General features: G+C 41.7%; 3 protein-coding genes across 3 annotated transcripts in view; 2 read left to right on the top strand and 1 right to left on the bottom strand.

Moving 5' to 3' along the window:
* The window catches only part of LOC142391371 (beta-1,3-galactosyltransferase 1-like), a 115,589-nt gene extending 108,669 nt beyond the window's left edge, over positions 1 to 6,920 (top strand). Inside the window, exon 3 of the mRNA XM_075477142.1 lies at positions 4,771 to 6,920. Within this exon, the coding sequence (XP_075333257.1) occupies positions 5,034 to 6,020 (987 nt within the window). The 5' untranslated portion in view covers positions 4,771 to 5,033 and the 3' untranslated portion in view covers positions 6,021 to 6,920. The remainder of the gene's footprint in view (positions 1 to 4,770) is intronic.
* A 37,322-nt stretch (positions 6,921 to 44,242) lies between these two features.
* On the bottom strand, positions 44,243 to 64,871 carry abcb11b (ATP-binding cassette, sub-family B (MDR/TAP), member 11b). Its single transcript, XM_075477141.1, has 28 exons — positions 64,793 to 64,871; positions 64,643 to 64,661; positions 63,100 to 63,129; positions 62,964 to 63,015; positions 62,585 to 62,874; positions 62,335 to 62,422; positions 59,325 to 59,458; positions 59,061 to 59,232; positions 58,570 to 58,694; positions 58,305 to 58,479; positions 58,070 to 58,183; positions 57,865 to 57,975; positions 56,950 to 57,075; positions 56,307 to 56,510; positions 56,048 to 56,218; positions 55,646 to 55,847; positions 55,461 to 55,533; positions 54,874 to 54,994; positions 54,581 to 54,751; positions 53,409 to 53,513; positions 52,920 to 53,081; positions 50,039 to 50,242; positions 49,234 to 49,475; positions 48,751 to 48,907; positions 48,107 to 48,304; positions 46,859 to 47,065; positions 44,991 to 45,137; positions 44,243 to 44,506 (listed from the first exon to the last, which is right to left on the bottom strand). The coding sequence occupies exons 1-28, from the start codon at positions 64,869 to 64,871 to the stop codon at positions 44,306 to 44,308; spliced, it is 4,080 nt and encodes a 1,359-aa protein (XP_075333256.1). The 3' UTR covers positions 44,243 to 44,305.
* A 3,245-nt stretch (positions 64,872 to 68,116) lies between these two features.
* On the top strand, positions 68,117 to 71,396 carry LOC142391369 (retinol dehydrogenase 7-like). Its single transcript, XM_075477140.1, has 5 exons — positions 68,117 to 68,195; positions 69,639 to 69,953; positions 70,245 to 70,503; positions 70,587 to 70,750; positions 70,826 to 71,396. The coding sequence occupies exons 2-5, from the start codon at positions 69,641 to 69,643 to the stop codon at positions 71,047 to 71,049; spliced, it is 960 nt and encodes a 319-aa protein (XP_075333255.1). The 5' UTR covers positions 68,117 to 68,195; positions 69,639 to 69,640; the 3' UTR covers positions 71,050 to 71,396.
* Positions 71,397 to 72,089: the final 693 nt, after the last annotated feature.

Raw genomic sequence — 72,089 nt, 5'->3', positions numbered from 1 at the left:
AGACCTCAGTTGGGTCCATTTGACTGTTACTTTTTAGGATTTGTATGACTCTAACAGGCCCACCGAGTTTATGAGAATGCTTTGACATTCAAAAACACACTTAAGATGTTGGGCACTTTCGCCTGAAATATTACCTTATCAAAATAGTCAAGCGTTTGACGTTGCAAAGCAATTTAAAGGCCGACGTCTCTGCCACGTGAAGTTGATCATAATATGGAGTCAATGTGGGGAGTAATGGAGCAGCAAGCGGTGCAGAGGAGTTCAGCACTGGCTGCTAAATTGCCTTCCCATGAGGGGGGATACGTTCAAAACACTTAAGCACTTAATGCTCGCATGCATTAAACTGACTGCATTTCTTCTCCTCAACATTTCCTACCAGTTTCTCCTTTGCTCACTCTTTCATTCCTTCTGTCTCACCATGCTGTCATGGCAACCAATTTGGACGAGCGGATTCTGAGCAGTTAGTCTTGTTAATGGGTGTTGAAAAATAACTGTAATTTCGTTTTGTCTGATTTTCATTTTAATACATGTTTACACTGCAGTGAGTGTTTGAGTTATTAGCGTGCTTTTATCAACAGGGCTGTCATTGTGCATTATGAGCAGTGTGACTTGTATCCAATTCTAAGTCAATTCTTAATCTTTGCATTCATATTCTTATTTCCTGTCACGTCACAACACATCTTAGAGTTCTGACTTGCCTAACCTGAACTGTGGTGACCTTACATTAGATGAGATAATGATGAGCTACCACAAGGGCACAAAGGGAAGGCAAAATGCAAAAGGGAGCTTTTCTCATTTTTCTCCTTATTAGTTACAGACACTTAAAGACCATGGTAAATCCAGTAATTTCACCTCACAATGGCTGCGCAGAAAGATAAAAGTTCACAGTTTGAATATCACAAGGCTTTTTTCTTTTCCTTTTTTTTTTCACCTCACCTAAAATCTGGCTATAAAATAATGTGAGCAGGATTTATGATATTGCGACATTATTATTCAAAGCACAGCTATTTTTCCTCACATGCCCAGAGGAGTCCTTCAACTGTTGGCTGCAATTCACTTGAACTTCTTTTGTGGTGCGAAATGAGAGCAGAACAACCACAGGGTTTTATGATAGCGATGTTGTGCTATCAGCAGGAATTTTATTAAATTTATCTTGCGGCCACGACCTGACAAAGAGTCAACTTGCAGTGATCCTTTAGTAGTGCACATTAGAGCAATTAATTTAGTCACTATAGTAAGTTTTATGTGAGGGTTTTTCTCTGGTAAACTGCTCTCTTGGGAAGGGACCAGCTAAAATTGTAGATTGATGTTTATTCAAGTCCCACGTGTCTCTAGTCCAGAGTGATAAAAATGTAAATGTTTTAGTAACATGGAGTGGAACTATTCACCAAATCCTTGAAAATACATGTGTAACCGGATGGACTGGATGGGAGCAAGGGTGCAATAATGGGGCCAGGACAATGGGGGAGCTATGGGATTTGCTGCTGTGAAATACTGGGTTCATGGGGAGAAGAAGAGGAACCTTTAAAAGCTGGGCCTGTTGAGAGCCCGCGGCCTTGGTCTCCTTTGTGTCAGCAGTGGGTAAGGTGGATGGTGTGCAGCTGAGTTTTCTGGTTTGCTTTGAGTAATTTATGTGCTTTTGCTTTAACAAGAGCTAAGTGTTGTGGTTAGTTGAGTGCCGTCATGGAGCCAGAACAGCCTTAAGCTCCGGTCTCCTTCCATATGAGTTTTGCTGTGTTTATTTGGTTTGTCTTGTGTTAGTTTTGTTTGTTTGTCCAGGCCAGGGCGGCCGACCTGTGCTGGAATGCTGCACACCTTCTGCCTTCCCCGAGTGGCTCAGCCTGAGGTCCAGTCGTCGTAGTTTCTGCTTCATGGTGATTTGTGGTGGCCTTTGCCTTTTTTAAACATAGTACTAGGATTAAACTTAATAAAGTAATGCTTTCTTAACTGTTTTAATGTTAATGAACTTTGCCAGTTACTGGGGACTGCAGGCTGTAGCCACTGTGTGCACCTACTACTGGGCCTTTTTGTGTGACAATTGACTTGTGGGTAGCCATTAGTAGTTATTGAGCGCCATGTTTGAATTTAGGTGTAATGCTTGCAGTGGTGTCATTTGTGAACCTGAGATATGTATGTGGTTTGCACTCTCTGTATGGAGTTTATTTATTCCCTGTTACTGACTTGGTGTTTTATCTATTTAAGGTCCCAGTGGTGGGTGGCAACCTCTGACTCCTCCCTCTCATGAGCTTGGTTCTAAATAAATTGTAAACCTTTGGACACTTGACTCTTCATTGTCTTACGTTGGTCGACAGAATCTGGTTACACATGACAGCAGTGTTTTTTTGGGGGGGTGTCCTTGTTTGCTGTTCCACACATTTAAGTTGTTGTTTTATTGAAATGTGAGTTTAGTGTAGTCAAAAAACCCATCAAACTTGACGTTTTATTGTTCCAGTATTAATTGTACGCTAAATGTGATTAGCTACAGTGTGTTCAGACTACATATGAAATGACTGAAAAACATGTTGTAAAATTGTAAACGTTCAGTAACTGAATTAAAAGATGCTTTACAAGTGCAGATTTATCATTTTGTACTTTAACCATTTTATTTAAATCAGCACTTTAGTGCTGAATGACAGAAACACTTATTGATAAGTGAAGAACCTCAGATTACATCCTCCAAAATGATCATACTGTTAAATCAACACCTTGAATAAACTCCAGCAGTTTAAGCTTGGAAGACCTAATTAACTGACGACTGAGTGTATATTCACACATAAGCAAAATAAATAGCTGCAGGATTAACAATTCAGCAGTGTCAAATAACATCTGAATATTAGTTTCTTTTGTCAGAAGCCATAAAAGTAATTAAAAAAAAAACTGTATTCTGTAATATTATCCTAGATCCCTTATATGGCAACAAGTCAGCAGAAGCAGTAGAATGTATGGTCTGTTCTTGCCACGCTAAAGTAGCTCATGCTAACACAAATTAACACTGGCCCACCAGAATATTTCTGTTGGCAGGAACTCTATGACCACAATTAAAATCTGCTGTTCCAAGTCATGACATTCTCCTTGGTGTGAAACGTATTCTGCAGAGGGCGTCTGCTGAGTTCTAATGTGATTGAAAGTGACACGACGGCATGAAATGATATACAGTACATGCCTTTCGATTTACACCAAGTGGAAGTGGGGTCTCAGGATTTCGTGAGGTGCATTGCCAAAGACGGATATTAGTTACTCTGGACGGCACAAAAATGAGTGCAATGAAGTTTTGCAGGATTATGATTCCAATAAAATCTCCTGGAGGTGAAAACAAGCCACGGTGCAGGAAGAAAGGGAAGCAAGGCCGAGGAAAGGCGATGAGGACTTAGTGATTGAAGGGAAGATGGAGTGCCTAGGTGGACTGATAACACTGGAAGCTGCCATTACGTTGAGGACAAAACCAATAAAAAAGGGCATGGAAGGAAGGTAAAGATAGTTCTGTAAAGGAAAGAAGCAGGAGGGTATGGGGAACTTAAAACCAGACAAAAACAATAAAAAAGCCAAAAAGAGGCGGGGGAAGGAGGTAGTGAGATGTATAAAGATGGATCAAGCATCCACTGAAGCAGAGCAGGAGAGAATGATGAAGAAGGAGAAGATGTGAAAAAGCAGCCATGATGAGATGGCTTCTACCAGACCATAAGATTGATGCTTTACTTCAGGAGGAGGAGGAGATTGGAGGAACAAAAAAATGTCCTGATGAGAAAACCATCGTATCCCTCAAGACACAACAAAATCTATTGGCTGATTTAAAAAAAAAATTTAAAAAATGTTTTAAAATGAGCCACTCTTATCACAGTGCTTCCATCTTTGAATGAATAAAGTACCACAGGAATCTTTGTCGTCGTTAATTGGATTTGTACCACTTTTTTTCTTTTCTCTTTTGGTTCATAATCAGTTGTGCATGATCGGTAAGAACAGAGCAGAGCTGCTGTCGCATCATAAGAGATTATGTCTGGAGCAAATGAAAGTCTGTTTGGAAAGACGGATTAAATTTACTTTGGCTTTCAGACACCAAACAGCCCGTGAGGTGCTCACCAATCACTGCCTCTTAAGGCAAGCCGACGTCTAAATGCATAAGAATCTTATAAATGTGTCATACTTTCAGTTCAATTTGTTCTCATAGGTCAATTAAAGAGGTGATTCCAAAAGTTCTTAATCAGAGCCTGTCCAGCTAACAAAGTAGGCTCATTACAGAGTAAAATGTGTTAAACCCACATGCCGAGCTCAGTCTGACATTGAGGTGAGATGGGATGTGGTGAGAGAGTGAGAACCTGGGAAAGAGAGGAAGTGGATATTACTCTTTTCCCCTGAGATCGTTTCACCTTCCCTGCCTTGATCCCTCCCCGTCTCCTTCTCCTACTCTCAAACTGCTGCGGTAGCTCTGATTTTTCAGCTGGTGTTTGCTTCACCTGGGATAAAGGAGAAATGAACAGCATTTGCAAACAGAATCGGATGCAGATTGGAGACGGAGTAGGCCCCATTGTTCCCTCAGATATTCACTTTCTTCACCCTGTAGGGCTCTCATCAAACTCAGTGATAGAATGATAGGCTGTTACCCAGGGTAACTTTATGGCCTGTAATGCAATAGGGAATAAAAAGTGCTGTTAAATGCTTCTTCGAGAATATGAAATACAGCGTGCTCTGTGTTGCACCTCCAGTCAAAATGCTTATCTTACTTCTGATTCATTATGTGGTTATGATTTTTCTCCTTTTTTCCATTTCTTTCAGACGCTGTCACAGAATGGAAACCCTTCCAACGAGCTGCGATGGGACTCAGTAAGGCCGTGGACATGATAAGAAATCAGTACAGTTCTCCTTTTCAATCACAACACCAGCACTAGACAACAGATAGTCTGTTATCTGAAATTAATGTCAGCCGTGTTGCAGAGGCAGCCTCAAGCAGCGCTGCCAGATGTAAGGCAACCCATGGAGGCGTGGCCTCAACATTTCCAACTCTGCTGCCAATGGTAACGCCAACCGAGTGAACAGCGATGCCTTCTAAGGTCTCGTGTTTATACTTGCTGACCGTGGTATGCTGGGCCAGTGCTCTGTGGTACCTGAGTGTATCACGCCCCTCCACTTCCTACGTGGGCCAGATGACTATCCCACTACACAAGTCGCCCAAATTGAACAAGAACTCCACTTTCAGCAACATCCGCACGCGCTCGCTCAACCCTCACGACTTTGGCTATCTCATCAACGAGGCCAAAAAGTGTGAGGCAGAGCCCCCCTTCCTCGTCATCCTGATCAGCACCACCCACAAGGAATTTGATGCTCGTCAGGCCATCAGAGAGACATGGGGTGACGAGACCACATTTCCAGAGGTGCGCGTGGTCACGCTTTTCCTGCTGGGCCGAAGCACTGACGCCGTCCTCAACCAGATGGTGGAGCAGGAGAGTCAGATCTTTCATGACATTGTAGTGGAGGATTTTATTGACTCGTACCACAACCTGACGCTTAAGACACTGATGGGCATGCGCTGGCTGGCAACCTTCTGCCCTAAGGCTCAGTATGTTCTCAAGACAGACAGCGACATCTTTGTCAACATGGAGAACCTCATCTACAACCTCCTGAAGCCCACCACCAAGCCCAGGAGGAGATATTTCACAGGCTACGTGATCAACGGTGGGCCAATCAGAGACATGCGCAGCAAGTGGTACATGCCCAGGGATCTCTACCCTGACAGCAAGTACCCGCCCTTCTGCTCTGGCACTGGCTATGTCTTCTCAGCGGACGTGGCTGAGCTCATATACAAAACCTCCTTGCACACCAGGCTTCTGCACCTGGAGGACGTGTACGTTGGTGTGTGCCTCCGTAAGCTGGGCATCCACCCCTTTCAGAACAGCGGCTTCAACCACTGGAAGATGGCCTACAGCCTCTGTCGCTACCGCAGGGTGGTCACCGTGCACCAGATCTCCCCAGAGGAGATGCACCGCATCTGGAACGACATGACCAGCAAGAAACACCTTAAATGCTAGCAGAGCTATCAGCACATGCCCTATTTGGAGAGGCAGGAAGGAATTAAGGTCCTCTTCCACACGTTTCTCCATAATGGATACATAACTGTACAGCACTTTGCACAGAGCTCAAGGACAACTTCTCGTGAAGCAACCAGGGATTTGTGGTGCTACTGACTTGCTCGGCCAGGAATCTCTACGTTGCAAGGCCAAAGCGAACTCCTCAGTATTATTTAGTCCACTCCAACTTCAAGGTGTTACAGCGCTAACCCAGCTGACAGAATCACAAATTAGGCACAAATTTCGAAACCCCCACGTGGTTGTCTGTCTGTACCAGCTGCACCATGATTTTTACATGTAATTACAAGACGGGAAGCATAAAGGCTTGTGTTAAACTCTTCGTTTTACACAGACTGTCCCCAACAACCAAACTGCAGATGATATAAATGCCGACACACTTCTTTGACCCCAGACTTTCCTCTCGGGTTGATCACAAGCTCTAATTATGAATGTTCTTCATGTATTTTCCGTTGTTGTTATTTCTGAACTAGGTGTTAATGTTGGATATCCTCTCTGGCACTGCAGCTATTTGAGAGTGGACTATTTTCTTAGACGAGATCACAGATCTTTGTACTGTGCAACAAACAAAATAAAAAGGAGCAGATCAGAATGAAAATATAAGCTGCTTGCATTCCCAAGTGAATGTTAACCTCTGTCCATGTGTAATGTGCAGTCTATGTCTCAGGCAGTGCTGTGTGCAGGCTGCAGACTATTCTATTTTCTAGTACTTGAACATGGGAGGACAGCAGAGGTTCTGTGAGAACAGCAGGAGTATATACTGAAGACAAATCGTGCATTTCTGAGTGCTTTCTTCTTTTCCATTACTTGAGATGAAATAAACTGCTTTCATAAGACTTCATATTGTATTTATTACAGAAAACAAGGTAAACACATATTTTCTGTTCACTTTATGCACACAACCTGGAAGATAATTTACCTGCGTGCACATGAGACTTGATTAGTCTGAGGAAAACATGAACTGTAGAAGTGAAAGCATTTGATATTGGCGGCTGTGCACTGCAGCAGCTGGGCTCAGTTTGAAGCATACCACAACACTCGACGCGTAACAGACAGGTGAACGCCGCATGTCGCTCAACTCACCTGGTGGATCTGGAAACATTCCCGTGCTCTCGGCGGGAGTTTCTGTGTGTGGATGAATTAAGCAGACACCAAAGTGGGATCAAATCAAATGAAGCCTCTATCGTTTTTTTTTTTTGTGAAACTACTAAATGCATTAGAGCTAACTGCATTGGACTTCTACGTCCTTGTTTTATTCAAAGACTTTCTGTTTTCAGTGGGTGTCAAAAGTTCCCGAACAAACTTTTCTTTTCAAACGTTTGTTTCTTTCAGGTCATCAAAGCAGGCAGCATCTCTCTGATAAACAAAAAAAGTGTCTAGATTTTTCTTCAGTGTGGTGTCGAGCTAAAAAAGGCAACAGAAATTAGCATCTGTTCGACTTGTTTGTCACCTCCTCTCATCCATTGATCTGTAACCTCCAGCACGTCAGTGTGACCAGCCCACCCACCAGTCGTGCCAAGAAAAGCCATGAGAGTGAAGATGAAGGTGAAGGTGAGTGCCATTTCATCTCCCAATATTTCTTCAAGACATAACAAGCTCATTGAGTATGGTGAGTACAAAAGGAATTACTAAGGGACAAGCCAGGACTTGATACGCTTCATTCGTTCCAGGACCAAAGTTTGGCCATTGGATGTCCAGCCTCGTACAATAAGCCAGCCGAGGTTCGAAGCTTATGTTGTGTTTGTGAAGCCTCCAACTGTCAAAATTAAAGGAAACCAGAAAGTTTGCCAAGATCCAAAAGATGACAACGAATCCGCCAAGCCCCCAGTAGGTTTATGTATGAATATGTTTATGGTAGAGAAAGCATATCCTAGATTTGGAGGGGAAAGAAAAACGCTATATACAAAGAAGTGCTCTATGACTGTGTGTGAATGGGTAAATGTGGTTTGTAGTGTAAAGTGTAAGCACCAAATAAAATGCAGCCAATTTATCATTTGTTTCTTAGCGTGTGTCACGCTTGTTTTTCTTCACTCGCTAGAAAAAAAAGCTTTTTTTTTTTTGACACTTTGATACCATGTGCTACTTTTTTACAGCACAACCAGTTCATGGCCACAAGTCATTAAGGCAGCGGTCTGACCCTCAACAGTTATGGTGACTAAAAACCATTAATGGTAAGAACAGGTGAATGGACATAAAGTTGCATGCTCTTAACTAAAAGCCAACAAATCATCTGCTTTGGTTCTGAATTGGTATTATCAACTACTTTTAATGTACCATCTAGTTGACATCTCGTGGGAAAGCAGCTGACTGCAACCAAAGTATTGCCTCCCTTCTCACCCTCTTCTTCTCATGTACTAGAATCTGAGGCGGCTATTAAAACCACCTGCCCTCTACACTGTTAACCAGTGAGCAGGTCCTTAAACAACAATCTCCTGGTACCTGTCACCTTCAGATTGGACTGCTGCTGGTTAGTGCTTTTCTGTCAGACTGCAGGCTCACTCGTGGTGCTCAGGGTTTCACACAGCCTTCAGCTGTCAGGCTCCTCTCATGTGAGACCAGCTCACAGTCTGAGTTAAGGAGGCAGGCTTTCTCTCTGTTTTCAACATTAGCTTTAACTCTTTCCTCCGGTGACACTGAACTGTCACAGAGTTACGCTGCCTTAGGCTCAGTAGGCACCTATCCTCCACTTCCATGTCTCGCTTTGCGTGCATTTGTCACGACTGCGTGTCATTAACTTTGTGAGCCTTAAGTCTTCCTGCAGTCTTAGGGGTCTTCCGGCTCCACAGCTCCACATTTCTGATCTGCGGCCACTGGCCTGATCAACCCAGCTTTAATATCTTTCTTCTGCTGTTGTTTCTTCACGCTCTGTCAAATCACAGAGTCGTGTTCAGCAAGTTTAAACTATTTAAAGATCGCTGTCAGCTGTTTTCTGCACAACTTTGCTTTGTAAACAATTGCTGTGTATAAGTAGGTGCACATAAAACATAGTGTTGGACAGCTAACATTTGCTCTTGTTTGCATTTTCACTCTACTGTGAACACATTGGGTACGATCAACACCATAAACTAAACATATATAAAATGGAGGCATCTCCCTTTAAAAGCCTCCTAGTAATCAACACATCAATATTTTCATGCCAAAAATAGTCAACTGGGTTTATTGAGTATATTCCCACAGGTTGCTTTAGCATCAACATCTAGCTGGCAGCTGTGCTTCATCTTTCAAATTCTCTCATAAGTCCAGTATGCATGTAATTATTCTTGATGTGGATGAGTTTAGAAAAAAAAGCCATTATTCTTTGACTGACACCGCACCTGAGCCTGTTGGAGCTCCCAAGCTGCACCCTCAGGCTTTAACAGCAAACAAGAGTGCCTGGAAATACCTTCAGAAAACATTGATACTTTGTGCTATTTGTTCTCGAATCTCGGATGGGGTAAGATGCCAAGCTGCGGTCTGGCTGTGTTTTCTTCTTTTTTCCTTAATATTCTTTTTCTTTTATTGAAGCAACGAAACAAAAAATAGAAACGTAATGTCAAACACTCAATATCCCAAAAGCCAGCCTGCACCCTCCTCAGAAACACACACACACTCTTAAATCCACACATGACCCAGTTTCAAAAACCAAAGCAAGTAGTTCGATAGGATGTTTTTTCATATGTAGATTCAAGATGTACAAGAGGTACAAAAAATATATTTTTAAACAAGTACATGGAAGAGGAAGTATATTAACGGAGGACGATGAGGGATAAATATATGAATAGAATAGGGTTAATTGTTGTAATTTGATTAGTATATGGTATATATGGATAATATTTATTTATGGGGATAGTTATTTTTATATATATATATATATATATATATATATATATATATAAATGTGTTTATGTTTACAGGGATATGTGTGTAGTATATATTTATTTTTGTGATTATATATTTATTTAGATATTTAGGCAGTGTATATATGGCATATATATTTATATAGGTGCATTGTAGTTAGGATGTTTGTAAACTGAGGAGTAGTTAAAAAGGGGTGGGAAAAAAAGTATTGTACTTCTTCCCATTCCTTTTTTCAAACAATGTGTGGTGTTTTGTTTTGTATGAGCACTTTATGTGATTTTTGTGGAGTTTTTTCTCTTTTTCTTTCTTTTGTATGTACAAATACTTACATACATTTTCTTTTTTATACATGTTCGAAAAATAAAAATCTATCATCATCATCTCTCGCACAAAATGCCTTTATTTGATGTAGACAAAAATCTTTAATTTAGAAGATTGGATTTTGAGCTTAACGGACCAAACAAAGACGATTTATTATCCGATTCCAAATCCTTTGCATATTTAGGTCCTTCCATGAGTTGGTTCTGCAGTAAAAAAAATGGTGTTGATTATGTTTTCTAACTAATAGGTAAACAGCAGATGGCTACAAGCATCTGTATGCAGAAAAATGTGGGCGGGTAAATGTCATTTATTTTTTTAATGCGTGTAAACACCCCTGAATGGGGTGGGTTATTATTTTTATTCTCCCCACCGTTACCTCATGTGTGCTTAGAGGAAATCATTCTCTATGTAAAGATACCCGAGGTGACTTTGTGTTTAGGATAGGCACTGTCTTAATAAAATTGGATTTTAAATATCTTTTTCAAACTAATCTTCTACATCAGTCCATCAGTAATCACACACATTTTCAGGGATGCAAGATTGGTCAAAGCTCACTTTTCCTTTTGTCCAAACAACATTTGAAGATGGAAGCATCTCACATCCTGACAGGAGCACTAACCAGGAGGTTGAGAAAGTAGGGATGGACCCGTTTTAACAGTCTGCAGGGTGGAGGGCAGCTTACACTCACAGTTCTGGGGTATAGCGCTGACTCTACACATCATGTTAGACTTAACAGAAAAAACTATGAACAATTTCACCCAAAGCTTTGTGTAATATATAGGATTTTTTCTTGGAAAGAAGTAGCAGTTCCTGGATGGAACTGCAGTTTTATGTGTATGAATGTATCTGTCAGTGCGATGAGTGTAACCACTAACACAGTTAAAAGGGTCAGTTGCCCTGTAGTAGGTACATAGAAATAGTGTTGGTAGCCTTACTTTGCATCTAAGATTGTGATTTTTATCTGTGATCGAGATGAGTGCTGTTAGGTACATACAACCTCACCTGGAACGTTGATGTTGGTTCTCAGCTTAGAGAAAAGTGCAGCCGGCACTCTGAGGTAATTAGGCTCGAGACCTTTTACTTGTATTCATCACAGGCAGCCGTATCGACCAGCAGAGCGAGCTGGAAATGGGCACACAAGGTCAACCAGGAAATCTCTGCTAAGTCTGGTAATGGCCAGGTGTTCGTGAGGGTGCGCTTACAGGTACTGGTGTGTCGCCAGTGAAGGTAATTTTCTGAAATCATTAAAACCTCTGGCACTTTTTCTTTTTTTTCTTTCTCACTGAAGGTGAGAAAATCCACAAAAGCTAAAAACAGCACAGGACTCTCACAGTTTGCTTTCATGGCTCTTTTTTAGTTATGAAATGAACCGCTTGAGATAAAAAAAAAAAAAATGGTTCAAAATACTCATGCCTAAACAAATAGAAAAGATTTTGGTTCAAATGTTTTCAGAATGTTTTAGGTGTGTAAACACGAGTGTGTGCGCCAGCTCTCAGTAAATTTGGACAAATCGGCACTAGGCAGCATTAATGGAATCAGAACATAGTGCCTGCTGCCGACAGGTGTAGGCGTGTGTGTGTGCATGTTGGATTCGTGAACTCGTTGTTGCAGGCATCACCGTCATCTGAGGGAGCGGCAGCAGTCCTGTGGGACTTAATGCCTGATAAATGAGTAATGTCTTCTGTTCTGCACTCGCAAAGGCAAACAGAAAAATATGAGGAGCACTTGTGATGAGATATTTCTTTTTTGCTGTTAAAACCTTTTGGAGGCAGAAAACACACCGTTGCGATAATGATTTCTTCATAATAAAACTGTTCCCAGTTGGCATGTTTGCATCAAATGCTTCTTTTTGATCAGTTTTAGAGCAGCTTTGCAAAGTAAAATCTAATTGAGGTTTTTATTCCAGTGGATGAGTTTATGATGCTCTTGCAGTTGAAAAGAAGGCAGCTCATACTCCAGCTGCCACAGTGTGTCGTCCATTAATGACTATGTTTTTGTCCAGAAGATGTGCAAGAATGGACTTCCCTGTAATATAAATGCAAAATAATTGTTATTCCCAGCATCTTGTGCTCAGCGTTGTTTTGAATTCCTCTGATCACCCCCTGTGGTGTATGCAATTTGATGCAATATGCTGAGTAATAGAAAGTCTGGTCTGTAATTGGCCAAACAACCCTGTGGTAGAGCATTTAAAAGCCTAAAGCTTGGGGAAAATGAAAAGTGAGTGATTATTCAGGGGCTTGTCGTAAATGGAGCTCATAACGAGTGAGGCGGAGTGGTAGAATGGTAGACAATTGGGAACGCTCAGATTTTGAAACGAAGCATTTGAAGGCAGGCCTGTGGAGCCCTATGTAGAAATCACAGTAGAAAGGCACGGAGACCTTGATTTGGCATTTTGGTCTAGTTAGACGGTTGAGAGGCTGGAGGCAAATGTCGATTTATCCTCTGCACAGAGCGTCTTATGAATAAAAACAAAAAAAACATTGCCTTTTATAACATCCTGCGTGTATTTGTTCACTGGTGCACTTTCTTTGACCCTAAACACCGTCTCCTCGGCTTTTCAGCCTCGTGTGACCTGTGCTCGAAGGCACAGAGGATACGCGTTAATGAGAAAATAGCCCCCGGAATAAATAGGCAGAAAGCAATCTGCCATCTGTGCACTCACATTTGCACCAAGGTGAGAGTAAAGGGCTCAGCGAGTGCAGCCACGGAGCCATCGAACAGTCCCCTGCCTCCTCCAGGAGACCGTGACGTCAGAGCAGTTCTTCTCATGCACCCTGACGGAGTGCTCGCTGGCTGGTTAGGTGCAGTTAACAAAGAAGATGACGCGTCTTCAACTCCAAGTCGGGGCTGGTATTCGAACTGGAGGGGGTCTTGAGTTGGCCCAGGATGAATCTCTCAAGGCACTCCACTATGTGTGAAGTCATTTGTCTCTGAGTTGGCTCTGAATATGGGCAAAACTTGTTCAAGCACACTATCTATTGATTAAACCAGGGGTCTTCAACATTTTTCAGGCCAGGGACCCCCAAACTGATGGAGAGTTGGAGCAGGGACCCCCCTACTATTTATATGGCATACAATTGTGTTTTATATTTAACGGGGCCTAGTGCCGTGTATAAATATAGCTACTCTGTTATTGTACATTCAATACTAAGCTATTCAAATAATACACAGGTTAATATATTCATGTTTTTATTTTAAACATGTGCAAGGTACAGGGTGGCCGTGCCACTGCCATTTATAAACAAACATCTTGCATACAACACTGAGCTATTCAAATAATCCACAGATTTTAACTTTAAAGGGGCACTAGGTAGCATTTTCACCTAAAATTATAGCCTTCAGGAGTTTAACAAAGGTTAAACAAGTCAATAGTAAGCGAATGAAGCCTGTCTCGCTCCCAACAGGGGTCTGTATGCTGAAAATCCCATATGTAACTTTGGCAGGAGCGACCCGCTTCTGAAGTGTCGAGATGCGCGAGAAGAGTCGTTTGTGTTTACGGCACTTAGCTGGGTACTGTATGCTAGCTGTAGTTGTAGCTATGTGTTCGCTTGCGTTGAGGAGCCAACACCAAGCGTTTCATATTCTGCCTTTCACAGACTGAATATGAAACGTTCGATGTTGGCACTTCCCATCTTTGTGAAATTTCTCCAAGCGTGATCTTGTTCATCTACCATAGGCCGTAAGGTGAACCCCGTTTTCGTTTAGGCTCGCTCCGTGCTCTCCGAACTACATGCCCGTTAGCTGATAAAAATGACCAACTTATTTTGCACATATAAAAAAAGTTTCGCGTCACAGAATCCTGTACTTTTTTTAAACCGAGACGTTTTCTGAAGATATTTTCCGCAGGGCTGAATGACGATTTTGACGTCACAAGACACCACGTGACCGCGCTGGACCAATCACGTTGCCGATTTACGACAACAAACTGGAAAAATGACAACCTGTCTGATGCTGTCAAAACTAACCTACAGAAAGGAATCTCGCAAAATATCATTTTAAAGTGAACATAAAATAATAATTATCAACGATAATGCTCATTCATGTATTTCTGAATTGAGCCAATTTAGCCATTTACCATTCAGGTATTCATTTACTGATTTATTCACTTATAACTATACAACACATAACAAAATCAAAACAAGTAGGGCATACACATCAACCGACATAAACTTATATACATAACCATAATAAAAGGAATGATACAAATGGAATAGAATAAAGGTAAAACAAAAACATAAAAAAACGCATGCAGACACATGCACTACTCCTCACTGTCAGTGTCAGGGCAGCTGTCATCTTCTTTATCCTCTGTTTCCTTTGTGGTGTTTGAACAGCTGGAACACCTGCACAAGTCTACTTTATTAATACTTTATTAATCCCAATTAGGGAAATTGTTTTGTTGCAGCAGCATACAGTATTTGAAAACAATTAAAGTAGTAAAAAACAAGCAAATAGAATATAATAAAATAAATATAAAATAAAATAAAATAATATAAAATAAATAGAAATAGTGAATAAACATTTGCTATATACAAATCTACAGTATTTTTTTGTTTTTTGTTATTGTTTTTTAGGAGAGACTTCAAGCCTATTGAGGTTGAAGTTCTCTTCCAGCCAGAGGGGAGGTGTTGTATATGGTGATGGCTGCTGGTAGGAAGGATTTCCTGAAACGGTCCTTGTGACAGTGGAGCTGGATGAGCCTGTTGGAAAAGGAGCTCTGCTGTCCAACCAGCAGCTGGTGGAGAGGATGGGTGGGGTTATCCATGATGGATAACAGTTTGTTCAGTGTCCTCCTCTCCACCACCGATTCAAATGAGTCCAATCTTTTGCTTTACACATGACCTTATTATTTTAGCCTGATAATTTGCCCTTTTGCAGTGCTGGTGGAGGGCATCACTTGTTGGGGGGATAGATAATTCTGGCAAGGCTGATGCCATACAGAAAGCTTTGTACCTAGCCTCATTGATGTTTTCTGCGGTTGGCTGATCGTACAAATGGCATACATATTTGCAAAATAATGCAAATGTAGAGTGGTCCAAGTTAAATTCAGTCCCCAGATTTCTGAAAGTCTTCAGGTAGACATCTTTCTCGCATGCCACAGCAAATGTCTTCTTTTTGCCTTGTGGTGTCACACAGTGAACGTATGGATCCCAATCAAGGCTGAACACACACTGGCTCCGAGAGCTGATGACACCTTGGTAATGTCCATTATGCGTGTTCTGTTGCCCTTCCCTGTGAAAAAGTACAAGCTGCATAGCAAATCTTTCTGCAGACTCACAGCAATGACTGCTACATCAGTGTCAGGGCTCTTAATAATGACAGTCTTATGTTCCTGTGCAGCATGTTGTGCATGCAAAAACACCCTTGTGTCACATTCTTCGTGGTCACACTGCAGGTCTTCCACAGCACGAACAGACTGCACACCTTCCAGTACAGTCACACAGTAACATTGGTGTTGATGTGCTATGTACAAGCTGAGGTTTCTTCCCACTGCTGTAAGAGCAGCATGTAGCCACGCATCGTATAAGAACTCAGCAAGTGCTTCTTTATTTGTTCCTTCTGATTCCTTCCATTCCACCTTGTGCAGGTGAAATTCTGTGTTTCCTCATGCTTAACAGAAGATATGTGCATGTAACAAATCTTTCGGTCGAAATTTCGTCTTCTTCGGTACTGCTGGATGATCGCGCTGCTACTGCGGTGCTGTTTCTGTTTACCAGCTCAGCTGACATACCAGCTATCCGATTCGTCCATTCTGATGACGTCTCAACCGTGGCACCTCTCGCGAGCCAAATTGTTATTACGCCTGCCGAATATGTACATACGCCTTGCCAGGCACTAGTTATTCCTTTAAACGTTGCGAACTAAAAAAGTACTGTGTTCTGAGCGGCGAAACTTTTTTTTAAACCTCAACATAACTCAAATCTTTTTATGAGCTGAAGCGTGTTTGGTTCGGAGAGCGCGGAACAAGCCTGGTGTTCTGAAGGAGTTTTCGAGGTTCACCTTACGGCCTACCATAGTGATCTGCGTTTTAGATCGTGAAGAGACAGGTGATGACGGTGCTCTAATTCCTCCTGAGTTCGAGACGTAGCCTAGCTTCAGAAATACACGGACTGACCTGATTATAATAAGAATAGCGTTTTGATCCGAACAAGAATTGTTATCTACAAATGAAAATTGATTAATTTGTGATTGTAATCGGAATAGTGTAGAGCTAATCTGCGTTTATTGCGGCGTGTGTTGGTAGTGCCTGCGCACATCTGTCTAAGATGTAACTTTTGTAAGTGTCTGCTAATACAAAGGAATCACTCCACGAATACACCATGATGAGGGAAGAATCCCATTCAAGATCAGCAACAGTCCATCCATACATCCATTATGTGCCGCTTGTCCGGGGGTCGGGTCGCGGGGACAGCAGCCTGAGCAGAGAAACCCAGACGAGCTGTCCCCGGCCACTTCCTCCAGCAACAGGATTATAGCATATTATCTTGAGTTCTCGCTTCAGAAAATCTCTGATTATAGTATCTTACGTGGGCAGTCTACACTTGTGAATCAGATGACCTAACTGCACTGACTAAATAACACAACGGCAGCATTCGCCACGATGTTTAGTTAGTGGGTGTGTAGGCTACAGGTGGGCATTTTTACGACAGTGTAGAATTTCAGTTTGACCAATAGAAATCGCTATACTGCCGCTAAACTACCTTGTATCCCTTTAAACATGCATGTAGATGGGACAATGAATCCTCAAACCATCTGTGGATGGCACACGTTTGCACACAATTTGAGAAAAAACTGTTTGAAAAAAAAAACAAAAAAAAACTTTTTTTTTTTTTTTAAATGTTAAAAATCGTCTAATCAACCAAAGATTTCGCGACCCCCCTGCAGTACCTCCGCGGACCCCCTGTTGAAGACCTCTGGATTAAAGCTGCAGTCTGCAACTCTTTTTCAAGCATAATGCCTGGAACTGTCCAGGGATTCTGAAAGTAGTACATTAAATACCCCAATACAAAAAAAATGAGTTCTCTAGGTCCCCTATATGTCCCGCTAGGTCCCTCCAAAGCCAGCAGGTTTGTTTACAAAATTGCAGACCGGACCGGTAAAAGGTAACCAATCAGGTTACGAGCTGGGCTCTGCTGCCTGTCAATCACCGATTGTGCACGCGGGATACAAGGTAGGCTCGTCCCCACGCTTATTTATCTAGACTATTGAACTTCATTACGGGCTAGTCTACTTACTGTGTCTTCCATGATCGCAAATGACAGGTGAGTTGATGAATGAGGAGTACGCGAATCTGGCGTGCACGTAGACCTGCACGAGTTCTCATGTGTTTTGATGGGGCGGGACAGGAAGTTGAATAACTTTTTATTTTTCGGTTAAAAAATAAGCATTTCTTGCATTTTGCGACTACGGAGGTCACCGTTTTCAACTTCAAGCGTTCTGATAGATCATGTAAACTCTTAAAATGCCAAAAAGTAGGACTTTACGTATGACAACAACAAATCTTGCAGACTGCAGCTTTAAACTGTATCTCAAAGTGCTTTACAAAATGAGAGCAACAGAATAAATAAAAGCCCCCAACCTCCCGCCACCCGCACATATTCAAACAGATGTTTTTTTACATAAATATTCACTAACATAAAAACCCAGCACTCACCTCGCCCTCGGGGTGGACAGGGCCAAAACAACCCAGCATTCCCACACACACACACACACACACACACACACACACACACACACATACACACACCAAGGATAACCACAGGAGCAGAGCAGGACTGGTGGAAATGCTACACTTAGTTACTGAGGAAAGTAAAAATGCAAATACGCTGATACAAAGGTGAATAAATGAATAAGTGCTTGGGGTTGGGCATTAAAAGGAAGAATTGTAGGCCTGTCGGAAGGTGGGAAACATCTGAGTCAACTTTGTCATTTTCATCACTAATTTCAGAGGATCAGAATAACGAGCAACTTCTTTTCATCGTCAGTCTCAGGAACATCTTCTGCAGAAGAACCCTCCAGAAATGTCAGGGAAAGTTATATTTACTTGGAACTCAATAGAAATCAAAGGTCAAAACTTGATGCGGTTCAGTGATCAAACACACAGGAGCTATTTCTCTTCGTCCTGGCTGCTAGGTTTTACCCTTGTGATAAATACACCTCAGACAAAATGTCGATTTGGCTGCCTCCATGACTGAACATTCAGATTTGTTTTGGAATGACTTCTCTAGAAAAACAAATCAATGGCAGCGAGGCAGAATAAGCCTCAGACTTGCCGTTGCTTTTCCCTTTTACATCCCTACAGAAAAGACAGACTTCTCGCTGCGAGTCCTTCATGTGACCGCACATGCTTGAATTCGAGCTCTTTTCATGCATGTCCAGGATCAGGACCCCTCCTGCACCACAGCTCAGATGGGTGCGGCGTTAAAATTGATATCTGCCTGAAGAAACGGCCCCTGCCAATGACAGCTTTTCACCAGGGTGAATTATTTTCTGCCTTCCATAAAAGATAGATGGGATTTAAATAGGAAACATACATCAGGGCGGGAGGCAGGGGCACCACAAAGCGCTTGACGGAGACAAGTGTGACAGTTAGGCAGAATTTGAATTGCCGGAGCTATAAATTAACTCTTAATGTTCTGGGATGAAAGGCGATCCCTTGGAAGCGATGGAGGGGCCTCACCTTCCTCTGAAAGAAGCAGTCTCATATTTATGACCAGCTGCTTGTTGGTATATTTGCATATTTGCATGAGATTGGAGCCTCATAAATACCTGATGGGCTATGAATATGTAGGACATTTGATTGACTCGGAGAGCAGGTAAAAGAGCGAGCTATCTCGTGACAGGCTTCCTGTCTTTTTGAAATTCAATTTAAAAAATCTTAAGGCTGCGCTGTGTGTGGAGGTTTTGTGAGTGTCTCTAATTGTAAAGGGATCCTTGTGTACATTTTTTGTCCTGAACCCCAGCAATTTCGAGTGCTCACTCAGCCCATCTGAATTCACCGGGGTAGCTCAGCAATTTTAAGCTATTTATCCATACCTTAAGATCATAATTTCCTCTTCTGTCACAGCTTTACTAAGAAGTTTCCATCTGGCAAAGCATGACATTAAAGTCCACAAGACCTATTTATCAGGTTTTTACATGCCCATAAGTGTGCTGCTGCCTTTTTCTGCAGATATCTGCGGACCATTATGCTTCATTTAGATGATTGTGGGACATAATCCTGACTACCTGCTATTTTGCATGATCTGCAATGAGCTGATCAAGTGAGAGGCTTGGGAAAATTATGAGGAGATGTGGGTGGATAAGGACGCCCACGGCTTTTAAAAACTGAGATTTCATTTACAACTTCAAACTTTACAATGTTGAGGAGCACAGATGTGTTTTGAGGATTTTAATAACTGCTCCAGCTGGACTTAAATGCCTCAAATAACTGCCAGCCTACTTATTGGGAATATAAATTCTCGAAAGCTCGTCCCTCATGCTTGTAATCTTGATCAAATGCATGGTATATGAGCACAATTGTACATGATGAATAAATGATAGGATCTTGGTAGCCAGAAGTAGAAGGGAGTATTCTGCAAAAAAAAAAAAAAAACTTGAATAATCATATATTTATGATGTGGGGTCATTTACTTTTTCCACTGTGTTTGTCCACAGGAAGTACGAGTTGTAACGGCCTGCGGTTCATTGTCACACAGGTAGTTGGACAGTCTGGCAACAAATGCGCTCCTCTCTCGGCTCCCCTCAAGTAGCCTTTGACTTCGCTTGCCCTTTCAGACACTCTTTGCTTCTCAAATCCTTAAAACTGGAAAACACAGTGGAGAAAAGTGTTAAGTTTTAAACGGTCCACATTTCAACTCCAGGTCAAAAGTAAGAAATGTAAATGTCTGGCCCTTTTTGCCCAACACTTCTCAGAAATAAATAAATAATTCAGTTGGCCTGCTCTCTCGGAAAAAGAGACATTCAGAAGGCAGGAGTGGCCCAGAGATGGCAGCCTTGACCCGAGACCTCTGGCAAGGACTCGGAGGCCTTTAGTATGCGAAGCAAACTCAACCCAGTGAGCTATAGGACAGTGTTATGGTTAACAAGAAATGTTTCTGAAAATTCTAGCTTTATAGACCTTATTTTTAGCCATTTTTGGGCTAACAACGAATCAGCCAGCAAGGATTAACCAAACCAGCCTGTTTTAGTAAACACAAACCACAACTTGTCATCATGATTAGATTTAAGTGTACTGAAGAAATGAGATATTCTGACTGCACTTGATAAACCTTAGAGGTAGTGGGAGACTGCTTTATAACAAGCTGGCTGTCTCTCTCCTTTACATTGCAATGCCAGGCTACACTGCTTTCTGAAGCTACTTCTGGCAATACTGAACAGGCTGATAAGAGTGGCGTGAACATTCTCATTTAATTCTCAGCATGAGGTGAATGAACCCACTTTTTAAAAACGCTGAACTTTGAGATTTGACAGCCATAGCTGCTACTTTCAAGTTTCTTTCTTCTTCACTACCCAGTATTTCTAAAAAAAAAATAAAAATAAAACACTTTCTATTGGCTCATTGACTTTGATTAAGTTCCTGCAGCCACTGCACCAGACTTTTAACATTGATTTATCAGGTTTGGTCAATTTACTTCTCAAGCATCACACGTGCAAGAGCAGGGGGGGCTCCTTGTAGAAAAAACACAGACAAGGTCCAAACCGGGTAGTTCACAGCCCGATATGGGATGTAATTAATCTCTATTAAACCCACATCCTTCTCAGTTTTCACCTAACCCATGTCTTACATACAGTTTTGCATTTCAATGCACCAACCACTGGGAGCGTGCCTGAAGAGACTGCAAAGGAAAAATTATGCAAAAGTAAAGGAAAAATCCACAGTGTGCTTATAGATGGCTGAAAAAGCTGCATACTTGTTAGCTTTTTGTCTCTTCTATTTCTGCATTTCCAATTCTAGCTCCACATTTCTCTCCTAGAAGCCCGTCGCATGTCTTTCCGTCTCTGAAAATCTAAGCTAGGCTTAAGCCTCCGTTGAGTCTGCATGTCCATCTCTCTCACACTTTCTTCCCGTCTGATTTTGTTCTTACTGCGAGGCTTAGGATATTCTCAGCAGATGCCTGAGAGACTGTGTGGTTGGCTGCATGCTGCTGACAGAAAGCACAGCTTTAAATGGTAAAACAAGGCGATTTCCAGTTGCCGTTGCCGTCTTGGAATATATCAAGTTGTGAGCAGAGTAGGGAAGAGGGAAAAAAGAAACTCACATTCTCTTTACCCGTCTTTGACATCTTTCTTGCAGACTTGTCACCACAAAACTTTCCGTAAGCTGCATGTGTGCTGTTACGGGGAGGGAGGTCAACGCCACCTGGGGGAGTTTCCCCCCCAGGAAATGAACGTGGAAAGTGACACAATAACAGACACACAGGTTCAAAAATAAATCCTGCAGGGCAAGACACAGTAGGTATAAATACAACAATTTATTAAAGGACAAAAAAGAAAAGGGAAAATAACCAAGTGACATATCAAACCTAAAAGAAAACTCAGTTAAAAGTAGTTCTCGGCAGCAAAACCAAATAAATGCAAACAGAGCTGGACCTTACCGGGTGGTAGGCAGGGCCGTTTCTAGCTTTGTGGGGGCCCTAAGCAAGATGCCGTTTGGGGGCCCCTAGTTTGTCAAACTACAATGAAGAGCACTGCACGAAAAGAGGGATTTGTGTCACTGTGGACGGCAGTGAACTTCCGCGAATTTGCCTAATTTTCGGACGCACCTGGGCGCTTGCAGGCAGACAAACTTTAAGTTTGTTGAGCGAGAAAATCGTCGGAAACGAACCCGACTCGCGGCGGGCTCTCACAGCGGGGTGCTAATGGCCCAGTGATTAGCACCCCGCTGTGAGACTGCCTGGACCTCTCACTGGCCTCGCTGGTATTGGACAAAAAAGGCACGTGATTACATAAAAAAGCTCCTGTAAAGCTGTCCGCCCATTGGCCAATAAGGTTAATATATGCATACTTTATATGGGCATATCATTCAGCAATTATGATTAATAATTGTGATTATGATTACTAATATTCCTGGGATGTTTGTGTACTTCATATATTCACGTCATTCTTATAAGCTGCACTATGACTAGGCTAATGCAGGCATGAATGACGTGATTCTATTGAGAATGAAAAAGAAAACTTTTTTTTTTTTTTAAAAGCGCTTTTATTGCCACACCACACAATGTACATAGCTTACATTGTAATAAGAACCATGTTGATAATAAAGAATTGAAAACTATACACACACACTGCTGTAGCCTACAATATACACAATAAGCCTAAACGCCGCGGTTTGGAATCCGCATTCTTCGCATTACTCCGGTCCCTGCAGGGTCTGCAGTTGTCAGACGTCCTCATCCTGGATCAGAAGCTGGCTTCTGGGAGCTGTTGGAATAACCAATAAATAATCCATGCACAGCATATTGACAACTTGTCTATAAAGTAACAAAAGTCATATTGACAGCGTATATGTTCTTACTCTCTTTCACTCTTCTGTGGTGAGACTGTGAGTATTTCGGGTTGGCTTCAAGACGCGCCTGTAGCACAGCACACAGGTCCGTCACGCAGCTAAAACAAACAAACAAGAGGAATGAATAAAATGACCAGTGCTTAAAAGTATCAGTGCCAGCCGTGGTAAAAGTCAGCGCCGCTCACCCTCGATAGTGTCCCCGTCTACCTCTCTGAAGTTCGGACTGTTTGCCACCGCCTCCTTCAAGCGACTCGTTACATCCATATTGTGAGGTGACAGTAGCCTGTAAAAACAACAGGCCTATGGTTAATAAAAAAAAAACTGCATTAACGTAACATCGGGTCCAACTCAACTAGATATTGGGAGAACATTCACTTATTCTTACCCTTGACCTGGATTATAATGCCACGGTGAGTTATGCAGGCGGCGAGCTGCTTCCTATAAATTGAAAACACGAAATTCATTTTTTTAAATAAAGCAACTCACACTGGTTTTCACGTGATGGACACAATTAAGTTGAGTTTAGCCTAAAGCCACAGTCAATAACCTACTCTTACCGCGGTTTTCGGATTCTGTATCCGCCTTCTCTTGGGGGTGCGCTCTTCAACTTCTCTGGAATGTAACTCCAGTCCGTTCTCGACGGCCATCTTGCCTCCAACCTAGCGAATCTCGGTCATAGCATTCAACAGGACTTTCATTTTATCTGCCTGTAAGCAAGTGAGTAAGTAAGTTTAATATACAGCACATTTAAAATCAGCGAGAACTGTCCCAAGTGCTGTACAGTGTCAACAAGACTAAAATTAAACAATCAAATGGTCATGTGCAAGTAGAAAAAAACACACAAACCTGTAAACCCGCAGAGAGTTGCTGGGGAGTTGAAAGCTAGTCGTCTTCGCATTACTCCGGTTTGTATTCCACAAACCAGGGCAGTTTTCACAGTACGGGACTCTGTCTGCCTTTCTGTCTGTCTTTCTGCCGCCAGATCTGCTCCTTAAACTTTTTGTTTACACTGCACGACACAATGTTTCTCATACGTGATTGAACGAGAGCTTATGCGAGCCGTTAAGCTCCACCAATCATATGCGTATACGTCATTACACGGAATACTCGCGAGACAACCTCCCGTCCTTTTGCTATTTAATGTTGTCTGACCACAGCTGGCAATTTGCACTGTTTTGACACAAAAATGGACTCTGCAAGGACAAAGAAAAGACCTCGGCGATATTGTGACCATTGTGACACCAAATTAAGCCATACACAATAAAACACTGAGCGCACTACTGCACATTATGTATACAGGCCAGATTTCTATATTTTTATTTCTATATTTCTATTTTATTTAAGAAACCTTTTAGAATATTGCTGTTGCATGCTTATTTTATCTTTATCTTATCTTTATTATTATACATTTGGACATCCAGTGCGGGCAACAAAGAAAATAATTTCATTGTTCAGGGAAACACGTTTCTAACTGCACACATGACAATAAACCTTTGAAACCTTGAATCCTTGAATTTTGCCCACAAAAAGCGGTTACAAAAGAGGTGTTTGGGAGAAAAAAACCCAGATATGCATCACCTGTCACCAGCAGACAGCGTGCACCTCTTCTTTTTCAAGACAACACAGCAACAAACTTGGCTGGAGTTGGAGGTGATGGTCAGGAACGTGTAGAAACAGGCCTGCCCACCCCCCACCTCACCTCACCCCACCCCACTTGAAAATGACTGTGGCAGCTCCTGACCTGATCACTGGCATTTACATATTAAAGGCTCTCCTAAGTAGGGGAGGGGAGGGGGGCATGGGGGAGCAGTTGCCAGGTCAATTTGCGACAATTTGGGCCAAGTTTTCACTTTTACCACCGCAAATGCAGGGGCTCAACGTATGCGGACATGTAAGGGGCCACATACATCCGCAAATCCCTCTTTTCATGCAGTGGAGATTCCTAACCATTTAGATGGAACACTAAGATCTATTACACTTTATGAGCAAAACAGGCTAGAGTTTAAATTAAACATCTTAAGTTGAACCACTCAGGCAAGTTAAACTAATAAGAATAAATAATACAAAGAAAACAATAAATAAAAGATTTTGAGTTTTTTTAAATATTAAACTGTAATGTACAGCATCCCTTTAAAGATTGTACCCAATTACAAAGTAGATAGATACTTTATTGATCCCGAAGGAAATTCAAGCATCCAGTAGCAAGACATAAAGCAATAAAAAATGTTTATACAATTATAAACACTTTAAAAACAATCTAAGAATTTAAAAAACTATTTAAAAAAACAGTTTAAAAATCTAAAGTGACCAGTGAAATAAGACCAAAGTGAAATCTAAAGTGACCAGGGAAATACAGAAGCGCCATCACTTAAAGCTGTTGTACATCCTGATGGCCAGAGGAACAAAAGAGTTTTTGAAGTTGTCACTTTTAAGAAGTTTCTGCATTTATCTACACATTGTACTAGTTAAAGTAATAAAACTAAGAATAATGATCCAATGCCACAATATTCTAAAATAATCAACAGGATGCCTAATATTTGTATATCACTTAAAAAACTAACAGTAGAACACTTCTAATTAGGGGCCTATAAATAACACACCAAACTTAGTAAATTAATCCTAAGTAATGCCAAAATCGTGTTAAATAGCTGAGAGACAACTTCCACTGAACAATGACAGAGCAGGATAACAACATGCCTCCCTCCCTGCTAGAATCTGAATAAACTGGAGTCAGTCAGTCATTCCCGTGGCAGGACTGACTGTTCATTCACTTGTGACATACTCATCTTATATAAGCAAACTTTCATGAGGCAAACACTGAAGCCGAGTTTATAACGAACAAACCCCAGCCAGCTACACAACATTTATCCGAGGCTAGCTAGCAGGACAAATAAACACAAAAAACGTCCCTCCTCCAGCTATCCAGCCCACATCACCCAACACATGCCTTACCTTTGTCCTCAGGCCGTTTTTCTTCCTCCATTTTTCCGCGCCACCAATATAACTTCTTTATGATGCCATTGCGGCGTTTGTCTTGTTAACTTTTCTCGCTTTTTAGGGGAATGATGGGTAGATGTCAATCATTCCCGTCACACCTGTTGGCGGCCTGCTACGCCACTCAACGTGTGACAGTGCTGTACTTTACACAAACTCTACACACGGTCGCCAGCATTCGTAGATTTTGTTCGTAAATCCAAACTTTTCGTCAAATCCAATCGCTAACCAAGCCTAGGTTGCTGACGTTAGCTGGCAGCAATATCACTGAACGTTAGGTTAGCAAAACAATTACACCAAAAACACAAACTTACCAGCAAGGGATGCATGAGCGTCATCTCTCAGTTTTCTTTTCTTTCTTTTGTCAGCGCCAGAATCATGTGGCCTTTTACTTGACATTCTAAATCTTCTTCACTGTTAACGGGCATAACTCGGAAAACGTCAGGTAGGAGGATGCTCCACCACCTCCGATGCGGTTTGAAGACTGTACCATTCAGGAACCATTGTACCATTTCAGGAAGGGGGGGTATAGATAAGGTAAACACATGTAATTTGCCCGAATCGAGCACACAATGAAGAAAAACTACGCTGGACCTGTTCATGACTAATTTATATAATTTCTTTAATGTAATAATATAATAACTATCATGAAATTTTTTTAACAACCTTAATTTTGGGGGCCCCCGCCAGGTAGTTGGGGCCCTACGCGCTCTGCGTACTCTGCGTATGCGGAGCGGCGGGCCTGGTGGTAGGGGAAAACCAAACAAAAAAGGTCCACAAAGAAAACACCCGTGCGTCCTTGTATATGACGGCCAACCGATTTTCCTTTTGACATTGAAAAAACAAAACCGGGAAACAAATCGTTTGCCGATGACCAATAATAAAAGGAGAAACAACTCGTTTTTCAAAATGAAAAAACGGAAAACAAAAAACGAGCTGTTATTTGTTTTTCGACAGCATGTTTCAAGATGAAAACTTGAATTTATTTATGGTCTATGTAACGAGTTGTTTCCTGTTTCCTCCTTTTATTATTTGCAGGGCTACCAACTTTTCAAAAAACCTTGGAGTGAGATTTGGTGGAGCCAACCAAAATAAGACACAGCATGTCTCATTTTGTGCAGGTTTAATCATACATATATATGTATATACGTATATAGTTTATAGACTCAAAAGTAACAAAGAAGGTAAATGAATAAGGTCTTCAAAGTGCCACCGAAACAAAGTACCAACAAAAAGGGTCAACGAGAATAAAGCCCTATTCGGACGGGTTTAATGGGGGGACCTGGGGTAAAGTAATAATAACCGGGAAATCTAGTCCCGTCTGAACGCGCCATGTCAGTAAAGATAGCAGAGTATGTCGGTAAACTTTGCCGAGAATTCTACCTCCTGTGAAACGGTCCGGAGTATCTACCATAGGTAATACTAATCCCGTGCGAATGCGACCTTCGGTAATAAGTACGGAATATGTCGTCACTTCCTTTTAAAGAGAGAAACAATTAGGTGTGTCTGTTTGCAAACATGGAGGTTCTGGATGAAGCGCTGCTTGCAAGCACACATGGTCGGCGCCATGTCTGTTTACAGATGGGGTTTACGAAAGTGAAATGAAGACGTGCATAGCATCCAGGATGTGACGGTTGTGCGTAACCAACAACTCCTCCCATGTTAGATGAATATTACAGGGATTTCTTGTCCCGTCCGAATTGGTCATTTCTTCTCCCTGGCGTTGTCTGGTTAACCAACATTACCATACGTCGCCCCATTGAACTAGTCCCGTTCGAATAGGGCTTAAGTCTCGGACGAGTAAAAAGTCAAACAGAAAATAAGAAAGTTCAAGAAGAAACAACGGGACAACGCAGACGATCCGACAAAGACAAAGGGAGACACTGAGGTTAAATAGGTTAAAAAGGGAACAAGACATAGGTGGTGGAATCAACTCTGGTGAGACATCAGGTAATCACCACAAGAGGGAGAACACAGGAAGACTTCAAAATAAAACAGGAAACAACTCAACTACACAAAGGAAGTGGCACCGGAGGAAAGACACAGGGAATTTAACAATAAGATCTCAAGATTTGTGGGCCTTGTTATACTGGCTTGTGGCCTTTTTTGAGGCCTTGATGATTGCTACAGAGGGCTTCCACTTGAAGCAAGGCTCGAGGCCCACCATTTAAAATGTCATTATTGATGACAGGGTTCCATCCAGAGCCAATCTGTTCCTGGTCTAGGTTCTTGTTTAGTCCTACCAATGAAAAGACCCGGGGCCTCATGTACAAAGACTTGCGTGGATTTCCTACTGAAACATGGCGTACGCTCAAACCCAAATGCCCTCCAACGTCGGATGTATGAATCTGTGCGCACGCATCAATCCAAGCACATTTCATTTGTACATCCCAATCAACGTGGAATTGAGCGCACATGTCGGAGCACCCGACTCCTCCCTGTGCACGCCCCTACTTAAATTTGCAAATCATATTTAAATGAGCCCTGCACCTGTGATTCCCCTCTGTGTACGATTAGAAAATAAAGAAAAGAGAATGAATAAGACGGGAAAAAATAAGAACTTTACGGAAAGCGAGATGGAGGTGCTACTTTCTGATGTGGAGGCGCGCAAAAATGTGTTCTTTGGCACGCTGTCCTCCGGCATAAGCAGCAAACGCAAGAGGAGTGCGTGGGAGAGCGTGAGGCTGTTAATGCTGTCAATGCTGGGGGGTCTGAGAAGCCACACAAGCAGAGGTGAAGAAGAAGTGGTCCAACATTAAGGTGGATGTGAAGCAGAGACTGGCTGCCCACCGACGCAGTGTGGCCAAAACAGGTGGATGGGGGGTTGACCGACTGTTTCAACAGGGAGTCGGTGCAACTATGGGTGACAATGCTCTCTCTGGGGTGGTGGGAGCTCATGTGGGTGACTCTGATTACACCCAAGGTAAATACTGATGTTTTTGTGTAACTCACAACAACGTATTCATACAGTAACGTGCAGAAGTGCGCCGGGGAAAAATCGAGGCTGATTAAGACATTTCACACTTTAGGCACAGGGTTATTAACATTTGCCCACAGAGACGATCAGGGGCTCGTTAGAAACTGGGGGCGCACATACTCAATGCATGTCACGGGGAATAATATTAGGACAACTAGAAAATTTCTGAAGAAATTTAGAAGGGGCCTGCCAAAGTGTGCGTATCGCTCAACCAATCACGGCTGCTCAGGAATGGTTCGCAAGGCCTAAAGAAGAAGCATTCAAGCCTAAACGGCATCAAAGCCGTTTAAATCAAAAATTTTAAAGCGGCGAACTGTCCCTTAAAAGAGGCGAACTGTCCCTTTAAAGCGGCGAACTGGCCCTTTTAAAGCGGCGAACTGTCCCTTGAAAGAGGCGAACTGGCCCTTTTAAAGCGGCGAACTGTCCCTTTAAAGCGGTTAATTGTGCTGTTGAAACTTCAAAGGACTGGCTGGGCCACTAATAGCCTTGTTTCTATGGTAATTAATCTCCCTCATTTAACTGACAGTTAAAGGAGAACTCCGGGACATTTGAAGCGCATTTCCATTGCTAGAGGTTGTCAAATACTGATAGTAGGACACAGAGAGGTGCAAATCGGCGCTCCCTGTGTGGAGATAGCGCTGTTCGCACAGCGTGTCATGCGAGGCTAATACGTGGTGGCTAAGGGGCAAGAGCTAAACCTTCCACGTAAAACAACAACTTGCACACTGCAGAAACGTCACACCACTTTATAAACCATCCGACAATAAAGTCACAAGCCTTACCATCAAAACCATATGCATGGTTCTCACATTACTGGCATGGGGACGTTACAAAACAACTTTATAAACAGCATGTAACTCACCGGCTGGTTGTAGGCTCGCGCATGTGAAAGCCCAAAAGAGTCGATGGAGGATAATCCCATATACAAAACAATTATCTTCTCTAGAAAAACTACGTTCAAGTATTTAAAACATTACAACAATATTACTGGGCATGTATTGTTGTAATGTTTTAAATACTTGAACGCAGTTTTTCTAGAGAATATAATTGTTTTGTATATGGGATTATCCTCCATCGACTCTTTTGGGCTTTCACATGCGCGAGCCTACAACCAGCCGGTGAGTGAATTGCTGTTTATAAAGTTGTTTTGTAACGTCCCCATGCCAGTAATGTGAGAACCATGCATATGGTTTTGATGGTAAGGCTTGTGACTTTATTGTCGGATGGGTTATAAAGTGGTGTGACGTTTCTGCAGTGTGCAAGTTGTTGTTTTACGTGGAAGGGTTAGCGCTTGCCCCTTAGCCACCACGTATTAGCCTCGCATGACAGGGTGTGCGGACAGAGCGATCTTCACACAGGGAGCGCAGATACGCATCTCTCTGTGTCCTACTGGCAGTATTTGACAACCTCTAGCAATGGAAACACGCTTCAAATGCCCCGGAGTTCCGCTTTAAGAGCGACTTATCATTTATATTTACAATTTAATATTTATATGTAAATAAAATATATAATACTCACAAGAGTTCCTGATTATTTATTTATAGGCAAAATCCATCCTCCTCTTTATGATAATCCACAGACATGTACATGTACATCCTAAACAATTAGCGCACTGCGCTTGCAAAGCTCAATTTGCGTAAAAAGGGCAAATTAAAGGGTAAATTTCTGTTCCGCCACTAATTCGACTGCGACAGAAATCGAGACTCATCAGACCAGGCAGCGTTTTTCCAATCTTCTACTGCCTAGTATTGGTGAGACTGTGTGAATTGTATTCTCAGTTTCCTGTTGCTAGCTGACAGGAGCGGCACCCAGTGTGGTCTTGTGCTGCTGTTATGTGCCTCTGTTAATGATAATTTTATTTACACATGCACAAAAGCTGTTAAATAAAGACAATGCCTACTCGAAATTTGTTTCCCCCATCATGGATTTCATTCCGAGATAATAAATCCAAACGGAAGTAGGAACAAGAAAAAGTGAAACTTACAGGAACTGAAAGAATAAAAAAATCATTTATTTTTGAGCAGATAAAAGTTCACTTGAGGTGGTTTTTACTTATGTGGAATAAGACTTGATATACATTAGGGGGAATTAGAAACTTAGCTTCTCTCAACCTGACAAAGGTTAAAATGGCGTGATTCATCAGATGTATGAGCCAGCAAACAATAAACTTGCATGAAGATGAAAATCCTTCCTGAAAAAGAGTTCTCTCCATTTTCCTCTTGTCGGGCATTTATTTATTTATTTGTTTATTATTTATTTGATTAGGACAATGCACATTAATCAACATATCAGCAAAAGCATCGATGTAAATATGCCAGAGTTAGCACAGTTGCTAAATTTCATCTGCTTAAGGGTCTTTTTAAAGGTGGTGTAATTGTCACAGTTTCCAACATGAGTTGGCAGTGTGTTCCAAGATTGTGTTTCTCTGATGGAGTTGTTGCTTTTTTTCCCTCCTCGAGATTTGTTTCCTTTTGAAACAACTGCTTCTTCCACGGAATTATGCCAGCAAGCAGCACAGCTTTCGCTCTTGAGAGATTTTTCTGGTCATTGCACCCCAACACTGAAATACAATTTGTTGTACCCTAACCGCTGGTTAGGGTAGCAAGTTGCGTCATGCAAACTTGATGTGTATTAGAATACCCGAGGTGAGCCTTTTTACCTGTTTTTCTCTGCCTTGTTGCCTCAGAGGCATATCTGTGGCAGAGTAAGGTGCCGTTAACACATACCCGGGTATTTTGATAAACGAAGACCTTTCCCTTCGTTTGTGCCTTTCGTTTATACACAAACGGAGTTTTTTCCTCCGAAAACGAGGCATAAAAAAAACTCCGGCAAAAGTGGAGATTTTTTAAAAACTCTGTTTAGCGTTTGTGTGTAAACTGGTTGAAAGAGACAAAAACGGAGTTTTGGGCAATATCCGCGGTAAAAGACCGACGTCCATTGTTTATCTGGCAAGCATGGAGGTACTAGCAGCATTTCTGTTTTTAAGAGCTATACTCGCTGGTGTGCTTTTGAAAATTAAAGTCATACAGTGTATTGACCAACAAAGACGCATTAGGGCTCGGAGGGCAGCAATTGCGGAGCTTCTTTTGACAGACAGAGCCCGGCCATACCACCGCCAGCGACGGCGATTCTGGGTTAGACCCGGACGGACTGCGTATTTATGCTGATCAATGTAGACGTGTTTTTTTTTTTTAAAAACGGGGCTGTGTGCACCTAGTTATTTTTGCAAACGAAGGTTAGAAAATATGCATTTATCAAAATACCCGGGTATGTGTAAACAGCACCTAACTTTCACCCCCCAAAACCACCTCTGTATTTTCACACGTCATGTGTGTATTTTCACGCATGACACAATGCACAACAAAGGCACATCACAACTGGCGTGAAAAGGCCTATGTGTAAGAGGATATTGTCTGCAAATGTATGCAGAGCACGACAACTATGATTTTATTTTTTATTTCGCTGTATCAAGTTGAACAAAAACAGTCTCCATATGTTACAATGAACATGAAATGAAAAAATTATGATATATATATTTTTTTATGTCTAACTTCAGAGTTGCTGGACTGTTGGACTTTTGTCTGACCATCTTGCTGCATTCCAAGCTCTGAACAGTTACCTTTATGTTTGAACCCATTTGAATTTATTTCCCACACACCCATTTGACATCCATCCTCCATATCATGTTGTGTCACTCTCACTCTCTCTGACCTTCTATCATGTCATCTCCCTTGTCAGTTCCCTCCCCTACCATCCCCGCACTGATAAGCCCAGTCTGTTCTCAGTTTTTCCCATCTATCACACAAATTCCAACTGCTGAATATAGGTATGCAGCAAAAAATAAATAAATGAAACTAAGTAAATATCTGACATGAAGCCTGAATAGATGAGAAATCCTGCGCGGTGTCAAGACAAGCTTTGCGGAAAATACATTCATACCTCAAGTGTCTGGGAGATTAATAGCTGCCGTTATCCATTCTTGACTCAAGGTGCTCCGAGTGCTGTCCATGCGCGTGAGTGAATGAGGGAAGAAATGGATCATATCCCCTCTGCAGAGATTGTGTAGTTGACAAAAGTTTTGAAAAGGTAATCAAACTTCTGAAAGTATGGGAGAAAATCTCATAAACCAGCAGGCTGTGGTCACAGTTGGGCAGGGTTGTGGACAAAAAAGTCAGCATCCTCTTCCCTCCTGTCATTTTAATTTACTTAAGAAAATCTGTCCTCCCTGTGTTTTGGAACATTAACAACAATGAATTTCAGTGGCAGCTGGTCCGTGTCAGCAGGGGGATTTGTGTGTCAGCTGTGAGCTGATGGGAGATGATCACAGGTCACAATAACCCCTGCCAAGAGAATGACTCTGAGCTTCTTTATGGTCATACTAACAATAACCTCATCTAGCACTTTAAGGTAAGTGAACTAATGCTGAAACCAACATCGTGTTCCAGCGCTTAGAAACACAAACGCTTACACTCTACACAAACACAAACAGTCACGAACATCCTTTTTACTCTCACGTCAGGCATAAAGTGCGCACAAGTGAATTAAGTTGCTGTCAGCTCAAACACATTTTTCCCCCCACATCCCGGAGCCAATTTCAGCTCCAGCACATACACATTTAGAAAGGAGTGTAAGTTTTCCCAATCATGACAAATCACCCTTTTCAGTGGCTTCCACCACCTTAGGGGGTTGTAACAACTGCGTCAGATTAGATGAGGAAAGGCTGCGGCTCACCAGCATAGAATCACTGAACCTAGCCACATGCTTTCACGTACATGTTGTCGTGCTGTCTTATTTCATTCCATTCCATTCTGACATCTGGGCTGCCGCTGAATTGTGTTTCCCCAGAAATAATTTTAAAAGAGCTCATTTTCATCTAGCAGTTGCTTGTTGGTAAACGCAGATGTTTGCAAATGAGCAGTTTTATCAAATATAACTTGTAATTTTTTTAATGTGTTTCATATACAGTTTTTGTTTTTCTGGATGTTTAAAGCCAACACTCACTCTCTCAGCATTTTCAGCATTGTCTACCGCTCGTTACCATTCAGCCGGCTGATTAAACACAGAAAAAGACCAGTGTCTGACAGTGTTAATTACTTATGTAAATAGGCACAGCAAAGCAATTACACCAAACAGACACACGCACACTGTTACAACTGCAAAGTCCATCCCAGCATTGTTATTTAAGCACTTATTGTTGTACAGAATGGAAAGACGTGATATTTAAGATCTAAACACTATTTATTTTTTTTAGATACATGCCAGGAGCAAATGAAAGTAATCAAGGTTCAATATGTAAATAAAAACAAAATTAGAAAATTAGAAAATTTTAGAAACCGCTCTTTTGTTCCCAAGCAACATGGCAGCAACATTCAAAAAATTTTTTTACGAGATTGTTGTCATCCGATTGTTTTTAATCTACATTTTACACAGTGTCCCAACTTTTTTGGGAATTTGGGTTGTCTTATGTTGCTAAGTGACAATAAGAAGAACAGTTGTTAGCTGTGGATATTGACAGAAAACTCAAAGAAGACTTACTTAAATACATCAGACGTGTGGACTCGAGTCACATGACTTTTACTAGCAATCTGCCTTGGGCTTCAAGACTAATGGCTCAAGACTCCACTTGAACTTGAGCCACATGACTTGAAATCACTTGATAGCCAAGGCTAAGGGGCGGTATTAGGCTGAAAATGGTTTAGAAAGAAATCCATTAAATACCTTTATTAAAAAGCACATCAAAACAGATGCTAATTGTTCCGTAATGACACTGAATGGAACATGTCAGTATTACCTGATGATTTTTTAACACATGATCCCTCAGTCTGTTCTCTGGTAACAGATATAATGACTTGGATAAAAGACATACTTGGCTACGAAATAGCCCTCCTTTAAGAATTATAAGGAAGTACTTAGTAATTATTACTAAACTATAGAGTGATAAGTTACTCACTTAACGGTTGGTTAACTGACTAATAACTAATCATTAGGAAGACCGATATTAAACACAAGATGGATGTTTAAGTTGTTGTGTATGCGCAAAAGGTGTTCAGCATATATTTTGATGTAGTAATGTAGTTGACCAATTGGAACAGACTTTTTTGTGGACCAACAATTAGAAGTCTACTTTATGTTTTATGGGTACCTTACAAACAAAAGGTCAAAGCAAATATTAACCACAACTTCATTCAAATGAACTTTTGCCTTGTGACTTCTCTTGGCATTGTTTTTTAAAGCTTTTTCAATTTCAATGGTGCCTCCTACTAGCCTTAGTGGCAACTACCTTTCCGAAGTGGTAGCATAAAAATAGGGAGCAGTGCAATTAGTTTTGATCCAAAGAGTGGATGGTCAATATGATAGTATCCTGCCTCAAGTGGGTGCTACAGAAGTACAGCCTGTGCTGCCTGTATTGATAAACCAACCAACGTTGTGCAGGAAAAACACGTCTGCTTCTGCACAGATGGTACTTCTAATAACTGCACGTGTTTTTCATTTTTTATTATTCCTACCTGAAAGTCGGTCTGTAGCAGCTCACTTGGTGGGGTGTCGGAGCCAATAAGTGGAACAAGGCTGAGCTCACAGGTTGCTCAGCTTGTGTGCTACCACAAGGTCAATCGTTGCCTCCTATACTGAGAAGCTTTTCACTAATCTCACTAATGGGTCTGTTCAGAGACGTATCTGATGGAGAATTTGCTCTCCGATAGCATACTGTTCAGACTGCAGCACATTAATGTTATCTTGGGGTATTCCAAGGAGATTGACCAAGAGGACGTCGGGCATGCATCGACTCATATGAGGTCACAAGAAGGTATTTGACTCTGAAGCTGCAGCTGCATCAACAATTATGAGCCATGATGGAGTTTAAGAAGGGTGGTTAACACTCCACTTATCTTCCTCCTGCCGGTAACATTTAGTTAACGCTGAGACCTGAAGAACCAAAGATCCCAAAGAGTTTGTAACCTGCTTCCTCTGGTTTTAAGACTCAGCCAATGTGACTCGTAGCCAATCTCCATTTGTAATGACTGAGGAGATTAAAGATAGGTGTTCCTGCATGCAGATCATGCGTGAAGGTCCCCTTCCCCGATCGGCATCCAAGGTCAAAGAACAGCGGCGTACATGGATACGGTTCAGCAAGAAATCTGATGTGCATCCAGACTGGTGTGCGTGATCTCAGCCTGCTCGCCTCACCGCTGATGTTCTGATTATTCCGCCTGACATTTGACGTGCACATGATCAGACAAGCTTGGCATGCAAATGGTCTTTATATATATGGTATATTAGCCTGTGCTGTCATTTTAGAGAAAATTACTTTGCTAAGAGACCCATTATTGAAAAACACCCACCTCTTAAGAATTATACCCTTGTTATTTAGCATGACTGATGCTGTATATGCTTAATGCAAGCTGAAGCACAGCTTGCCTGCAGACGCCTAAATGAGCACTTCAAAGTAGAAAATAGACTACATGGCTACAAGAAATACTCACTGATAATCATTTAAGACTTACTTTTATAATTATGATTTTATCTGCTTCATTCGGAGGATTTAACAGTCGCGATAAAGAGGAAATTAATTTCGGCTTCATATGTTCCAGGGTGTTTCTGCTCAATTAATGGCCCTAATTTTTAGGGTGGATTAAAATACAGAGGGGAATAGAACAAAAGTGCAGGAGCTGCGAGTCCCACTAGGTCAACATGGATGCCAACCTGGCTCTCCCCATACATACAGTCATACAGCTTCATGTCAAAAGAGGCAAACTATCCCTTTAATGCATTGCGACGTGCGCAATCGGCTTTCAAGTTAATTGTTTAGCCGTTGTTGGTAATAATTTGACCATAAAAGCTGTCGTTTTCTTAAATAATGATAACTTTCATGCATTGTTCATAAATTATAGATGTACACTGTTGATTTTAATTTAAAAATAAATAAATAAATGGTTAAATGTCTCAACTTTCCAGATCTAATGATTTGTGAAGTTTGAACAGCAACCATTTTTCTTTTCCACCAACTTCATTCTACATTCCTAATCTGGAACAATAAGTGGACATTCTTTATTCAGTCCCTACTATATTGAGCTTGTCATACTCGTGATAAGCTGCACTGTGCAGATTTTGATTAATACTCGTACAGTCTTGATGTAAATCGAACATGTGTCCTCAGCTCAGAATCAGGCCCTGGCTGTCCCTGTAGCCACAGTTACTCTGTTACTGCTGCTGTAACAATGATTACGATAATGAAAAGCTTTCATGTTAATGAGTGTCCCCAAGATGAAATTAGACTCACGCTACAATAGAACTCCTGTTCATTTTTCTGTAGGTTAATGATTCCTCTTCTGGCATGGATTTCTTTTATATCAGCTGTATATTCCTATTTTATGGGTCTGTTCATGTTTGGACAGAGAGATAAGGTCTGAAAGCTTGCCTGCTCTCCTTTGTTAACACGGTACAAGTACATAACCTAATATCAGAGTCATTGCAGATTATGAAAAAAAGCAACGACAAATGTCATTTTGTACATGGAGTGATGTTTAATTTAGTTTTCCCTCACCAAGACTGGCTGTTCTGCGTCTCTCAAAGGTCAAGCTTGTATTTTTAGAGTGGATTTAATGTTCTCAGTGAAGAGGACACTTCAGTTGATCTGTTGAGAACATGAAAACCATTTAGCCTGATTGAAGATTCGTCATAACCTCCAGCTGCTGCCTCACATCAAAAACCAAATGTCTTTCTTCTCCCTTTGACTTTCCACTAAATATAATTTCTGCCTGCAGTCACTACCGCCCTAAAGCCGGCTGTTGACCGACCAAAAACATGGGTCTCATCCATCTTATTTACTGCTTCTGTGAGCCAACCAATTTGCTGGCTATTAGTGAGCAGTAATGGCTTCTTGACTGTCAGCACTTCAAATCCTTAAGAGATCTGATGTCCAGTAGAAGGTGAGACTATGGCAGGAAGACCATAAAACAAATTATCCATATGGGAAATCAGAGGGGGGTTGCAGTTATGATTGGTACACACAACAGTCCGTGCCAAATTTACCTTGATCCATTAACCCAGTTTTCACATTCTATGACGAATTACTACATTTAGTCCAAAGTTACCGCCGGTCCAAGTTTTCTTTGTATTTTTCTTATGTGAATATGTAATGAAATAATACAAAGTACTCAGAGGACAGTGCTTCTCGCTCTCATACCCCACAGAGACGCATCACTCAGCCTGTTTTCATCAATCAGAATCGCCTTGACATTACATGGCACCAAGTCAAACAGTGTCCCCTCGCTGAATGAATTGGCAGGAGAAGCGGCTAGATTAGATTGCATCTGAGGAATGCTAATTTACAAGGAGTCTGGGTGTGAAGATGTTGTGATTACAGACTCAATTTCCCAGAGGTCATTGTGCTGTGATCACATATTACCACTAACCGATGGAGTGTCTCTGACATCTGCACTCTGACAGAGTGGCTGTCGCAAGAGGAGGCGCCAACACCCGTGGAGTAAAGAACCGGGCTGCTTGATGGGATTAAATATTCCCCTCATAGCTGAGAATTTCAATCAGTCGCTGTGTTCTGAAGTAGCTGTGTTATTCCGTCATACAGCACAGTGTTGTTTATGTGAAAGAAGAGGGAGAGGCCTACAGCAGCCCACTATTAACAGCTAAGCCCTGAAATGCTGCCATCCAGCATTATCTTCACATGGCAGAAAGCCCTGCCGTGCATCATCCAAACAAGTGTCTCAGTGAGAGCTTTTCAGAGCGGCAGGTATTTATGCAGCTGTATTTTCCTCTGCTGTTATTGAGCAAAACTGTAACCCAACTGTTTTTTTTAATCACACGCATATGACTTGGAATAAGTGATTGACTGCTGGGAATGGCTTTCTTACTTAGAATTGAATAATTTCACGTTTCAGCCTATTAAACACCAATCATGTGCACTTTTTTCAAAGTCACAGTTCACTTGGAAGCATATTCTTACAATATCACCGACAACTTCTTTGAAATGTGTCATTCATCACAGTCAGTGGTGTCACTGTCAAGTCTAAATTCACTTTCCGTCATCCAGGCTCTATAATGATGAAAGGGGATTTACCCGTCCAGTGATTTTACTTAGCCTGGTTTTATAAGGCGGGTTGTGAACATGAACATGAATGTACAGAAATAATTTGACAATTTGACAATTTGACAGGTTTTCCTGACATATTTCATGAAGAATCTTCTCTTCGTAAAAGTCAAACATCGTAGGAAGTGTTTGAACATGGTTTTTGAGGAGTCAACGTACGGATTTTTTTTAAATTTTTTTTTTCTAAGAGAGTTGGCTGGTTGGGAGGAGGAGCTTTTTACGTGTTTCGATCTCTTATCTCCTTATCGCCTTAGCCTCCCCCGGAACAAGTTAGGTTTCCAGTATAGACCTCTCCAGTAGAAGTGAACCAGTGTCTTGATATTGAAGACCAAGAGCTGAATCTGAAATGACATTGTGAGCAAAGTGAGCAAACAGACGGCAAACAAATCAGTTAAACACATACACTGTGTAGAGTTTGAAAGGCCAAAGTTCTTTGCAATCTTGCACACAGAAATAATTTTAAGACTAAGCCATTGAGTTGATGCTCCTTTTATACCCAATTCAGACACCCTTACCTGTCATCACTTAATCTGCTGATTATAGTCATCCAAAAATATGATTTGTAAATTCTATCTGTGTTTTTTGTGTGTATGTGTGTGCGTGTATTTCTGGTACCAAATTGTACATTTTGCATTTTGCATTTTCTAAATGCAATTAATTAAGTTGGTCAGTGATGACTCTAGAAATAATTTCTTTGACAATTCCTTTTACTACACAGTGTTCAAAAAAAAAAACTAACTGCAGATTCACGTTTTTATTGCTCCTTAGAAAATTTCCCAACTTCTTTTAAAAATCAGTTTGTATATATAAAAACTCAATTAATAATATTCATGTTATTAATGTAAAAATATGAAAACAAGGTAATTTAGAGAAATAAACGTGTTTATTTACATGCTTCTTATTTCGATAATACCATTAGTAACTGAAGCTTCCAGATGTTAAGTCTCATTTTATACAAACTACTACAGACAGCCAGATTTAGATATTAGTCAACAATTAGAATTATATGTGCTTATTTTGCAGCATATACTAAATTTTTCTAGATCAAATTAATAAGTTCTATAACTATATTAAAAGCGTTGGCCTTGTAGCGTTATTGGGCATTTATATATGCATCAAATATAAGGATTTATAAGACGTTCTCACTGTCTCAGTAAACCTTAAACCTCGAATTTAGGGCACCACCTCGCTGATGTTTTAACTTGTTTTAAGTTACAGTCCAGGGAGGACGACTGTTAAAATCTTACGATCCTGGTATGTTAAATTAATAATCAATTAATAATCAGTCTCATATCTCGCTACTTTCGTGAAAGTTCTCGTTTGGTTGGACAGACATTACGTAAAGAAAGCATACGACACAATCTGTGATTAAAACATATATATATAGATATATGAACTATTTATTAAAATGATATGACCAAAACATGAACCTTAAACAAACAGGAGATGCATTGAATATGGGTGATTATATAAAACACTTAGTGAATGGAAAATAAAATATGGGGAATGGGGAGATACTGGATGTATTCAAATAGTTTGGGTTGGCTGACTATTTGACGCTAAATACTGACATTTCGGATTAATGTATCATTCTGTGAAAGCCTCGAGTCATCCATCAAACCCACTTTAAGGTGAAAACGGGTCGGTCTTACTGTGTTGAAGTTCTGTTTAGTCAGCTCGGAACACGGCAGCGGCCACGCGGGGTCCGAGGGGATTTCTCTTCCGCTCTCTGGGCCTTCCTGGTTGTGGTGGCTGACTTTAGCGGACTTCTCAGTTGCTTCTTTCACTGGGAAACGGGAACGATGGTGCCGAGGGCTGTGGTTAGATGATCAAATCCTCCGAGTGTCAGAGTTGGTCCGTTGCTTCTCTGATGAAGTGAACTTAAGTTCACAGAAGATTAATAAAAGGTTGCTTGGAGTTGGCTTCTTGGTAGAAAAAGGTGATGGTGGCGTGTAACAGCGGAGGTTAGAGCGTGCGACGTAAAAAGGACGTGGATGACGATGGACGAACAAAAACACGGAAAACGTGCATCTTCAGATTTCAGACTTTCTTTCTTCCTCGTCTTTCTTCCTCGTCTTTCCTTGGGTACTTCTGCCATCTCCTTCCTCCCTTTTTTCGTCTTCTGCACGGCTCATCCTCTCATCTTTCCGCTCTCTTCAAATCTCTCTGAGCAACTGATCTGATCAATTCTCCATTGTTCAATCTTCTCTTTTCTTCTCTCTTCTGAAACTCTGTGTTGAAAAACTGAGTCTGGTTTCGCGGGGTCCGTGGTTTGACTCTCGGAGGCGGGGCATGACGTAAGCTTACACTACTCTTTCAGCCAATGATATGCCTGAACTGTGGTGAATGTCTGCCTGGGTGTCTGTGTAAGATGATCTGTTTTTATGTGGGGATTTCTGGATGAGACAAAGAAACTCTGTACTCTGTCTCATAGAACATTTGTCTCGGTGATTCTGAAAACACCACATCTTGTTAAGATATGCAGATTAAAGATATAACATAGACTTGTGATATAAAGACACAACATAACACAACATGATAACGACGATTATGAGTCTCAAAATTCAGATGAATATATGTAAAGTCGTGATATATGAATAGCGAACCACACAATGTTAATTTTCTGTGTTAACAATGGGGATACCAAACAAATACCAAATAGATACTGAAGGGACATCGTTAAAAGTTAAATTGTTGCATGTATCTTGTCCATTTTACTGAGTCCTCTTAGCCTGGCTGACGCGTCCACAATCTTGTTGAGATGGTGGTCTGGGAACTAGGTGTGCATTTTCTCGTATTTGAGGCGTAGTTTACGAATGCCTAGAGCCGTTTATTGGGCGCTGCGAATGTCTATCAAATGACGTCAGGTATTTCCCATGCTGCTTTGCGCGCGATTCATAGCCAATTGTATCACTTATACCAGATGACGACAGAAATTCGACGAGGAAGAGGAAAAAAATGGAAAATAAAAGTAAACTTGCGCTCTAAGCTACTTAAATTGACAACAAAGTAGGCCTATATGCTATATTCTACATGAATTTTTATGTTGTAGAGTTGTGAATTTATTTTAATAATGGAGAAATTGAGCAGCCTTGCTTTGTTGTCTACAGTAGTAGATCAACCCTCATCTTACTTTGAAGCTCCAAGCTCCCAGAAGTGACGTCCACGCAGCTTTAGCAGCAGAAAAGCTATCAGGCTTGTGTTGATGATAATAATAAACTCCTGGAATATGTACAAACTTCCAAATGCATCGTTTTGTGAGTACAGACCATATTTGTACTACTGTAGAAGTTTGGTGTCATGACATGTGATTTTAGTGTGGTAATTTTGGAGATACTGCCAGGGTCCGTTAGCGCTTGTACTAAGCTATTCGGGATAACTCAGTAACTCAGCTGATGTTCAGCCAATATCGGAAAAACTTCGGGTGGGCTACTTGGCTGGATGTCACGGTTCAAATGACCCCAGGGTGAATCTACTCCGAAACACTTTCTAAGGCTGCATTGAACGGTAACGTTGTGTCCGCTGTCATGTTGGATTAACACTCTACAAGCTTCGGTGTAGCGCATAGACGTCGTCATCGTCTTGCTGCCCCCCCCCCGTTCTGTGATTGGTTCCCAAACTCTGGCAAAAATAAGGGCGGTGGTTTCCAGGCTGACTTTGCAGTGAGAATGAAATCGAGCGCAATGCAGCATGGGAATTCCCAGGCTAGAGTCCTCTGGGATTTAAATGTTCAACTAATCAACACTGCAGACCACTAGGGGGCAATGTTGTTCCGTCGGCGGGTTTGTCTTTTCCCAACAAGATTATTTCTCAGTCAATATTTAAGCCAGAATCGTACAAATTGTCTCTAAATGCGTCTTGTGATCCAGCTGGAAATCTGAAAGAACGTGTATATGGTTATCAAACACATTTAATACAGTTTAAGATTCGACTAAAAGTGAGTCTTAGTGAAGTATTCTCAGTTCGTGTGTGGCCATCTGGTCGGTTCTCTGGTGGAAAAGGGTGTTAAAGTGTCAACTTAGATTTATGGTCAAGATAACATATTGAGGTCTCTCACTTTTCCAACAGAAAGATCCTTTGTTCATTTTAGTTTATCCCAATTTTATGGCAAGTGTCTGTTGCTTATTTCCACTCCCAAAAGCTTTTAAAGGGCCGAAGGTTGTTGTAAATTAGGCAGTTTCTGTCTCTTTTTCCTTTGTGGAAAGAAAATGAATATCTGTTTTTTATCCACAAACGTAAACATCCCCCACAGGAATGTTGGTTTCGTCAGAGTTTGAAGAACTCTTAATCCACACGGCACTGTGACTGCTACAGCCTGTTTAGATATCTCTGACTCTCACTCGTGGCACGGGCAAATGCAGCGAGAAAATTTCACTTTTATCAGTCTGATTCACTGCAGACACTTTGACTTCATTCCAGGAAGTGACTCAACTTAAAAAAATGCAGTCTTTGCTATATATACATATATGAAAAAAAGAATTTGGCCAAATTATCTAAAGGTACCGATGCCTCCTGTACAAAATAGAAATAACATACACTTTATTATTTTATCTCATATTTCCGCTTATAAAAGAACAGTCATCGGAATTTTGAATATGCTAATATATACTCTTTTTCCTTATGATTGGTAGCACAAGAGTTCCCTTCCTCGTGCCTGTAAACTCAATAAAATATTAAGCTAAAGCCAGCTGGTGATTGACTTTGCTTGGCAACAACAAAGTATTTTACTGGCATTACGGGCTATTAGATGCCAATGAAAAGCTGCCCTTTCTGAAATGTTAAACTTTTCTTGAAAAATTGGGACACGCATCTTGAAAAGATACGTCTGGTATCCACTTTTTGCTCCTGTCACACATAGGATGACTAATTTTTAAAAATAATCAGCTGCTCGTGCTGAATACAGAATGTTACAGAATCAAGGTTATTCAGGTTAGTTGTGGTCACAGTGATGGAAGTGGAACCTTAATGTCATACGTCCTCCTATTTTACTCCATTACGAGTAAAAGATTAGTATTTTTATTGTTTTTTAAGAGTTTTTTTCTAAAATAATCGTCTGCACAGTTACCACTAACTAGGGCTCTTGAAAACTCGTACTTGTAATGAAACCGTCAACGATAGTCAAATGGGAATCCTTAAGTAAAGCACCCCTGAAATGTCTGTTGTTACTGTCAGTTACCGGTTCTTGTAAACCCAGTTTAAAAGCACATCATTACACATAAACTGACCAAAGCAATGAGGCAGATTGCGGTAAACTGGGCATTTTTCAGGTGTTTAGAAAGAAAAAATAGGGTGTGCCAACAATGAAAACCTTCTCTTCTTGTCAGGATCCCATCATAGAGAGTCATTGGGCGTATGAGCCTTTTCATTCCTTACTGTTTTCAACATACTTTGTCATGAAAGTATGATACATTTGCGGTCCTGATCTGGCCCTTTATGTATAGCAAAAGCAGTTTCAATAGCGGTCTGGCTCCTGTGTCCCTGAGCAGCTAGCTGATGGGCGCTCCTGTTGTCACCAGCTTGTGGTAGGCTCCCTTCAGGGCCATCAGCTGGTCATGCGCTCCCTGCTCGATCACAAAGCCCCTGGCCATGACCGCAATGATGTCAGAGTTCTGAATGGTGGAGAGGCGATGGGCGATGACGATGCATGTCCGACCCTCCCTGGCTTTGTCCAGGGCTTCCTGTACGGTCTGTCGTGGTCACATAAACACACACACACAGACACGTGAAACAGAGCGCACACATACAACGCTGGCAGCAGCCATCATCAGTTCTCCCACAAAGCAGACACAAAAGCATCACAATTATAGCAATTTGACAATCAGGCGCTGATTACTATCATTAGAATCTTCCAGTGGATCAGTACGCTGCGGAGGTCTCTCGCCCCTCTGCGTGGTTGTGCCATTTGAGCTGGAAAAGCTTTTGCAAAGGCCCACAGACCATATTCATCTTAAAGAGGCTCTCCTGGAGGATTGGCATGAACTGCGAGCAGCTCGTGATAATAATAGAGATGATGAATGATAATGATAGTAATGATAATAATTATGAACTGCCTGTTCTTCTTTCTCCCGGTGCTCAGAGAACATCAAGCAGCTGCTCTGTAATGCGTGTGCGTGTGTGTGTGTGTACTCTGCACTCTGCAAACAGAGCCGCACAAAGTTTCCTGAAGGGTACCTTCTCGCTCTCTGTGTCCAGGGCGGAGGTGGCTTCGTCAAGCAGCAGGATCTTTGGGTCTCGGATGATCGCCCTGGCGATGGCGATGCGCTGCTTCTGACCGCGAGACAGCTGAGAACCCTGAGAGCCCACATTGGTGTCGTATTTCTGAGGGAGGAAAAAAAAAAAAGAACAAGGACTGCAGCTGGATGTAAACGTTTGCGGGGTTTTGAACTAATCAGAAGATGGGTTCATTCCTATTTAATGAACTTAAATTTGCAGTGCACGGTTTTTATATATGCTGACGAGGCGCCTGCTTAATCTTTTTCTGCAGTGTATTGGCATTTTAAATGTCTCTGTGATGGCATTCCTGCCCCGGCACTGAGGTAGCGATGTGTTCTCAATAAGCCGGTGGTAGTTTAATGGAGCTGAGGATGGTGGCAGCTGTAGTGACAAAGATGGAGTGCGCTACAACAACTAGAAGCATGGCTAAACCCACAGAGTGTGTGGGGAAAAGGTAGGAAGTGTCTCAAAAAAAAAATGGGATTCTCCACATAACAAAGGAAGAAAAGTGTTCAGAGGAATAATTACGGTTTAAAGGAGAAATCAATCGATGGCAAGTAAAATAAAATATCATCGGCGCATGTTGACAGAGAATTACTCTCGCTACGAGAGGAGGGACATTAAGTCAAAAGACTCTGGAGTTATCATATTGCGATTTTTCTCTCCTTTCTAACTTGCCTTAACAGTGGAAATTGTAGCTGGAAGCACCTATGATAGCATTTATAGCCTGCTGTGGCATTAACTTCCTTTAAAACACTAGTCGGTTGCTGAGCTGTCACAAAGTTATCGAGCGTGACCACAAATTTTGAAAAAGCAGAGAATTTATTACACCCGATGGTAGGTCTGGACTTGCCTTACAAGCATAGACTATATATAAAAGATGCCTGTCACTGTGATGTCACCCACTGGTTTCTGTTCAGCATTTTGACAAGAACACTATTAAAACCAGTTGAGAAACTGTCATTCAAACCATGTGGATGATGATAATGCTAAACTTAAAGAAGGAAGACCTTCACCTCGCATGCTGCTCTTTTGTTGTGACTTACAGCTACAGAGACCAATACCATAATATTAGATTGAGGTTGATGAAGGGGCTGATGTACAAGTAAAAATAAAAAAACTAAAACTTAACTTTTAGATCCACTGTTTGACATATTGTCACAGAAGCTCAAGACCTGCAGCTTAAACACGCCCCGAACCAGCCCGATTTGGCTGCAGTGGACTCTGGACTTTCTAACATTGCATCTTTCACTGCACTTGAAACTTCTTAATGTTTCCGGAAAGAGTTTCATACTCATTTGTTACCAAAAAATAAACAAATACTCTGACACATAGCCTGTAAAGACGGAGGAAAAACCTTTGTAAATATCCACATTTACATAGACCGATTAGATCTTTGTATAGAACTACTGAAAGACTGGCCCTCTGTTTAATCAACTAATCCACTTAAACATGAGACAGTTAAGTCTTCCTCCTGCTCATTTCAGGATAGCTTCCACAATAGCTTTGTGAATTCTGCGGGTCTACAGAGGAACTACTTGGAGGCAGATGTCTTCACTACCACATCAAGCTGTCCCTGTCAGTCATCAGTCGCTGTGTGTAAATATCAGCCTCTCTTCCACCGCCAGTTGCCACATCATCCACTGCGGCTGGCTTCTGTTCATAACCTGTGTTTGCCTCCCTTTGTCCTTTTTTATTTGCTGACAGAGTCTACGACCGGATTGTTTTCTGAGCACATATTAAGTCGACTACATTTTAACCCGAGCTTTCCCACATCTGCTGTTGAGTCCCCACCACAAACATCAAAGACCAAATGTCTGCGGTACCTCAGGGAGCGCCATGACAAAGTCGTGAAGCTGGGCCTTCTTGGCAGCCAAGATGACCTCGTTCATGCTGATGTCCCGCGAGTTGTCACCGTATTTGATGTTCTCTGCTATGCTGCAGTCAAACAAAATGGGCTCCTGGGAGACGATGCCAATTTTGGAGCGAAGGAAGGGCACGTTGACACGAGTTGAGTCATGGCCATCAATCAGCTGCAGGAAGAAATTGATTTTCCAATTAGTGGAAAGCGATATAATAATCAAAGACTGACAATACAATCCACTTAACGAGCTATCATAGCACTGTCTCCGCTCTAATTATCTTCCTAAAAAAGCAGAGGTGAGACTGTGCTTTTTGAATCTGAGACAGCGAATTGGGGCAATGTGTTTCCAAACCATTTCCAACTCAATTAAGGCCATTTGAATCCTGGCAGGGATCCCATACTGGCACAAAGGCAAATCTCCATTCATGGTAAAGTGTCCGCTTTGGAAATACAGGACGACGTCAGCATAAATGTCTCGCTGATAAATGAATGAGGCGACGTGATATACTTCCATCAGGACGTTCTCTGAATGTCCAGCGATTATTCTTCGACTGTGACAAATTACAGGTTTCCCCTCCACAGCGATGCTAAAGCTTTACGAGAGTGGGGGTTGAAAGCAGACTATACGTATAATGACTTATTCATTGAGAAATCAAACGTCTGACATTTTAACAAAGGTCAGCATGAGCTGCAACTGTCTAATTTTGGCTGGTTTAATGCCAGAACTCTCATGTGCTCATTGCGATATTGGAACATGAAAAGAAATTCACCAGATGCCTCTGAGTTATATCATCATTTTCTGAGAAAAACAATCTATGTATGACTGTCTAAGTGCTGGAGGAAGTGCTCGAATTCTTTACCTTAATCTGTAATAATGTGCCCATTATTATCACTCATATTGTGAACAAAAGGAGTGTGCATAGTGTCTGGTAACTGTAGTTCTTGAGGCAAAAGAAGTTAATTTTGTGTTTTTGCCACACTTGAAATATACAATGTGTAAATGTACATAATTGCTACACATAGGCAAAATGGAGCAAATGTAACAAGATATCTAAAATTTAAAATATTAGATGACATAATCACACAAAGGGACTTTAAAAGAGAACTTCACTGCCTCTGTTGTTACTCTGAGACAAGGTAGGCACCTCCAAGCTGTTCCATTTACAGTGCAAAAAAAACCCATTTGTAATTCACATGAATTTTTCCTCACCACTCTGCCACTGTCGGGATCATAAAACCTCTCCAGCAGCTGTACACTGGTGCTCTTCCCACAGCCGCTGCTGCCTACGAAGGCCAGAGTCTGGCCAGGCTTCACTGACACATTCAGTCCATTCAGGACCTGGATGTCTGGCCTGGTGGGATACGTGAACTTACAGTCAATGAACTCGATGTTCCCTTGGAAGTTATTCTGAAAATCATGGTAGAGGGACGGGGCGGGGGGGGGGGTGGAAAGAGAGCACAAAGGTTAAAGTATGCTTCACTGAGTGTTAGACTGCCACTTCCTGTCCATAGTTTAGAGCTTAAGCTTCTCAACTATACTGACAGTGATGAGATTAATTTCATCTGTCTCAGGCCTTCCTTTTATTTTCATTCACATATTTTTAGGACCTCTGGACATTAGTTTTTTCTCCCATCCGCCCACACCTCTCTTTAATAATTGATGTAAAATAAAAACATGAAGCAGTAAATGACTACCCACAGACCTTGAATTAGATAAAGTGCGTATGGAAAATGAATAATGAGTAAATGAGTAAGATATCAGGCTTATCCAGATTCCCAGCTGTCTGTTTAGTACTCTCAGCTTGAGATGTTGTGGGATGCACTTAACACACAACGCAAAAGACGTTTCCATACCCATTTGTCTCCCTTGTCACTGTAGACGCTGATTGTAGGCACACGGTCCAGCAGCTGGAAGAAACGTGCAGCTGATATCTTGGCCTTGGCGTAGTCTGGAGTGTAAGAGGAGGCTCTGCCGAGGGCTGTGCCGCTGGTGATGATGGCTGAGATGACCCTGCCGGAAACAGTAAATTGTTGTGAACTAATTTAATCTTTATTTAAACAGGAGATGAAATGACTGTCCTGGCCTAGAAAGCCTGCAGTAAATGTGATATTCACTTTCTGGCAACATTTGCTGCTTAACTAATTACCGCATATTTAAAGACGGATAGCTTTTGTTTTGTTTTGCCTTTTGTAGAGAGATTGGCAAGACTAACAACAAAGGTGATAAATGTACATTTCTCCCTATTTGTTTATACCATGAATATCGTAAAACTCTGACACTGGCTTCAAAGACACAAAATCGCACCACAGTTCGCTACCTCGACTTTCTCCTCTCACCTGAACACGAGGCTGAAATGGAGCCCTTCTTGTTTCACCAAGTAACCTCCAAATCTGTAAGAAGCGGAGTTGGTCAAGAACACCACACACTGGGCAAATCCATAGCATGCTCCGTACACATTTGCCTTCTTCAGGGCTGAGTAGTACGGAGCATCCAGGTGTCTCTCAAACATTTCCACAAAGCTCTTCTCCTTGCCCAGACCAGCAATGGTGCGGATGTTATTTAGGGCCTCGCCAGAAACCTGCAAAGGAAAGACAAGAGTTTAGAATCTAGATTAAATGACACGGTGGCTGAAGGGGAGCTGTTCCTAATTCATTTGGCTTTTAATGTGTGAGAGAGAATAAGGTTGTATGACGCTGCTGTGAGCCAGTTTCCCCCCACAGGGATCATTAAACTTTCATCTAATCCACTTGGGTGGGTGGGGTTTACTACATAGTGTAATTAAAGTGGTGGAAAATAAGTTCACGGTAAATTGACTTTTAAACACTTTTGCTTTGATTGTGAACTTTCTGGCTCTCGCTGTATTGTCCTGATCTTTCAGGATTATGACTGCATTTTAAGCTTGAGCGGCTCACAAAGGGATGGAGCCTAACGGTGTTAACTCTATGCGTAAATTAAAGCAAATTACAAGAGCAGCTCGGGCTTTAGAGTGTCTCTGTAATGTGAGAAAGAAACTCAAACATGCGGCCTAAAATAGACGTTTTTGTCAAGTCAGCTGATGGCACCCCGCACCTTTAAGTTTATCAAGATCATAGTTAAGATGCTCTTGAGTTGTTCTAAATACATTTAGGTATGTCATCTGACCTGTCCAGCAGCTTCCATGGCCTGCTTGTCCTGCTTGGCAAAGCCTGTGAGCATCTTGGCCTGGAAGCCACCTGACAGAGCGATGAAGGGCAGGAAGCAGAGGATGAGCAGCGTGAGCTTCCAGCTGAAGTAGAAGGACATGATGACGGCCACGCCGATGTTGGTCAAAGAGTTGACTATCATACCAATCTGAGAACCTGTAGCCTTCAGAAATAAATGGAATAACACATAAATTAAATATTCCTACTACCCTAATAGACAATCTCTGAACAATCAATAGAGCATCCCTCCTTTGTCCCAGTCTCCAATCATCTATGACCATTTAATTGCACAGTTTAAACTGAATTTATTATCCAAAGTCCAAACAAAAGCAGGTTACCACTTTTAAAATAATTCCTACAGTTTAATCTCTAGAATAAGAGGATTTGCCAAAGCCACCCTTTGCTTGCTCTAGATGGGAAATTAAATCAAAGAGAGATTTGATGCTATAGCTTTTCTTAGCTGGTCAGCATTTTACAAATTGGCATTTCATAAATAATATAATAAATTTGACTGTATCGAATTTAAGATGAATGCATTGGAAACGAATTAGATTGAACTTGATTTGACTGTATTTAATTGGAAATGAATTAGCCCTGGGATTATTTTTTTATGATTTGGCGCTATATAGATTAACAGAGTTTAAATTTATGTCAGTCCATGACATGATATAAACTGGACAATATATCGAAGATAAAATAGAAGTTTGTTTGTCCCAAAAATAAGTTATATTCCAAAAAGGAAATTATGCTGATTTGGAGATCAGGCTTTTTAAACCAGACTGTATGCTAATTTTATGGCTAATTGGTGTGGTACAAATTGCTAAAAGATTTAGTGGAAATTTGAATTTTCCTTTCCAGCATTTGTTTTCTCATGAAAAGTCAATTTCATACATAAGAAAAACACATTAAAAAGTGTAATAGTGTAATAATTCATATGCATTTGCCCTTTTTATTTTGAACAGTCAGCTAAAATTCTTGTTAATGGTATCTATCTTAGCAGAGAAGCAGCAAATGCTAGCCCCATGATTCATTTGCTCATGTAGGCCAAAATATCTGACCCTTAATGGTTTTGAGAGCAACCGCATGGGAAGTGTAAAAATTGCATCATGAGGGTGACAGTTGCTTTGTAAAAAAAAAGTATTTCAGCTCTTAACTGATTAGTATCTAACTCTCACTAGGGTGATGATCCAACTGTAAAAAGAATGTATTTCAACCCAACTATAGGTTAAAGGGATACAAGGTAGTTTAGCGGCAGTATAGCGATTTCTATTGGTCAAACTGAAATTCTACACTGTCGTAAAAATGCCCACCTGTACACACCCACTAACTAACCATCGTGGCGAATGCTGCCGTTGTGTTATTTAGTCAGTGCAGTTAGGTCATCTGATTCACAAGTGTAGACTGCCCACGTAAGATACTATAATCAGAGATTTTCTGAAGAGAGAACTCAAGATAATATGCTATAATCCTGTTGCTGGAGGAAGTGGCCGCGGGGACAGGGACGTCTGGGTTTCTCTGCTCAGGCTGCTGTCCCCGCGACCCGATCCCCGGACAAGCGGCACATAATGGATGTATGGATGGACTGTTGCTGATCTTGAATGGGATTCTACCCTCATCATGGTGTATTCGTGGAGTGATTCCTTTGTATTAGCAGACACTTACAAAAGTTACATCTTAGACAGATGTGCGCAGGCACTACCAACACACGCCGCAATAAACGCAGATTAGCTCTACACTATTCCGATTACAATCACAAATTAATCAATTTTCATTTGTAGATAACAATTCTTGTTCGGATCAAAACGCTATTCTTATTATAATCAGGTCAGTCCGTGTATTTCTGAAGCTAGGCTACGTCTCGAACTCAGGAGGAATTAGAGCACCGTCATCACCTGTCTCTTTACGAACTAAAACGCAGGTCACTATGGTAGATGAACAAGATCACGCTTGGAGAAATTTCACAAAGATGGGAAGTGCCAACATCGAACGTTTCATATTCAGTCTGTGAAAGGCAGAATATGAAACGCTTGGTGTTAGCTCTTCAACGCAAGCGAACACATAGCTACAACTACAGCTAGCATACAGGACCTAGCTAATGCCGTAAACACAAACGACTGTTCTCGCGCATCACGACACTTCAGAAGCGGGTCGCTCCTGCCGAAGTTACATATGGGATTTTCAGCATACAGACCCCTGTTGGGAGCGAGACAGGCTTCATTCGCTTACCATTGACTTGTTTAACCTTTGGTAAACTCCTGAAGGCTATAATTTTAGGGTGAAAATGCTACCTAGTGCCCCTTTAAGTTTTTTGGACTCAGGTTCTGGTTAAAAGCCTGATAATAGTAATTGGTCTAATCTATACAAATAAAGAAAAAAATGACATGCCAAGCGTCAGTGTGCCCCATGCAACGCGTGTGCAGAGAATAGTGCAAAAGAATGACATATGCTCCCACACAGAAAGACTAATATGGGCTGTACATCCCTCCTGCCGCTGGCAGGGATGATACTTTAGAGGACACCCTGAAAGGTCTCATTCAATTCATCTATTTGTTTCATTTTGACTTTTTGCAGCTTAACTGTAGTTGGATTCACCGTTTGCTTTTATCAAGTTACATTAAAATATTTGAAATTAATTGAAATTTGTATACATTTATACAATTTCAAATGTAAATATTTAAGGATGCAGTAGACATAAATTCTCAAATTTAATGATGTTTCAATAAAAGAATAAGTATGAATAATAAGAAAGGATAGCTAAACTTTGTAGATAAAAATTCTACAGCTGATTATGTGAATGAATGATTTATTTCTCCCTCTCTCTTACTGAGGCTATAACTCACCCCCTGGACTTGTGAGGCATCAGTTGCCAGACGTGTGGTCAGAGCTCCAGCGCTGTTCCTGTGATCATCAAACCAGCCAATCTCTTGGCCTAGCATGGCATGAAAACCGATCCGCCGTAGTCTGCTGGTCAGCAGCTCCCCAGACTTAGAAAAGGCATAACCCTGGAGACACATGCAGACAGGAAGTATTTTAATTAAATTCAAAATACCCTCAGAGTGTTCTCTCTGTGAATATAATTTAGCATGCAGTAATTTACGCGTAAGCTGAGAAAATGATGTCTTTCTTCTTTCACCAGGAGGTCATAACCTATGGCTATAATGTACAGCTGTCTCTGTCAGAGGTAGAGAAATGTGTCTGATGAACGCATTAATTCATCGACATTAAGGAGGCCTCTTTTGGCTTCCTCTCAGCCGTGTTCACAAGCAGAACGTGGAGGCAGCAGAGGAGCACTAAAGCAATCAGTGTTGTCAAAGTAGAGCAACTTTTACCTGCAGCATCTGGGTGAAGAAAGAGATGACGCCAACGAAGACGAAGAAGACGCAAATACTGTCAATCTCCCTCCTTTGAGTTACAGAATCCTCTATTGAGAAAGTCTACACACACACACACATAAATATATTTTTAGTGAAAGTAAAAAGCAAGTTTCAGTGTGATCATCATGTCCGTCCATTTGTAAGGTGCTCTCAAAGAAGTGATTCATATTCCTATTTTCAAATAAACAGCTTAAAGTGATACTCCGGAGTAGATTCAACCTGGGGTCATTTGAACCGTGATATCCAGCCAAGTAGCCCACCCGCAGTTTTTTCGATATTGGCTGAACATCAGCTGAGTTACTGAGTTATCCCGAATAGCTTCGTACAAGGGTTAATGGATCCTGGTCCGTATCTCCAAAATTACCACACTAAAATCACATGCCATGACACCAAACTTCTACAGTAGTACAAATATGGTCTGTACTCACAAAACGATGCATTTGGAAGTTTGAAAATAGTCCAGGAGTTTATTATTATCAACACAAGCCTGATAGCTTCTCTGCTGCTAAAGCTGCGTCGACGTCACTTCAGGGAGCTGGGAGCTTCAAAGTAAGATGAGGGTTGATCTACTACTGTAGACAACAAAGTATATGCTATATTCTACATGATTTTTTTATGAATTTTTATGTTGTAGAGTTGTGAAGTTATTTTATCAATGGAGAAACTGAGCAGCCTTGCTTTGTTGTCTACAGTAGTAGATCAACCATCATCTTACTTTGAAGCTCCCAGATCAAGGAAGTGACGTTGACGCAGCTTTAGCAGCAGAGAAGCTATCAGGCTTGTGTTGACAATAATAAACTCCTGGACTATTTTCAAACTTCCAAATGCATCATTTGGTGAGTACAGACCATATTTGTACTACTGTAGAAGTTTGGTGTCATGGCATGTGATTTTAGTGTGGTAATTTTGGAGATACGGACCAGGATCCATTAACCCTTGTGCGAAGCTATTCGGGATAACTCAGTAACTCAGCTGATGTTCAGCCAATATCGAAAAAACTGCGGGTGGGCTACTTGGCTGGATATCACGGTTCAAATGACCCCAGGTTGAATCTACTCCGGAGTATCACTTTAAAAGCTTTTGAAATGAGCTTTTTTGGCATTCCCGAAACTGAATTTGAACCTTACCGCTAAGATTTGACTGAACAGTAGTGCGTAAACAGGGTTGACCCCCCCATTTATCGCAGCCCCAAAAGATCCAAACAGCATATAGGGCCACTCAGGTAAGTTGTACTTCAGAATCCTGCTAACTGGAGCTGGTTCCACAATCTCCTCTTCATCCTCCTCTGGCGTGGCACTCTGAGCATGAGGATGTGAAAACATACATCAGCAGTCACATGCAATGACATCACTGACTGTGTTAACTGTCTGAGGATTGATAGAGACAAAATATCACAAGAGCTTTTGGCCTTAAAACTGACCTTATATTTATCTGCTTGGGACATAGAGTACGCTCTGGGGCCGAGATCTCCAGCCACAGTAACAGAGGAATCTGGGATCAGGTTGGAGAGCTGGGATCTGGACCTCTGGCGGATTGAGGCTCTGCGTAAAAAAAGCGGTTTCTTCATCTGCTGTGTCCGTATCCCCCACCCCTGACTTGTTACATACTTTCAGTATTTAGCAGTGCTGTATATTGTAGCTACTGAACCGTATTGATGCCACCACCATTGCGCTACTGGGTGCTTGTAATGATGGTGATAGAGGACCTCAAGCCTCCTCTGCTGTGGCAACATTTGTAAGTGGCTCCGAATGATAGTGTCAGCTAAATGCTTCAAATGTCGTAGTAAATGTAAGAGGGTAATTAAGTAAATTATAGTTGCAGCGCCTGCCATGATGCAAGTCACTTTCAGCAACATTTTGTTGCTGAAAGTGACTTGCATCATGGCAGATCATCGCAGTGGCATTTTGCCCACTGCGATGATCTTGTTTAGACTGAGTAAATGAATATATACCTGTGTAAGCAAGTGATAATGGGAAGGAGGTGATGGGAAATGTGTTTGTATAATACCTCAAACTGGCACGATAGCTGCCTGCTCTGGATAGATTTAGCCTCTCTGGCTCCTCTTGTTCACCGCCAGCCACTAATGCAAGAGAATTAGCAGAAAAGGATGGTTAAGTTCACTAGATTCATATAACTTAGCACATAGATGGAAAAGTCTTAGTGGAACTGGGCTCTGAAAATGTTGGACCTACTTTCCCGGGCCTTCTCATTCAGAGCCTTGTCCCCTTGGCTCTGCAGGGTGACAAGAGTGAAATACACGCCCTTCCTCTCCAGCAGTTCATTGTGCTTGCCCCTCTCCACAGCCCGGCCGTGCTCAAAGCCGACAATCACGTCGGCGTTCTTTATGGTGGACAGGCGGTGAGCAATAGAGATGGTGGTGCGGCCCATGCGTACCTATAAGGAAAGCCAAATTATGGATCCGGGTGTTGTTTCTGCTGGGTAAACAGCCATTTTTGATGGGTGCGATTTTTGATTCGGTTGAGAAGAACCTCTGCTTTACTCTCCAGTACTAAAGATGAAAATAAATATCATATTCTGCTAATATTTCTATGGTTGTGAAATGGATGTCTCTTACATAAATGAGTCTGACATACTTTATCCAAGGCTTCTTGAACAATGGCCTCACTCTCGTTATCAAGAGCAGACGTAGCCATATCCAGCAGCAGGATGCGAGGGTTCCTGACCAGCGCTCGTGCAATGGCAATTCGCTGCTTCTGTCCGCCGCTCATCTGTCCGCCACCCTCACCCACCAGCGTGTCAAATTTCTGCCAGATTGAAAATTGCAGTACAAGTTGTCAGTCTGTGCTTACACTTCATATACATCCTGCTCCTGGCCCTCTGTGCCCCTTCCACCTGCGGCAGGTCCATGATGAAGTTGTACGCGTTCGCCTCCTTTGCCGCAGTGATGATCTCCTCCGTGGAGACGCCGGGCCGCCCATACCGTATGTTCTCGGCGATGGTGGTGGCAAACAGCACAGGCTCCTGCTCCACGATGCCAATCAGAGAGCGCAGCCACTGGATGTGCAGCCCTTTGATGTCATGACCGTCCAGGGTCACCTGAGATGGAGGGCACAGAGAGTAGGTTCATTTTGAAAAAGTTGATGGATGGTGCTATTAAAGTAATGTGCCACTTTTTCTGGGGGTTTTTTCCTGTTATTTTTTTCTCTCTGCAACAATACTAGTCTAAGTAGTCAATCTTAAGAAGCTGAAAGGAATTATTTAAGAAAGGCGTGTAGGGAGCTCTGTAATTCCTGTAAAAGGGAAAAATGAGGCTATTAAGAACCGTTGGCTGAATAATGAAAAAGATTATCATGTACCTCTACCACCCTGAGGGGATGGTTATTTTTTTTTTTTTAAAGGAGTTCCTGAAAAGGAAGGAAGGAAGGCAGCGACAGTGTGTCGAGCAAATCTTCAGACTCAGGAGTTGTGAAAGGACAACTGGAAGAAGAACTACAGTAAATTCCACGGGTGTGACCTTTAGAAGCTTTTCACCTACCATGCCCTCCTTGGGGTCATAGAAGCGCTGGATGAGTTGAACAGCAGTGCTCTTCCCGGCTCCGCTCGGCCCCACAAAGGCCGTGGTCTCCCCTGACTTCACTGCAACACTGAGCTTGTCCAGGATCTGATTACAGAGAGATCATAAAACCATGGTGGAGGGACATTTTTAAACAAATTTCTGAAGCAGGAAATCCAACGCTTCATTGATGTGCATGAAAGTTTATGAAACCTTGTGAAATAGATTACATGAATATTCGAGTGAAGTGTTTTCGGGCAATAATATTACAAGGATGGAGGTGTGTTGGTGGAGGTGCATGGCACAAATGAGAACGAGGTGTGTTTTGAGGACCTCACAACATTTGGTTGTTGATGCTAATTCGGATGGAAAAAGTTACAAAACACTTTATTTGCACAACAATAACTTTAAAAAAAAGCTAATTCTGGTCCATTGTTAGACTCTGCCTGTGAAAAAATTATCAAGAGACAGTGGGTCACACGATCCTAAATAAACAAGCCCCAACTAACAGCTTTGTGCCCCCACAGGTACCCTTCTCTTGGTCCAGAGCCACCTATTGAGAATGAGTCCAGGTGAGGAAAACGCACCAATATCTCAGAATGGTGGTTAAGTGGTTCAGAAACCACTTAAATTTAGACATTTTAAGGTGCAAGACTACTTAACAGATGCAATTATCACTGAGCAAGGAGTTCTCAGAAGATACGATACTGAACGAAAAGATTTACTTTATTTTTCCACCAACGGATGCGGAATCTCTGAACATTTTCCTCTGCGATAGCTGATCAATCAAATTTGCTTAGCCTTTTTTGATTAATTAAGACTCGTACAGAAATGTTTATACTTTTCTTAAAGGTTTGCAAACTTTTACTGTTGACGAATGTGTGAGTGCTCATGTACTTTAACTTCTGGTCTGGACGGGTAATGGAAGGTCACATTGTGGAACTCGATATCTCCTTTGACCCGGTCAAGCTTGTACCCAGCCTCCGATAAACAGTCAATCTCCGGCTCCTGGCGGCAACACATTTCAAGAGCAGTTCTTGTCAGTAAGAGGTAGTTGTTTCAACAGAAAATACATCACCCTTAAGGGTAAAATTATTCTCACCCTCTCAATAGTCTCAAATATTATGGTAGCAGCTCCACGGCCAGCTGCAAATGCCTCCAGACACGGAGAGGCCTGTCCCAAACTCATGGCTGCCACTAGAACTCCAAAAAATACCTGAAATGAGAATTAAGCAGCTTGAATTTTAGGGTTATTGGCAAGAGAATGTAGCTTGAAATACCTTTGCTCCAGCAGTCAGTTTTGGCTGCAGTGCATAATTTGTCATAAGACGCGATACCTGCAGTAGTGTTCCTGGTGTGTACTCTTCAGTGTCCAGCACAAGAGTCGAGCCATACCAGAAGGCCAGAGCATAGCAAAGGAAGATGATCAGCCACATATATCCAGTGAAAAAGCCCATAATCAGACCCTTTCTGATGCCCCATCTCTGTGCTGAGATCAAGTTCCTGTTATATCTTTAGAAAAGAACAGAAGCTCATATCAGCTACGTTCATGTGAAAAAAGGTAAAAGTTGTATTTGGCTTTCATCTCGGATAGTTGCAAACCTTTCCACTTCCTTTCTCTCTCCCCCAAAAGCGGCGACGGTCCTGATGGCGGAGAGAACCTCATCAGCCACAGCACCAGCTTTGGCGTAGGCCTGCAGCTCCATCCCAGTTAGCTTGGCCACAAACTGAAAGTAAAATAGACAAAGTTGTCAAAGAGGTGAGAGGAAGCTGACGAGTCAAGTAAATAAACGCTCAAAGTAATCCCAACAAAAAGATGAGGAAAAATCACATCAACAAGAGAAGTCAAGATGGCAAGTTGAAGGGGGGAAAGATTAGCTGTCAAGTTACCAAGTCAGCCTGGCAAATGAATAGTCAAAGTCAAAAACAATCAAGTCAAAGAGTCAAGTTACCAAGTGAGATAAAAAAAAATAAGGCATCAGCTGAAGTTGTCAAGTCGAAAGAGGTTAGATATTACTGCCAAGTGTAGTTAAGACAAATCTCAAAGTCAAGTCAGTTTATTTCAAACCATGTCAAGAGAAGCCAAATCTCACCACAGCCATAAGACCGGCTCCAATACCAATCAATGGACTCGCTGCGACGATGACAAGTGTTAACTTCCACCCTTTCACAAATCCAATGGCGAAACCACACACAAATGTGGTGAAGCGCTGCACAAATATGGCAACTTGGTCTGCGATGGCGTCGTTGATCTTGTTTATATCGCTGTAAAACAGATGTAACCACTGTGATGCAGGCAATGCCACAGTTCAGTACAGCCAACACGCCTGAAATCGTGTCATCACTTTCCCACTCACTCTGACATGCGAGTGTTGAGCTCCCCTACAGAGGTGCAGTCGAACCAGCCGATCTCCATCCTCATTACTTTGCTGAAGTACATTTTCCTGATGAGCTGAATCTGCCTGGCAGCGGATGTCACCCACAGAGAGATCTGTCAGTGGTAAAACAGAAGTTACGTTTACGTTTGGTAATTGTTCGACATAGAGCAAGCAGGGCAGCAGGATGTCATCAGGAATGATACCATGTTATTATGGGTAATCACGCATATCCCACATGAGGGAATCTAAAAGGGCCATCCATTATTGTTACGCATTGACAAGCAGCCACCTAAAAGTAAGGAAAACCACTAAGCATGATGCATAAGATAGCCCACTGTGGCTCTAAATGAGAAAATATCCTCAAAGATATCATAGTGAAATCCATAAGTGAGAGATTGGACTCAGATTCTAAATATTTTTCTTACAGAGGATAAGGTGGTTTGAAATGATGTAAGTTTTTATGAGGAATAGAGGGTTTAATTAGGAGATATCACTGGCTTGCATTATAGGAAATGTATAATGTTGAGCCCTATTAGGGGAGCTAATCTGATGTGAATATCTCCAAAGTCTCCAAATAATGTCTCTCGTTGAGTCCAATGACTTTATGGAAATCCAGTACTAAATCTCTGGAGTGTGCTCTAATATGTTGCATGTGCTGCATAACTCAATGGTGCTCTTTTAAAAATCAGTTCATTTCACACAATGAATACAAAGCAGTCACTCGGTGATTATGCGGAAAGATGGTTAGCCTTGGAAATCTTTCTAGCATCCTGCTCACTTAGGTGTGCCATTATTCCCCTATCCCTGCTTTCCTCAAAGTCCATTAAATAAACATGAATATCAGTATTAACATATCTGATCTTTCAAATCAAGAGACACGCACACAAATTCAGAACACCTTACTTAGTTCAGTTAAATCCTATTCAATCTATTTATAAAACGCTAATGCCACAGCTAAAGTAATCTCAGGACACACAAAGTAAGAAAGTTTAATGCGTCCATTTAGATCCATTTTAATTCAATCCAATTCTTTATATTCTAAACAAATCAAATTTCATGATATTTCTTTTTTATTTATTATGAAATTATCAATAAAGTTGAACTTCATAAAAAGTTGCTCAGCGAGGGAAACCAACATATCACGTAGAATTGAGGATCGAGGCAGATGCTGATAGCTTGGACACCCTTTGGCTGAAATAACCTCAATGATTAATTCTGCTTCAACGCTTTACCACCATCTAAAATCGACTGGCAGAAAGTTTCCCTACTCCTCAGAGCAGAATTCTTTCAGCTGTTTATTGTTTGTGGGGAATTTTGGATGTACATATGGGCTTTGACTGGGCCATTCTTTTATTTAATTTTTTGGTGGATTTGCTAGAATGTTTTGCTGTTGTTTCATGTTGCACTGTCAAACTCTACTTAAGTTTTTGGATAGGTAATCTCACATCTTACTTCAGCACCCTCTGATAGAAGGAAGAAAGCATAGTTGATTGTAAAATGGTGAGTTGGCTCTGCTTTTCTAAAGCAAAGCAGCCTAAACTGGGAAATTTACACTCTAATGCTTCAAAGATGGTATGAGATTCTTTTGTTCAGATGATGTCTTTGCTTTATATCGAACAAGTCCTATGTTACTGTGTCCTAATAACTTAATTTAAGACAAATCTGTCCAAAGTACGGTATATTGTTTCAAATTTCCGGTCTTTGTCGAGGTTTTCTCTGTCAAGCTTCAGTCTTGCCCTGATGTTCTATATTGACAGCGAATGGTTCCTCTTTGCCCATCTCCCATGAGGACCAATTTGTACATATTTGTGTCTTTTTGGAATGGTGGATGCACGCAATTGACTCTGGGATTGTTGGAGACTTCTTTAACCATCCGTTTTATAGCAAATATGCTAATGTGTTATGAGGAATGGATTAAATTAGAAGCCTGGATGAGCCATTCAGAGAGGCTACTGCAGTAGAAGTATGAGAATGGTAATGTATCCAACAGTTAGAATTTTTTAAACTTTTGGTAATTATAAATGCACCATTGGCTCGCAGCAGCTTGCTCAAACCAGCCTCACTTGAGTGAGGAGCCACCAAGCAGCCAGACCAACTAGCACAGCAGGTAGGATTCTAAGACTGGTAGCTGTGAGTGCTAGCAGCCATAGGTACTAGATAGCCGTTTGCTTGCTGGTTGGCAACTGTCATCAGGTGTGTAACAGCTAGGCCGCTGGCAGCCATGTTTGCTAAGTCAACCAGTTTAGCTTCTAGGTCATCCAACCTTGCTGATAACACCTGTAGTCCTGACCAGCCGACAAGAGGCTCAGATTTGATCTTGTTTAAAGGATTAGAAAGCAAATACGTTAGCATTCTGATGGCATTCAACCTTTTGTAATTTCGCTTCCTCTTCCAGAGAATCGCCCTTTGGTCTAAACATGTAGATCCAGAGTGAGCAGAACAGGCAGTGTTAGCTGCTGGAGACGTGGGCGGGACCAGATTAGCATATTCATGGCTCCTCATTCAGTGAATAAGGAAAGAGGTGCAGATTCATGCCCCAAGCAGTTTTAAGGCCAATACATTTTTTTTTTTATTGCAAAAACTTCCAATTGTGCAATTATGAGAGACACAGGAGAGTTTTTTTTTTATTTAACAACTGCTGGAATGGAACTTTTCAAATGAAAATTCATGAATGTATATCCATATGGATTTTTAGATATGTCAAAACAGGATCAGGTTTTCACCGGATGTCCTACATGTTTCACCAGTGTACATCTGATGCATTAAGCTTCAACTATTGCCACTGACTGTGGTCAAACTCCAAGGTGGGAAACAACCTGTCACAGCCTGTTGCAAACCCGAGTTTCCTATTTACAGAAGATCTCATGGCTTGAGGTTGACATTAAAAACAAATCATCAAAGAGTATTGGCTGATCATCAAGGCAGAAAAATGTAGATGTTTTAAGAGGATGTGACTCGTGAGAGATGAGTGTGACATGTTAAGACTAACCTGAAAGTATCCGAGCAGAAATACACCTGCTCCAATCCCAATGTAATAGAAGGCAAACAGGGTCATTTCATATTCAATGTCAAGAATCCTGAAAATCAGCACACATGCAGTTAAAGAATCATCTATGAAGAAAACAAAACCACAGACACTTAAACACACACATGAAGCTTTTAAAACCACTTCAATCCTCTTTCGGTATATTTGCTGTTGGAAAAAGCCCACCTCGTCCATGTCTCAAAAAAAAACTTACCCACAGGACATGTTCTTCAGTGGCATGAACATCTCCAGTGTTGAATTGTCGAAGATGATATTGCCTGACTGGTCATAAGCTGTAGTGTAGTTCCTCTTCCACTGGATGGTGTTGTTCACACACTCCTTCCGGTCGTCGCTCAGCTGGTTTAGCTCAATATCATACTCAATGAAGGTGTCAGTGAGCAGGCCGAACACCAGCAGCATGAGGGGCTGAGCCGAGCCGTGCAGCACAGCACACAGAGTACCCACCACCATCATCACCACATCCTTGCAGGTGGAAAAGCGGAACTGGGCACAAACACACAAAGTACAGACTTGCATCGGAAGGGCGAGTCTCTCTCAGAGAGGGCAAACGGCAAAAGAAGAATGATTTTTACCAGCTGAAAGAAGCCGACTCTAATCGCAGGTTGCTCTGCCTCTACCTTAGCTCTGTTTGAAACGGAAGGCCAGTTAGTTAATTATGAGGGGAGTGTGACAACATGTTCAGGACATCCACTGCAGTTCATTACTCACTTTTCCTTCTCCTTGGAATTAGTCAAAGACCTGCATGGGAAACAAAACGACTACATTACTTAGGAAGATTCAGTACAGTGTGTGAGGATAATCCTGACTGCTCTTAATCAAGGGACTTAGTCGAATATTTAAGTTCAAACAATTAGTTCATGCTTGATGGTTGGATTTATTGAACACAAATCATTACCAGGATTATTAACAGGATGTCGAGCTTCCGTGGTTCGTTAATCTATATTGACATGCCCCTCAACGTTGGTTCAGCTCATTGAAGTTTGCAGATTTCCTTTATGCACAGCTCGCATAAGGTCCCACCAGTCAGATTGAGTTCTGGACTTTGACTGGACCATTGCAACACCTCGATTCTTTTCTATTTTAGACGTTCTGTTGTGGATTTGCTGCTGTGTTTGGGATCATTGTCCTGTTGAATGAGCCTCTTTGTGCCAAGTTTTAGCTGTCTGACAGATGGCCTCACTTTTGACTCTAGAATACTTTGGCATAGACACCCGATGACCGCAAGGTGTCCAGGTCGTGTGGCTGTAACACGTTCCCAAATCATAACCCCTGCACCACTGTGCTTGACAGATGATTTAGGATGTTAGTGCTGATATGTGTTTGGTTTTCTCCAAACGTGGTGCTGTGTATTATGACCAAACATCTGCACTCATCTGTCCAAAGTTTTGTAACATTACAAACCTAAGCCGTGCTGTCATGTTCTATTTAGAGAGAAGAGGCTTTTGCATGCAACCCATCCACATAAGCCATCATTGTTCAGTCTTTTTCTAATCGTACAGTCACAAACTTTAACATTTAACATGCTAACTGAGGCCTGTAGTTTCTGAGATGGAGCTCTTTAGTCTTTTGTAATTTCTCTGACAAATGTAACTTGACCTGGAGGTGAACTTGCTTGGACGTCAACTTGTTTAAATGTTTTCTACTTCCCTTGTAGGGTGATGGACTCCAAATGGCTTCCTAACCCTTCCCAGATTGACAGGCAGCAACAGTTGCTCCTCTAAGATCATTGCTGATGTCTTTCCTCCTTGGCATTGTGCAAACACACACCTGAATGCTCCAGAGCAGCAACATGTCTGCTTTTATAGAGGTTGCTCAAATGTGCTGATGATCAGTTAATAAAGTGCATTTTACTTGCTGCACCTCGCTGCTACTTGAACTCTTAATTCATATGGAAGCAGTAAGACTGGCCTCTGTGTGTGGGGAGGGGCTTAATTCTTGTTAAATTGATCAATTCTTCAAAAACGGTACGTAATGTTATGTGCTTTTATTCCTCTAAAGCAGTATTTAACGTAGTCAAGTTAAGTTGAGTTAAATACTACTTCAGAGGATAACAGCACATGACATTACGTGTTGCAGTAGTTGGCTTTTTCACTGCTTTCAGCTGTCTTACAGATAAAGCAATCGATAAAACACAGAAAAATTCAGGAAATTTCTCTTTAAAAAGTTAGGATCATTGTGTATTACTAATGAATCTTAATGAATCTAGATCATCAATTACTAACACAAGTTTTTCATGAAATGCTAAACTTACATATAGGAGCCAGCTGGTTCTGCAACACAACAACAGAAAAGGCATTAAAGTCAAAAGTCTAATTAAATTTACCATTTTGTGTATTACTGATCATTACTGGACTTTCCCATGGACAAACTACTACTTCTACTTTGGGAAATGGTACATTACCTTCATCTGTAACCTCATAGCTGTGGTTTTCCTGTCCCAGTTTTTTAATGCTTTGTAGTCTCACTGATCCTGTCGGCATTTTGAGTCATCTAGGAGAAGCAAAGCGAGAATGCACTTCAGATGTCCAAGACTGTAATCCCACTTCAGGATGAATGCATTTACAGGCACAAAGGAGGAATTTACCGATGAGTTGTCTTTCTTATTCCCAACTGAAACGTATCATGAGCTCCAACTCAAATTAAACCAAGAGTTCAGTATCCTGATATGCAGCTCCTGGAAGATGGTTGTAGTTGTGGCACTTCTTACTTGGCTGCGGTCTGTAACACTGTGCAAGTTAGCAGCGAATCACGTGCTGTTATTGAGCAGATTTGGGCTTGGTTTGAACACAGGGTCAGATTGCTTTGTTTGAAGGTAAGTGTCCTGTCGGTTTATGCTGCTGAAAAGGCCAGTGACCTAGCCGGGGCAAACATTCGAACTGCAGAGGCCATGTCCTGTTATCACCATCCCCACTGAGTGTGAATGGAGTATTCACACAAGCGATAGCTTTGAATGAACATTATTCTATTTGATGTTGATATTGTTAACCTTTTCAGTGGATTATAAAAAATCTTGTCCACAAACAACCCTGGAAAATACCAGTGAACTGCAGCATGTGCGGAAAAGGTTTGAATATTAACAGTTGAGTTTGGCCTGAATAAAGAGCTCAGATCTCAAAGAGTTTGACAGAGGACTCAACGTGCCTCAACAATTCATAAGAACCTCATTGGTGCAGGGAGTCGTCAGTTTTAAGTGTATATCAAAAGCTTTAGTGTGCACTTGCTTTGAATACGTGTTCTAACTCTACCCAAATGGTTTTGATATGTAACCCTGGCCAAATAATGTTATTGTCTAAAGCCTACTTGGACTGAACTGAACGAGTTGTTTAAAATATAAGCAAAGCAACCAGAAAAATGGTGTCCGTAAAGGTGACGGTGCCACTTTGTATTTCAGCCCTAGTAATGATCACCTCTAACCCTGAAAAAGCCAAGTTATCATCTAAACCTAACCAAGAAATGATGTAGGTATCTTAGTGAAGTGTCGTCATGTTGTAACTCATGAGTGAAAGAAGCAGTCGTCACATGTTGGTCCTGATCTCACATCACATGAAGGTGTTCAGTTTGAAATGCTGGCTTCCTAAACAAAAGAGCTCTGCTCTTATGTGTGGGTTACACTTCTCTCCTTCCGCTTACAGGTTTTTTGGGTCGAGTTTATCATAATAAACGAACAACCTCAATGCTCGTATCAATTAAAGGACTTGTAGAAGAAAATTAAAGATCAAATTTTAAAAATCCTCTCTGCCAATGAAAAGAATCAGTAAGCATTATAATCTTGTACCCGCGTCACCACTTAATTCAGCGCACTTCAGTTGTGCTGATATGACCCTTGTAGCTCATTTTAGTTAGATTTAGCAAGCTGTTGTATAGCACTGCATTCCTGACCCACTTATGCTGATTCTGCAGCAAACTCTACAACTTTTGGTAACACTTCAACACACGAAATCTCCCCCAAAAAGGTTGCCGCCTTTGAAGCGACAGCAGTTTTAAACACACCCACATCAGCTGAGAGTGGTCGCAGAAAGTGCACAAGAGGTTTTTGCCCTCTGGTTTGACTCTCCGGTCAACCTCATGTAATATAAAAGCCTATTCTCAGTCCGCCTGTCGCGTCTTTGGGTTGATTTGAAACTTGCTGCAAAGTGAGATGTGCAGAATAATTTATCTGAACTCAATATAGACTAAATGAAGTTGTCAGTTGACCTTTTGTTAAACCTCATTTATTCTGAAATGCTTTCATCTAACTCTGAACGATGCTCTGAAATTGCAAACTGGTGTCGTCAGCACTTTACTTTGCAAATAGTACAAAATCTATATCAAGCTAAAAAAAAAAATGAAATTTAAATATGTAGATGTACTTTAAATCGGAAAATAAGTCTAATGTTTATGTTTAATTTAAAACAGGAGCCTAAAACAGGCCTATGGCAACACACAGAAGGCTTATTTTTAATTTATAATTCAAACTTTTCAGTTGTGTTTGAGAGTATACTACCTGCTTGCACATGAAAACAAATAAGCATGTGCTGGGGGCAGCATACAGCTGGTCATTTACCTCTACCTTTAAATGTTCTCAGCAAACCACTACGAGGAAGTCTGACCAGATACTCACATTGTGTCTCATCCTCTAAACGTTCCGGTGTGTGGGTGGTAATAGCTTAATTCTAGTTGATGACATGGCAACTGTAATAGATACATTTACAAATTGTAACACCACCAGCAGACCTGGTTTTGGTAGGGATACACTTAGCAGCACCTTTAACTGAGAGTGCCACTCTTTGTTGAATTTATTTTCCCCTATTTCTGAAAACCATGGCTTTCAGATGTAGACAAAGCAACAACAACAAAGAAATGTCTTGTATTTGCTGTTTTATTTTTGGAGACAGGAATCCAGGAATCCAGTCCAGGAGTACCTGAAAGCAACAACTGCATAGCAGGAAATGAATCAGGAAACAATGCTGCTGCCATCTTGTGGTAAAATGTGTGAGGAGGCACACGCTACAGCAACTGTCCATTGTCTCTGTTTTGTTCAGGAGGCATTGCATAAGGCAAACCAAGACGAGCTGTGCTGCCAGATCAGCTTCCAAGCTGTTTTTATAAAGTGTGGCCTCACGGCGTTTTAAAATATCTAAAAATAATCTGTGCCTCTACTGGAAGTCAGCCAAAACAACTGACTTCAGGCCAGTTGTCCTCATTTCAGTGGCTGTGAAAGCGCTCGAGTGCCTCCTTTCTAAAACAATGGAAAGAGCTGCAAATCCCACGGGGACAAGCATGAAATCCCCGGTTCATTTTTCCCACCAGCACTTTCAAATGACTCTGCACTTCCATCAGTAACGGTTTGAAATGGACAAATAAACCCCGACCACATGACGAAAAAAGGCTGTAAGGTTCTCAAAAAGTATGTTGTCAACAAAAGAGAAAAAGGCAGCCTGCTCATTTTAAATCTCTTGTGTGTGAGCTCAGAAAGCCACCATTGCAGACACTGAAACTTATTTGCTCTGAAACTTCTGAAATTGTGTGAATTACTTCTCCAGGCCTCCACAGTTTTGGTGTGGAACACATCTCACGAGGAAACGTTGTATCTTTTTAGCCAACCACACTTTTATTCACACCTATTTGTGTTAACAACACTCTAATGTCCACGAGGAGTCCCTAACCTACCTACCCTGACATGATAAGTAAAACGTTTTAACAGCTTTAAGTTGCTGCAATGTCTCCTCTTGCCGATAGGTGGCGTCTCGTCGGCTGCAGAATACAAGAGAGGTTTTAGCGTTTCACAGTTCACTCTGAGTGCAGACAGACAACGAATACGTCAGGTAGGCAAAGAGTTTTACTTTGTATCCCATTTCATGAACGTGATAAGTTAGTTCACTTAATGAAGAACCTCAGAGGTGACGCGTTAACAGCATTATGCTTTGTTCACGAAGGGTGGAGGGCTTTAAACCCGTTTGAAAGGTAAAGAAACCTCGGGTCAGTGCACTTTGATGTCGTGACAGTTTTGGGTCAAACTTGATCTTATTTAAAGTGGTTCGGGGTGTAATAGTTAAAATGACTTTTTCGTCTCCAAGCGAGGCATTTCCTGTTTTCAAGGCAACTTATTTCACTCGCGAAAGGACGCGTCAACATCTATTGCAGTCATTTAGTCCACCATTAACTCTCCAGTCAAGTGTGAGGCAATATGTCTGTTAGCCTGAAGTGGGTCGTGGAACAGAACAATGGTTCAAAACGCAGCAGCTGAGGTGGAACCTCAGGAGAACTGTGCACAAAAGAAAGCTGCAAACTTCCAGTAAGGCTGAGTAGCATGGCACTGCAATGGCATTGAAAGCTCCGCGTCCTGTTAAACATCACTCCTGATGCCCGAATGGAAAAGGATTTGAGCAATGATTTTGCCTGATATGTCCAACCATTAAAATCATTAACCAAAAACATGGCTGAAACTGGTTCACACAACAGGACGATGGCAAATCATCAGCACAATGTCTGAAAAAGAAAACAATCGAGGTGTCGCAATGGTCCAGTCAAAGTGCGGACCTCAACGGATAACTTGAATGAACTGAAGCAGCGTTGTAAAGAAGAGAGGGCGGAACATCATCCACGATGATGTAAGACACTGATAACATCAATCAGAAAACAATGACTTCAGGTTATTGTTGCTCGGGGTGATTTATCAAGCTGTTAAATCATGGGGTTTACTTGGTTTATCAGAGGCTGCTTTGCGTGTTGCCTTGGGCACTAATAAGTCTCGCGCTGCTGTTCATCTGGGGTTGCAGCTTCCTCATTTCAGGATGCGGTGAGGTCCAGGTGTATTTGTTTCAGTTCCTGGCACGTAAGATCTCAGTAGATCTTGGAAAACTGGTCCCAGTGTGTGAGGTGGAAGTTGCAATGGCAGTTTGTAAAGCCCACTGCTGACTGGAGGTCAGTCAAGCTGCTCTGACACATCAAGACACACTTCTGTCAGTGGAGAACTCGGGTGTAAACCCATCGTGTTCCAACCGGCAGCCAAGGAAACACACATTACCGATTATCAGCGAGTGAAGATTGGCATTTATTTGCTAATCAGAGTGCAGAGAGAGAAACATCTGCGTTAAATTCCATTTGCTTGCATCGCTTTCGCTTTTCACTGAAATGCCCAGCTGGATACTCTTTGTCAAAAACTGCACTGGCATCTGAGGTGTCCAATCAGAGTGTCCGATCACTTTTAAGCTGTGTGTGCTCATTCTGGTTTATTGATTTTTATTTTCTTTTTATTGATATTTCAGACATGTACCTTTACCTTCTGGGCCTGGTGGTTCTCTTCTACCTGTTCCGCTGGATCAGAGAGCTACCCAGGGTGCCCGGGAAGGGCAGCAAGTACGTGTACATCACGGGCTGCGACAGCGGCTTCGGTAGCCTCCTGGCTCGACATCTGGACAAGCACGGGTTCAGAGTGATCGCGGCGTGTTTCAGCGAGAAGGGAGAGGAGGACCTGAAGAAGTCCTGCTCCAGCAAGCTGATCACCACACACCTGGATGTTACCTCCCAGGAGAGCATCGCCAAGGCCACGGCGACGATTACGGACAAAGTGGGAGAGCATGGTGAGATCAGGGCTCATGTACCAACTTATTTCTTTCTACATCAAGTATAGCAATTTTTACACCTCATTCAAGTTAGTATTTGTGAACTGGGCAGGAAGTTTTGTTCCAGGGCACGACAAAACAGATGGATGAATATTTAGCATCAGTTTGTTCTGGCTCAGATACAGCAAAGCTTAATGCTAATGTCTGAATGTTTTTGCTTAACAAAGCGGTGCCTGTACATGATGTTTCCCTGCTTTGAATCTTGAGTAAAATGATGTTTCTTCTGGATGTTCATGTGCGATCTTCCAGGTCTATGGGCCGTCGTGAACAATGCCGGTGTTGCCGTTCCCTCTGGCCCGTGCGACTGGCACACCCTGGACGACTACAAATCTATGCTGGATGTGAACCTGAACGGGGTGATCGGAGTGACCCTCAGCGTCCTGCCGCTAATAAAGAAGGCCAGAGGACGAGTGGTGAATATAGCCAGCGTGTTTGGGAGGATTGGCATCACCGGGGGCCCATACTGCGTCTCAAAGCACGGCGTTGAGGGTTTCACTGACAGCCTCAGGTGAATATATTCACTCACACGTTGAATTATCTGCCGGTACATTGACACACAGATTTTCTGACAAAACAAGGTGTATTTTGAAGGTTAGGTATGGATCCTTTCGGTGTCAAAGTCCTCTGCATCGAGCCAGGCTTCTTCAAAACCAACGTGACTGACAGTTCCCTCCACGTCAAGAATATCAAAATGTTATGGGAGAGACTTCCCCAGGAGGTCAGAGATGACTACGGCAGTGATTATCTACAGAAGGGTAAGTGTGAATGATCACGTAATACTCATCAGTTTAATCCATTCTAAATCCAACGCACCGCTTTTCCCTTCCTAGCGATAGACGAGGTGAAAGACAAAGTTCCGAAGATGAGCGACGGAGATCTGATGAAGGTGGTCAGCTGTATGGAGCACGCCGTGTCCGCCGTCTGGCCCCGCAAGCGCTACTCCCCCGGCTGGGACGCCAAGCTTTTCTGGCTGCCGATGTCGTACATGCCCACCTGTGTCGCCGACTACCTCTTTCTGAAAGGAGCCGTTCCCATCGCCAAACAGATGCAATAAGATTTCATGTGTCCACCCAAGCCATGCATCATCTCTGTGTGTACTATCCCTGGACAAAACAGTTTATGGTCATTTATCAGTGTGCGTCCCTCTTGGATTCCTTTCAGGACTAACAGTAAAGCTGCACTTGATCTTCTCCCAAAGACATTCTTGATTCTCAAGGCCACCTTATCTCCTCATCAGGCTAATGGTCGTGGCCTATATGATAGGCTTGTGTTTGAAGGTTAAGGGGGAGTAATAAACAGAGCAACTCACCTTAGACTTGATTCCAAAGTACACACACAACAGGATTAAAGCAGTTTCTGCATTTCCTGTTGAGGACATCCACAATAAAAGTAATGTTTTGAGTGGCATCGTTTTTTTTTTTCCATATTCGCTTCCAAGCAGCCAGACTTTCTTCTGATCTTTTAAAGTGGTTTTGAGCAAATAGTTCTCCAGGCTTTTTGAAGGCATTTTCAATAATTTCACACATTTTCAGATGACTGGCTTGTTAAATGGATAAAAGAAACAGAAATGTGACGTATTCAACATGTTTGTGAAAAGGGCTAAAGAGATTTCATGACATGCAAATGGTCATTGAAGCCTACTTCAGTCTTTTGGCAGCAGTATCCATGAATCTACATGCGAATGGGGGAGGTTTGAAGTTATTTAAAACTTCAAACAGCTGTAGACAAGTGTGTCATTTTTCTTTTTGAATTGTTGTTAGAAAATCTACTGAGATCTTATGTTGAGCAATGGTTCACACCAACAAATAATTGTCAGGTTTGAACTATTCTCCCAAGCCAGCGTAGATCTAAGGAAAGTCTCCATCCTGGTTTCATTGACCAGACTTTTGAACACCTGACTGTAAGAGGGTTTTATGGTCTTTAATGTTATTAGTTGTTTTGTCATTCAGAGGCTTTTCAGAAGTGCCAGTTTTAACTTAAATCTACTCTGAAGAATAAGTTCCAGGGTGTGTTTGAGGGGATTTCTAAAGCAGGAAAGTTTCTGGCTGCTCTTTATGTCCATCTGACCATCAACCTGCTGGACGAACGATCAAA

This window comes from Odontesthes bonariensis, chromosome 11 (genome assembly GCF_027942865.1).
Source record: "Odontesthes bonariensis isolate fOdoBon6 chromosome 11, fOdoBon6.hap1, whole genome shotgun sequence".
Lineage (NCBI taxonomy): Eukaryota > Metazoa > Chordata > Actinopteri > Atheriniformes > Atherinopsidae > Odontesthes > Odontesthes bonariensis.
Note: the sequence above shows the minus strand (reverse complement) of the source record. Positions and strands in the feature narration are given on the sequence as shown.

Coding starts and splice junctions, on each gene's coding strand:
- abcb11b (XM_075477141.1), bottom strand. CDS start 64,871: ATGCCGACAGGATCAGTGAGACTACAAAGCATTAAAAAACTGGGACAG. Junction 62,875..62,963: donor GAGTCGGCTTCTTTCAGCTG/GTAAAAATCATT, acceptor GTTTGTGCCCAG/TTCCGCTTTTCCACCTGCAA. Junction 59,233..59,324: donor CTCAACACTCGCATGTCAGA/GTGAGTGGGAAA, acceptor TCTGTTTTACAG/CGATATAAACAAGATCAACG.
- LOC142391369 (XM_075477140.1), top strand. CDS start 69,641: ATGTACCTTTACCTTCTGGGCCTGGTGGTTCTCTTCTACCTGTTCCGC. Junction 70,504..70,586: donor GGTTTCACTGACAGCCTCAG/GTGAATATATTC, acceptor TGTATTTTGAAG/GTTAGGTATGGATCCTTTCG. Junction 70,751..70,825: donor CAGTGATTATCTACAGAAGG/GTAAGTGTGAAT, acceptor TTCCCTTCCTAG/CGATAGACGAGGTGAAAGAC.